General features: G+C 41.1%; 5 protein-coding genes and 1 long non-coding RNA gene across 6 annotated transcripts; 1 reads left to right on the forward strand and 5 right to left on the reverse strand.

Annotated features, from left to right (window-relative positions):
• Nucleotides 1-6,250: 6,250 nt before the first annotated feature.
• On the reverse strand, nucleotides 6,251-7,219 carry LOC139444294 (ELKS/Rab6-interacting/CAST family member 1-like). The gene has a single exon (XM_071225228.1). The coding sequence runs from the start codon at nucleotides 7,217-7,219 to the stop codon at nucleotides 6,251-6,253; it is 969 nt and encodes a 322-aa protein (XP_071081329.1).
• A 5,062-nt stretch (nucleotides 7,220-12,281) lies between these two features.
• On the reverse strand, nucleotides 12,282-14,288 carry LOC139442019 (glutamate receptor ionotropic, kainate glr-3-like). The gene is made up of 3 exons (XM_071222771.1): nucleotides 14,049-14,288; nucleotides 13,603-13,868; nucleotides 12,282-12,495 (listed from the first exon to the last, which is right to left on the reverse strand). Exons 1-3 carry the CDS (start codon nucleotides 14,286-14,288, stop codon nucleotides 12,282-12,284), a joined length of 720 nt encoding a protein of 239 aa, XP_071078872.1.
• A 2,925-nt stretch (nucleotides 14,289-17,213) lies between these two features.
• LOC139444001 (uncharacterized) lies at nucleotides 17,214-25,983 on the reverse strand. Its single transcript, XR_011651742.1, has 3 exons — nucleotides 25,945-25,983; nucleotides 25,228-25,315; nucleotides 17,214-17,273 (listed from the first exon to the last, which is right to left on the reverse strand). It is a non-coding gene; the product is annotated as an uncharacterized lncRNA (long non-coding RNA).
• Nucleotides 25,984-35,527: 9,544 nt separating this feature from the next.
• Nucleotides 35,528-36,496, reverse strand: LOC139442592 (golgin subfamily A member 6-like protein 25). The gene has a single exon (XM_071223444.1). The coding sequence runs from the start codon at nucleotides 36,494-36,496 to the stop codon at nucleotides 35,528-35,530; it is 969 nt and encodes a 322-aa protein (XP_071079545.1).
• A 15,051-nt stretch (nucleotides 36,497-51,547) lies between these two features.
• Nucleotides 51,548-53,094, reverse strand: LOC139442278 (myosin heavy chain, clone 203-like). The gene is made up of 2 exons (XM_071223070.1): nucleotides 53,039-53,094; nucleotides 51,548-52,483 (listed from the first exon to the last, which is right to left on the reverse strand). The coding sequence occupies exon 2, from the start codon at nucleotides 52,460-52,462 to the stop codon at nucleotides 51,548-51,550; it is 915 nt and encodes a 304-aa protein (XP_071079171.1). The 5' UTR covers nucleotides 52,463-52,483; nucleotides 53,039-53,094.
• Nucleotides 53,095-61,307: 8,213 nt separating this feature from the next.
• On the forward strand, nucleotides 61,308-70,727 carry LOC139444045 (golgin subfamily A member 6-like protein 22). The gene is made up of 3 exons (XM_071224951.1): nucleotides 61,308-61,358; nucleotides 63,056-63,369; nucleotides 69,181-70,727. The coding sequence occupies exons 2-3, from the start codon at nucleotides 63,058-63,060 to the stop codon at nucleotides 70,270-70,272; spliced, it is 1,404 nt and encodes a 467-aa protein (XP_071081052.1). The 5' UTR covers nucleotides 61,308-61,358; nucleotides 63,056-63,057; the 3' UTR covers nucleotides 70,273-70,727.
• Nucleotides 70,728-72,089: the final 1,362 nt, after the last annotated feature.

Below are 72,089 nucleotides of genomic sequence, written 5' to 3' on the forward strand. Positions count from 1 at the left end.
GGATACGATTTGTTTGTTTGTTGTTTAACGCCGCACTCAGCAACATTCCAGTTATATGATGGCGGTCTGTAAATAATCGAGTCTGGACCAGACAATCCCGTGATTGACATCCTGAGCATCAATCTTTACAATTGGGATACGATGACATGGATCAACCAAGTCAGCAAACTTGACAACCCAATCCCATTAGTTGGCTGTTCCGACAAGTATAGTCGCCTTTTACGGCAAGTATGGGTTGCCGAAGTCCTATTCTACCCCGGATCTTCACAGGGATCACAATCATATGATCTACCTCTATCCTTAGCGTAAACTCCAGGCGCCATCTACGCCCCGAATAATCGCAATGAAATTACCATAGCTGCATAGAACTGCAAAGGTGACATACCTGAAATCGTGCGTTAATTCCGTTTATATGATGAGAAATATGATTCCAAAAACACTTGTGTCGACGCCAGGCTGTAGATTGCACTTGTTGCGTGTTGCTTCCTTTATGTATAACTGTCAAATAAATGTTCCGAGCTTGAATCGCGTTGTTCATGTCACATGGGTCAGGTGCTTTGACTGCACGTATATACCTCTCCCACGTATATCATACACACGGATCTGTTTAATACACACATATGACATGCAGGTTACTATGAAGGAAAATGAATAATTAATGAATATATTATCCTAGGCTTATGAAGCATATACTTAAGCAAGAAGGAGACTTGTTTTAAACTGGTGTTTTTCACGTGTTATGAGTTTTAGATTTTACCCCTGTCATGCAAATTTAAAGTCAACAAATAAAACATCCCCGTATTGTCAATTCAAAAGCCTACCACAACCCTCAGAACATATCCTTCCCCACCACAACCACAACCACAATCACAACCGCCCGATCCGCCCCTGCCTTTCCTAACTCTAACTTACATTAAAAAGGCACGTCCTTTAAACCATTAAACCATTGCTGATCTTATTCATTCTTTAGCTCAACGCCCCTCGTTTGTCTGCTTAATTCGTTTAACGTGAAGCATTTTGAAAGCACACTATGTGTCATTGTGTATGTCTATTACTATTCGTATCATCAATATCATTTACAGTATTCATGTCTCAAGTGTCGATATCCGACAAATCGAATAGTCATCAAAAGCCAAAGATCTGTTTCGCAATCGCGGGTCACATTCCAAGTGTACAACCATTATGCTGAATGTATGCCGTGTTATTGATCTCTCTGGAAAGCATAACCCGGGCATGACCATCGTGGTATTTAAGTGTCTTGGTTCTATCAGGCCTTAGCACTTTATTCTGTCATTTAGTTTTCTTTTATCAGATTCAGTCGACTTTAAGCCAAAGGACACAATGAAATGAACCAATATCTCATGTTGTGTAATATTGATAAGTCAGAACAAATAATAGAGCAGCTTAGCTTATTGATGCGTTTGGGAAAAGACACTTATATGTTTTGAAGCAGTGACCGAAAACATATTCCGTCTCAAACAAAAGGACCGCCCCTGTGGTGTAGTGGTAGAGCGTCTGCCCGGAAAGCAGAATGTCGGTGGTTAGATCCCGGACGCGCCAATATCCTCAAAAGATAGTGCTTCTCGCTCTAGTTGGTTGGTTGGTTTTTTTGTTTAACGCCGCACTCAGCAATATTCAAGCTATATGACAGCAGTCTGTAAATAATCGAGTATGTACCAGACAATCCATTGATTGATATCATGAGCATCGATCCATGCAATTGGGATCGATGACATGCATCAACCAAGTCAGCGAGCCTGACCACCCGATCCCGTTAGTCACCTCTTACGACAAGCATAGTCGCCTTTTACAGGTTGCTGAAGACTTATTCTACCCCGGATCTTCACGGGTCAGGATAGAGGCACAAATGTGCCACCGGTGGCAATATATGCTGATGATAAAGTCGTAATTGTACACTCAGCTGTTAGCAGATATTGCTGGGATATTGCTGAGTGTGGCGTAAATAACAAACCAACCAACCAACCTTCAGCAAACACCAACGTGTTGCCATTCCGTGTCGCCAATCCAAACCTGATACTCTCTTTTGCAACCCGCGTGACCGTGAGAGATTCTCTAAGTACAGAACCGATGAGGCCGAGGAACGTAGCTCCTACTAACCTACATAGATATTCATACACTGTCTAACACACATAAAACATTCAACATAACACAACATACAGTCTGAAAAGACAACTAACTGGACAGGACAGGCTCATTACAGAATGGGCAGCTGGAAGCGACATTGCTTTGACCAGATCTCTACTAAGATCTTGTTAATGTACAGTAAACTACGGTTATAACGAACTCAAAGGGACTACTAATTTTAGTTCGTTATAACCGTAATTCGTTATAACCACATATACAGCATAACTACAGCAAACAGTCGGGACTAAAAAGTTAGTTCGTTATATCCGTCAGTTTGTTATAAGCGTGTTCTTTATAACCGTAGTTTACTGTATGTGAGCCTGATTGCTTGTCACGTGCCGCGAGATACTATTTTGACTTGTAAAAAACATACCAGACCACGATGACGTTTTTGTGGAGACCGGATGATTCATGCACGGCCAGCTTCTGAATCGATTTTTTCGTGATTTCACAACTTTCTGTCCACAATGTATCCAAAGTCACACTTTACAAGAAGGTAGGTTTTGGGGATACGTTTTTACCTTATACTATCCTCCACATGCGTTATAGGATACAACGATAAAATACACGATAGAAGCTAAACAGATTCGATTATCCAAAATAGGATATGATAAATATGTTGAGGATTCGAGCTATACCTTCAGACAAAGGGAATTATGCAAATATGCAAATAGTAATTCCGTGCCAAAGAATATGTTAATGGGATAACCACGAAGCATATGCATGACGATATATTTATTCCTATATAGTATACATTTAAATGACACTCATTCTTAAAATCTCATTGCACATGGTATCACCATTCACGAAAGTTGAAATGTCACTGGTCCACATCACACTTGTTAGCGATATCCTAGGTCTCGAAAAGTCTTGGAACTGCCGGTATTACGCCCGTTCGCAATGCCGTTGCATGTGTGTGAGAAGCAGGAACGTACAATGTTAATGTCTGGATATCCCGCCTCACACAGAATTAGACCGATGACACATCTAAGTGGGAGTTTGGCACTCCCTAAGGGCTCAGTCACACATTCAGGATTTTTACTGTCGTCCTTGATAGGACCATTCACGATTAAAATTTGTCAATAGTCTGATCAAGATCCTGTGATTCGTGGCGGAAAATTCACAAACAATCAGATATTGTTCAGGAAGCGTCCCTATTCAGCCGTTTCCAGCCGAATTCGTCCCGATTCTTCCCTTCTCAATCCGAATCTGATCCGATTTGTATTTTCCGCTTGGTAAAAAACGACCAAATCTGTCCCAACAGCGTCCCGACTCTCCCGAACGCGATCCGACAGAGATCAGACAGTGACCGGACAGTGAACCGACAAAGACTGTTCGCATTCGGCAATCTGGACTCAATCGACAAGAAATGGCAATGAACAATTCATGTCCGTTCATCGCGACAGCGTCCCGACCCACAGGACACCGTCCATTCGTCACCACTCGCCCTTTTCCGTAACCTACAAGAAGACTCGTCCCCCTATCGATGAATTTTATGTGCGAAAATGCGACAAACCAATCAGAATGCGCGTATGATTTCAAGTACTTCGTCAAAGAATCCCTCAGAAATAATTTTTGATATTACACATGTCTTGCATCTAAAATTATATCCAAGACACAGTTAAATGTGTTCAATCATTCTGTATAATTACGTACGTCCCGATGCGCTTTTAATTGCATCTGAAATATATATAGTATATGGGGAAATATATGTGAACCATTTCGCAACGAATTGACAATTTTTTTAGGTATGCCTGTTTGCGCTAAGACGGAACCCGGTCGCAAAAATGGCCACGAGAGGGGCACGAGTCGCTATTCGGCTTGTCCCGGAATAACACGAGTTGGTCACGAATGGGCACCGTCCAGACAACACAGGATATAGTTACGATTGTGATCCGATACAGCAGAATCTGTCACGACATAGTCACAATTGTAATCCGACTAGACAAAATCGGCTGAGTTTCCGGAATGTTACGGGACGCACCATACCGTCGGGTGTGCTTGGCCGACCTCTCTGGACCTTCCCGATCCGTAGGACTCTGTTACTAACGTATACGACTGCGTTCAGACAATGATAGGACATTCCAGATCGTTGAGAATAGTAATCCGACTTTTTCACTTTTCGTGTCGTAGCCTGTCTGATCTCAAACGGGAGCCATAGTCATCACTGTGTGAACCTGGCCTTACATGAACACAATCAGTCTCCATTGTAACAGAAGGATGTCGTAGCGCTGTCTGATCTCAAACGGGAGCCATAATCGGCACTGTGTGAACCTGGCCTTACATGGACAAAAGCAGTCTCCATTGTAACAGAAGGATGTCGTTGCGCTGTCTGATCTCAAACGGGAGCCATAATCGGCACTGTGTGAACCTGGCCTTACATGGACACAATCAGTCTCCATTGTAACAGAAGGATGTCGTAGCGCTGTCTGATCTCAACCGGGAGCCATAATCGGCACTGTGTGAACCTGGCCTTACATGGACACAAGCAGTCTCCATTGTAACAGAAGGATGTCGTAGCGCTGTCTGATCTCAAACGGGAGCCATAATCGGCACTGTGTGAACCTGGCCTTACATGGACACAAGCAGTCTCCATTGTAACAGAAGGATGTCGTAGCGCTGTCTGATCTCAACAGGGAGCCATAATCGGCACTGTGTGAAACCTGGCTTTACATGGACACAAGCAGTCTCCATTGTAACAGAAGGATGTCATAGCGCTGTCTGATCTCAACCGGGAGCCATAATCGGCACTGGGTGAACCTGGCAAAAGCGTGTTTAGCGTGGGGATTGTCTGCAGATAGTCTTATGCCGATGCCATGACAGCCTAGAGGTGAGGTGACACTACCTGTATTTTGAGAGGTCTTTCGTGTGTTGATTGCTTGATTATACACGTGGCCTGTTCGGCCTGTTCCCAGGTTGTGTTTCAGTGCACACCACCAGCAGTAGGTTATCAGCCAGACGATCGATTTTGTTTGTTTATTTGTTTGTTCTTTAACGCCGCACTCAAGGAGTTAGATAATCCATTGATTGATATCATGAGCATGGATCCACGCAATTGGGATCGATGACCTGCATCAACCATGTCAGCGAGCCTGACCACCCGATCCCGTTAGTCGCCTTTTACGACAAGCATAGTCGACATTTACGGTAAGCATGGGTTGCTGAAGACCTGTTCCACACCCGGATCTGCACGGGTAGATATGACAGGTGGAATCTGATTGGTCAATAGGAGGGACATAGAAAGGATATAACTCGCAATAGACGCTTGAGGCGCTACAATCGAGCCTGGAAATTCCAGCCTCGTTCGTTATAGTCAGTTAACGCCCTTGTCTCGGGAAGATGCATACGCAGAGGTGGATAAAAAGTCACAAAGTGGTCAAGATGGTAGGGCTGTCACAGGTCGACGCGTATGTGTCTGAAAACCCCTGTATCCCAGACGCCATCCACACCCCCTAGACCCCTGGGTATGCCAGTGATAGTTATATACTCCAACCACAGATACAAAAGACCTCTTTCCTACATATATTATATGGAAGAAGGCCACAATGTATAAATAGGGGTAGGAAGTTTCCATTAAACCACATAATGCTTTGACCCAGATACGATAACCAAAATAGCTTCATTTCAACAAAATGATTGAAGGATATGAATTAGAAAATATTCTACAAGATATAAAAAAAAAACTCTGCTGATTACGTTCTGTGCAAACACATGCTGCTCACTGTCTATTTAAAGTTTAGTCTGAGTCTATTTACATAAGGCCCGTCATGACCATGTTTGTTATTCAACTCACACCATGTGCACTCCGCGCGGATTATCTATCCATACAAGAAATCAGAAGGAACTTCTAACTTGGTAATCTGTTTTGTTAAATCTCATTCCATTGTTCTAAATACCCTTGAGGCATTCAATTTTCCGAAACTATGTCTTAGTTTTATGTACAAAAGGTATACCACAAAGACAGTTCTCAGATTACTTTTTCCCGAATGTGTTCGTCCAAATACGACGTGATACAAAAGCCGATACATCTGAATGACACTAATGATTTTGATTAGAGTATCGACAATCATCGAGGTTGGAACCATGTATTCCCACAATGAATCTTCTATTTTCTATCACCTTGAAACCTATTCTTCGGCACAACTGGCTGTACGTACACCACGCTCTTCAGTCTCCTGGTCTTCTTCGTGGATTTCTTTATCTCAGGCTGTGTATGAGTTAATGTTTGAAAGGCTGCCATTATTTCATCAGTTTTAGCTTGCTGCTCCTGCTGCATCTTGTAAATTTGGGCTTGGGTTTCTCGCTTATCGCGTTTTCTGTCAGCTTCTACATCACTGATGCGGTTTTCCATTTCTTCTTTATCTCTCTTCATCACTTTTTTCAGGATAACTATTTGCTTCTGTTGATCCTCGATGCTACTTTTCAGCACAACATTTTCCGCCTCTAAGTTACCAACCTTTGCTTGTAATTCTTCAATCTGCTTCCTAGCCTCTGCAAGAAGTTGCTCCTTCTTGTCAAGCTGTTGCCGAAGACTGTTGATAGTTACCGCCGTTGCTCTACTTACGCGAGTAAGCTCCTCAATTTTTTTCAGCGTAATCCTCATACACTGCAATTTGTGAGAGACATCGCTTCTTAATACTCTTAAATCATGTTTGTTTGCACCAGACCTCTCAACTTCCTGAACCCTTTCCTTGAGCATTTCCATCTCATCTTTTAAATCAGTTGCCCTTTCACTGTCAGTTAATGATGACATCAATTCTTTTTCAGATGCACATGATGACTTTAGCAGCTTACCAAGTTCATCGTAACCCATCTCTTCCAGAGATTCAATAAGTCCTTGAAATGAAGTTGGTCCTCTCAAGACAAGTATACTTATGAGTCTCCTTGCTCTCTCTGGCCGGGAGGGTCCAGCTTCAATTGACTCTATGTCATCCATATCTATCAGTTTCCTTGAAAACAATTGTCCTGTTAGGTCCTTAGCTTCAATTTCCCTCTCGATGTCCAGGATGTGCTTCTGTACACAAAGTTCATCCTCGTATTTCATTCTACCTCTCATTGTTGCCATCTTTGCCATAATGATCCTTTATTTGTGTACGGACCGATTATCTGAAAGATAGTGTGCACATAAAACAAACACATCTTGGAATCTATTTTTCATGTGTGTAAAATGCTTTGTTCTTATAAAAAGTGTTAATTTGACAGTTTTGAATGGTTAACGTGTACATGTATTTTTACAATTGTTATTGAATTGCAGTTATTGAATTGAGTTCTATTGGACGAAATATAGGACGAGCAAAAGAAACTATAGCAAACTTTAACGACAAAATTAAGGGAACTGATGAAAATATACTGACAGTGTAATGAAGATAAATGTCTGTAAAAATCATTTCGGGCGTGTAGATCAATATCTGGTGTGTCCACCATCTTAGAGTACAGTATGCCATCAGGGTGTCATGCATGTGTCGCCCTGATGGCATACTCTATTTCATGATGTACTAATTTCATATAAAGTAATACACAAGAGACCTCGAAGTGTTTGTGATCCATGTAGATGTGATCTGTCGGGGGGCACGGGTGGCCCAGTCGTCTAAGGCGCCGCAATTCGCTGTGCAGAGTTGCGTCCCTTGGGCACACCAAAAACCTATGATTATGTTTCTAGGTTTGCCAGCACCATACCCATGCTTTTGGGTTTCACCGAAGTGGTAAACGTCTGAGACCTGCATCACTTCGGGCTTTCCTCTCACATTAATCACACACGCCGTGATATAACTGGAATACTGTTAAAAGTATTAAACCCAATTCACTCACTCACTCATGTACTTGCCTGTTAAACAAGAAACCAACCATCTTCCTGAGGCAAGAGAGTTAACTGACTTCAAAAAGTCCAGTTTCCACCTTTGCCGAACTAGGCTGGAATTAATGGGCTCGATCGTAGTGCCACCAGTGGCTATTACCAGTTATGTCCCTTCTATGCCTCTCCTATGGACCAATCACCTCTCGTATCACTTGCGTTTGCTTCACACCAAATGGTGGCGCCCAGTCAGGACAATCTGATCAATAATCAAGATCTGTATAGTGATAAAAGGGGTCTTACATTGCGAAATGCATCAAATCACGTGTGCACCTTGATTAAAAACATGAAAAGATTTGGAAAATATCTGCTGACAACGAGTTGGCGGTGCACATGCTTTGCAAATTCTGTAATCGACCGAAATCTGCACGACAGTTTATGAACCGGATTTCGATTTCGGTGCGCGATTTTGATTGGACTATGCATAGACTCGTTAGGCCAGCCAAAACGTAACTCCATTATACCAACCTAGTTCGGCAAGGGTGGAAACTGGACTTGTATAGCCAGTTAACTCTCTTGCCTCGGGAAGATGCAAACCAACAAACCAACCAACCAACCTGATCTTTTGATGTTAATTACCCTTTCATAAAGGTGAACTAAATAAAGGGCGCAAAAATTACAACTTGGTGATTCCCAGTATATGAAGTACGAGGGGTGGCTGAAACGTTCTGAACTACAGAGGATAGTATAGTACAACCTTAACCCTTAACAGGTCATATGTATTATTGACAATAATTTCCATGCTTACATTTAAACCAATTACACAACCACATATTTCTGAAAACATGAAACTGGCTACCTCGCTGTCATGACTGTAGCCAACTGAAAGTGCAACTCCAATAGACATCAATGCGAACTATCTGGCAAGCATTTTGAAAAAGACGTAATTTCTGTTGTGGCGGACTCTTTACACCACTAGGAGGAGGAAGCCCTTTACACTAGTTAGACCCAGGCACATCCGCATCGGTGATCGAAGTGTGTGGCTCTTGGAAGAGATTACGGGCAAATTATTGAGCAACCGACTCCATCTACGTTGATTATCATTGTTAGTTTTTTTCGCCACTTTCATAAAATAGAATATAATATTATTTAGAAATTATGTGGATTGTTCTTTTATACTCAATTACGACAGTAGAAAAAACATTCTTCATAAACAACAAAAGATAACATATAACAATTACTTGTATTCAGTTGATCAGAAATCCATTCTTGTGCATGGAGACATATCAATTAACCATATAAAGCTCTGCAAGTGAAATACAAAGCATGTAAACAAATCATATTGATATAGAAATTATGAAACTTACAGATACTTACATGAGAAAGAATTTGCTATGAACTAAACACCACTGAGCAAGTAATTAAATATGCTCCTTCCCAAAAAGACGTTTAAACATAACTGACCTACATGTCTTTGTCGGTAAGCAAACCCTCTTATCAGCTTCATTGTCCCTGGAAACTAATCCTGTAAGTAGATACAATAGATATTATCATATATGAACCAGTGGGTTTTGACAAAGCATGAAGATTGCTCACATGCAATTACCCTTCTGCTGCACGCTTATTGAATGTATAATCTACACCGAGGACTACAAACAAATATGATCCTACTATCCGAAGTTATTACCAAATGCAACAGATTCGAGTTCAAAGTACATTCTCATGTTTAACTATCTTTGACTATTCCACATTTTACCGTAACAACTAAGTGATATAACTTCCACTTGAGTTTGACAAAAAAAGACGTGTTTGCTAAAATGTCAGTATACCTCGCCGATATAGGTTTAGACATTATATCTCACAGATCAGTTGGATTAGCATTGTCTTTAGTAATATGTTACTGTCAAATTACAATATTCAATTTCATAGTTATCAATACCTGTTTGATATCATGATCTAGGAAGTCCTAAGGTTAACAGCGTGTTTTCTATATGATCTCTGGAGACCTTGACATTGACTGGATGTCACTCAAAGTTTATTCTACTCATATTACAAGCGCATGGTTGAGGAAAACAGTTTTGGCAACAACCTCTCTCAGATACAACCAAAGCAGCTCCGCTTCCTCTTCGACAAGAGGCTTCTGAAAGCCAACATAAGCATCCATGTTACAGTCAGATGGCCGTGTGTTTACTGTAATGCAGTTATTCCGATAGCTTGTACAATTTACCAAAATTTGGTTAGGCACTGATTTATACTTAAATTCAAATAAATACATTTCCATTATCAAATTAACCTCAGCTCCAAAACACATTTCCACAACCATAAGAAATATCAGCTAAAAAGTATCAATTGTACTATTCCGATCGTAAGTTTGTGTTTATGAATCATTCTCAAAAGGTGATGATACCAGGTATTCGTATGTGGTGAGCATTTCCCGTCCCACTGGTGGCACCCGTCACTAAAACATGCAAATGTAAGTCAGCAGTTCACCTGAAAAAACACGGGAACATGTCGTAAAGTCAAAATAGGGAATTTCATCAGACATCAGATTTCTCACTGATACGTCAAATTTGGAAACAAAGCTCTTCGAAATCTTCTTGGAAATAGCATATTCGATTGGACCCCTGAAGTCATGACACCTGGACACCAAAGACTTGAGCTGTTGGGATATCGCTTGACATATGCGGAGAGGTTGACTGTTGAAATCGGATTTCCTCGTTTTGATTTTGCCAATCCGAACAGAAATGCCGATGCATCTGCATAAATAAACAGATCAGCAAGAAGGTGAACACACTTGATGCCCATGGGGATGCCTACTTCTTGCCTAAATGTCCAAATTTCACATAGATCTTATGATGAGGAAGCCCAGCACCCGAACCTTTGAAGATAGATATGTAACTATCCCTATGGTCACCACGTTTGGTGACAAATGCCCTGTGGATCAAGGAATCAAGTGGAATAATGTTGTTCAGAGTTGAAAATCAAATGCTTTGATGTAACTGACGTTATTTTTTGAGATTACAAACATCCAGGCAAATCCTTTGAAGTTTTGGGGTATCCACAGAGTTTTAACTCCACTTAGGCCAAATGCTTACTGTGAATATTAGGAAAGTCCTTACTTGATTGTATTAATGATTATGATTAATCTCTGTGACACGGAGTTGGTGGTACAGTTGCTGGACCCCGTCATACCTCTCTCTTTTCTACGGATTGTTTATGAAGCTTGGGAATACAGTACAAAAAAGGAATACTCATATCGTCAGGTTTTAGAGTCAAAAGTTGATAGTACTGATTCGTTTGGTTTGGTCAGATTTCGCCCTCAGTTAACATACTGGCCTTATGTAAGGCATTATTGGATGTAACTTATACCATGTTATTTTCTCATAATAATGTAGTTATGATTCTAGTATAATGGTAATGCTAATTGAGGCCTTGTCAACTACAAACGCCATATTTGTGGAGCTTGTTTCTGGTTTGGCTAAACATTCCAAAGCAATGTCAAGAATATAGTTACCCTTTTGAACAATTCAAGAATTGTAGGGTAACACTGAAGTACCTTCGATCCCAATGGACTATGCATGGGTGCTGGTTCAGATCAAAGGTCAAAGCGTTTTACTGATGATCCACATTGCTGGGGAAAGAATACACTAACAATAATATTTTCCGTTTCCGTTCGCGTTTCCGAACACCCTGAGTGAGTGAGTGTGGTTTTTACGCCGCTTTTAGCAGTACTCCAGCAATATCACGGCGGGGGACACCTGAAATGGGCTTCACACATTGTACCCATGTCGGGAATCGAACCGGGGTCTTCGGCGTGACGAGCGAATGCATTAACCACTAGGCTACCCGACCTCCCCCCCCCCCCCCCCCCCCCCACCCCCCGAACACCCTGAAGTATAGGTCCTTTTACAAAAAAAAGGCATTCGCTAGACATTCTGTATGTGCTGATAAATGTGGTTCCCAACACAGTTGAGTGCCCTTTCAAAGACAAAAGTATACTGTCAAATATATAAGTCCAAGTCAAGATGGAATAGTAAATGGACCGTCCCTTATTTCTCTATTGAGTACATGGTGACGAATTGAAGGCACGCACACTAAAATATTCATGGATTTTTCTGAGTGGTTGTCAGATCATTCCATATTCTGTATTCGTTGATGATAAGGTTGTGAAAATAGATCTTGTGTCAATGAAACATGAGGACTTACATGACTGTATTTACAAAGGTTTATTCAAAGTTGAAGGACACCATTCTCCCTGATGTGAATAGAATGTATCCGAAGAACTGACAAACGTGTCATGTTTTGGAAAAGATACTCCTTTTTTAGAATGTCGAGCAATTGATGATCAATTACATGATGATAGTTTGTGCTTTGTCCATTCCACTAGGAGTGCAATAGCAGCAAGTGCAATCCCTCCACAAACGATAAGGAGTCTTCCTTCGACTTCCCTCAGTGTGATGGGCTTCTGTTGTCTCTCGGTAACACAAGTCAGGTTCTCCTCTGGGTTCCACATCTTCCACAGCACATCGAGAACTCCACTCTCCCATAGACTGGACATCCTAAAGACATTATGGCTAAATTTACATTTAGTTTGTGCAAGTCAAATATCAGTGAAATAGCGCATTCCACAGAAGGTACACGCAACAGATTCTTTTTATAATATTTCCAGTTGAGGACATATTATTTCTGAATTCTGATTGGCGGTCTTGTTTTCTGTTAGCTTATGATTTGGATGAGAGTACGTTCACCTAAATAACTCTTGTGATGCGTGTATATTTTCAAGTGTCTGAATCTTCACTGAAATGTCAAAAAACATGTTGTGGTTTGAATCCTTCAGTATGTGGTTATTCTTGAAATTTGGATTATGTTTGTTTGTTTGTTTGTTTGTTGTTTAACGCCGCACTCAGCAATATTCCACGCAATTGGGATCGATGACGTGTATCAACCAAGTCAGCGAGCCTGACCACCTGATCCCGTTAGTCGCCTTTTACGACAAGCATAGTCGCCTTTTACGGCAAGCATGGGTTGCTGAAGACCCTGTATGATCCGTATTGAAGTTATAGTATATAATATGGTCAAACAAAATTATATCTTAACTGGAGGATTGCTTTGTATAGATTTAAAATGATACTGGATGATAAATAGAATATATCAAAATTAAACACATCAGTGATCTAAAACATCAACGCCAGAGAATAAATGCTGCAGTCTCGCATTGACAACCAAAACAGATATAGTACAATTTACATGTATATGACAGCCTCTGTGTTTTTGTGTTAGAGCGTCCGCCCGGACAGCTGAAGGTCCTGGGTTCGATCCCTTGCAGCATCATACCAAAAGACGTTAAAAGATGGTACTTGTTGTTACTCTGTCTGGCGCTCGGCATTTAGGGGCTTAAACAAGGACTGGTCGGCTCGGAGTCAGTATACTGCGTCTGAATGGGGTATTCATGTTAAACTTCGGATGTGGGCTAGCATTATAAAATCGGCATTGACACACAAACACATTCGTGCATGCACGTCGCTATATAAGTGCAGTAATCGCTGACGCGACATTAAACCCCATTTAACCTCAACTCCCCGCTTGTATACATTGATATGTCGTATGTCAGCAGAACTTTTCAGGAACCTCACGCGTCAAAGGTTGATAGTGTAATATATACATACACTCCATCGATGTCTTGTTTCAGAGGAAAATCCTTCGGGACAGCAAATGCTAAATGTTCCCAAGATAAACGCTCATTCAGGTATGCAAGGCTGCAGTCCTCTCTGATATATCGTCTTGCAGAAAGTTCATAACAAATATATGCATATTTTCCCCTTTTAACTCTCTCTATATGCATGTCTTCGTCATTTGTGACCAACAGTGGGTCTTCCTCCTGAAATTTCTTCATCTTTCCCAAAAGTCGCTGGACGTCGGGTCTTTCTGAAGTCTAGGGCAAAAAGATTGATAGATCAATGCTTATTACCAATCAATATATACTGTGTCATAAAATATTATGAACATTTCTGCATCACGATGTAAGCAAGGCGTAATTTCAAATGTTAAACAGAGAGTTTGAACAATGATGAATGATAGTGGAATGTGTTCAAGATTATGAAAAAAGACCAACCTGCAGAATGCTGAATGATATGCCGCTTGTTATCATCCCGACATCATAATCACTATCCACTAGTTCATTCAAGTTAAGGAATGGTGGTTGACGGGTCTGTGCTGAGAGGGCAGCTATGAGGTTGGCGCAGTATGTGGACGTCATTATCACCACCAACAGCCACCACGACGCCATCAGTGCCTTTCCAGCGCTACTTCTGAGACGGACGCCTCTATCTGTAGCGGCTATAAATTCATGCATCAATGTCTCGTTCCTTTAATTCATACATCGATTTTTTGATAACTGACATTGTTCTTTCCAGGCCTGAAGATGTTGGAAACATGTAAGTGAAAACACAGAACTATATATATATACTCAACAACAATATTCCTGTGCCACCTATATTTTAGTCCGCCCGGAGAGCGGAAGGTCCGGGGTTCGATTCCCGAACGCGTCATACCAAAAGACGTTAAAAGATGGTACTTGTTGTTACCCTGTCTGGCGCTCGGCATTAAGGGGCTAAAACAAGGACTGGTCGGCTCGGAGTCAGTATACTGTGTCTGAGTGGGGTATTCATGCTAAACTGCGGCATGGTATCTCAGTGGGCTAGCACTATAAATCGGCATCAGTCCGGAATAGTACAAGCAGCGACACACACACACACGTGCAAGCACGTCGCTATATAAGTGCAATAATCTTGGACGCGACGTTAAACCCTATTTCACCTTACCTCACCACCAATAGTTTAGTGTATTTTTCAAACAAGTAAAGTTTGGTTTTCAATATTGTAGTACATTTATTGGATCAAGTAACATTCCATGCAAAAGTTGACTTTTATGTAAGCCCCATGCATTTCACTACCCAAGAATGGATATAAAAACATGTACGTGAACGGGATTCCATATGCATTGTTTAGCATCGTGCTGACAAAAATCACTCAGAAAAACAACAAAATTACGCAATTATTCAACATTACGAAATGCCACGCCTGGCTAGTGGTATGCTTGAAGCAGGATCGCGTCAACGTGACGTTGCAAGACAATTTAACGTCCACAGAAACACCATTTGGTGTTATGGAAACGTTGGCAACAAACGAATGCAGTCAGCGACCATCCTTGGAGAGGCAGGCCACGCGTAACCAATAGTAGACAAGACAACTGGATTCGAATAACACACCTTCGAAATCGAGTCCAGCCAGCAACAGTGACTTCGACGAATATCTTCATAAACCGTACGTCGTCGCCTCAGATGTGCAGGCCCGCCAGACGTCCCATTTTGACAGGAAAGCACGTCTACAGTGGTGCAGACAACGTCCACGCTGGACAGCCATTCAGTGGGGACAAGTTCTATTCACTGACGAGCCCCGTTTTCACCTCAGCCACAGCGATGGACGGATTCGAGTGTACCGACGTCGAGGTGAACGTTACGTCAATCATTGTGTCATGGAAGAAGATAGGTTCGGGGGCGGCAGCGTTATGGTATGGGGTGGGATTACAGCAAGACAGAGGATCCGTTTGATAGTGGTAGAGGGAAATCTCAATGATCAGCGCTACGCTATGAGATGGATGGGCGCCTTCGACGTCGACAAAGTGTTCCACAGACACTCCAGGAACTTCGAAACATGTTCCAGCAGATATGAATTGATATCCCACAGGACTTTGTGCGACGCCTGGTCCATTCCATGAGACGAAGATGTGTTGCTTGCATCGCAACCAGAGGTGTACACACACGCTATTGATTTATAAATTGACATTTTGGCATTTTCATGCTTTTTTTTATGAAATCACGCATTTTCTGAAGTCAGTATGGCAAATTAAACCATTTGAACACTTACATGAGTCTTTTATCTGTTGCAAACCGAAATTGTTTCAGATTTGGTAAAAAACATAACTTTGCATTAAACTTATTCAATGTCACAGGAACTTTTGTTGTTCAGTATATATATAGTTACCTTACGACATGACCTTATGTTTCTCACCTTAAAGAAAATCCTAATCGTATTATTTGCAATATCATTTTTCTATTGTATTAATGCACCTGCTTCTAAGCTTTTGTAAAACTTCAGTGACGCCAGCATGGCCGAGTCATCTAAGCCGACGCGATTCGCTGTTCAGAGTTGCGTCCCTTGGACACGCCAGAAACCAATGATTGTGGGTTCGAATCCCGGTTCGCCCCAATTATGTTTCTAGGTTTGTCAGCATCATACCCGTGCTCGTGGGTTTCACCGAAGTGGTAAACGTCTGAGACTTGCATCACTTCGGGCTTTCCTCCCACAATAAGCTGACCATCTTCCCGAGGCAAGAGAGTTAACTGACTTTAAAAGTCCAGTTTCCACCTTGCCGTACTGGGCTGGAATTACTGGGCTCGATCGTAGTGCCACCAGTGGCTATTACCAGTTATGTCCCTTCTAAACCTCTCCTATGGACTAATCAGATTCCACCTCTCGTATCACTTGCGTATGCTTCACACAAAATGGTGGCGCCCAGTCAGGACGATCTGATCGATAATGAAGATCTATATTGTGATAAAACGGGTCTTTCATCGCGAAATGCATCAAATCACATGAGCACCTTGATTAAAAACATGAAAAGATCTGCTGACAACGAGTTGGCGGGGTACATGCTTTGCAAATCCTGCAATCGACCGAAATCTGCACGACAGTTTACGAACCGGATTTCGATTTCGGTGCGCGATTTTGATTGGACTATGCATAGACTCGTTAGTCCAGCCAAAATGTAACTCCATAATACCAGCCTAGTTCGGCAAGGGTGGAAACTGGACTTGTATAGTCAGTTTACTCTCTTGCCTCGGGAAGATGTAAGCTGACACGCTGTGATATAACTGGAATGCTGTTAAAAGCAGCGTTAAACCCAACAAACTACTTGAATTAATACACTGAGTGAAAAACGACAAACCTTGTTTGAATAAAGAACCAACGATGTCCCATCCTATCCCCAGACATCGACGCACACAGCTGGCCTTCCTTGTCTTCTGTCTGTTCCCACTGTTTGGCTGGACACTCTCGAGAAGGAGCATTATGACAGGGAGAACCAGGACTACACTGAGATAAACAACGGTAACAATGGGACTTAGTGGACGTGTCAGGAGAAAGAATGACTTCTCCGTGCCGGAGGGCTCCTTGTACAGTATCACCAGGGCATCAGTTTTAATCATAGGGAATATGTAGTCCAGTACCTTTGCACGCCCTTCATGAACTGTCAAATCACTTGCCACCATGTCGACCTCCTTTAACAAATGTAGAATCAACATATTTTATATGGTAACCTTCATACAGACAAGGCACTCGTGAAGAGCAACCTCCTCGTGGTGAGTGCTGGGTAGCGCTAAAAGCTCTTCCCACGTGTGGAACCGGGGCAGAATATTTCCACAGCCTCCCATTGCTGGTCGTATGAGGCGACTAAAATGGGCAACCTGTTTGCCGTGGGTTGCGCCCCTGTGTCGGTGGAGGAAGGTAGTCTGGTGGTTGAGGGCACTGGTTCCAGGATTAGCGTTCCTTTGCCCAATACACCACTTTGACCCTGACTTCACCTAGACGGGTGGTAGAATGGGCCCGGTTCTATCAATCGGCTGGTCACGCCAAGCCCTGTGCATTAACATTGTCTTGCACAAAATTGAACAAACTACAATATGTCAACAGTTGCAGTTAATCTGTTTTCAACTTGGACAAGTTCATTGAATTGTGAAGTTTCTTTGTTTTGCACATTACTGTCATATTTAATTGTATATTTTTTGGTCTTGGTCACTCAGTTCATTTAATTTCAATACGTGTTAAAAAATGAATACTAATCATTGCCTAGAGTCAAATATGCCCAGAAGGCGGTGGCTCATGGGCCAATCCGGTGGATCTATTAATCTTGCATTAATACTTCTGCTTGAGTATATCGCCCCAGTATCCTTGGTGCTGTCAGTTGGAGGCCCACTGGCATATAGCATTGTCTTATTGATACTCCGTGGTGGGTGGGGAGCTGGGCCGATGAATCTCTATACACTTACCATGATACCCCCAAAACAACTTAAACGTACGTTGGATGATAGTACATCTGATGATGATACTGTTTCAAGGAAAAAGTCTGACTTTTGGTCTCGATTTTTGGTAATCTCAGCATCTGATGATGGTCCTCTGAAGATAAATCCCTTTGCTCTTTCCAAAGCAATTTATGGTATTGCTGGAGACGTCGTGACCATGAAAAAGATACGATCTGGCTGTATCCTGGTTGAATGTAAATCTGCTTCACAATCAGCTACGCTGTTGGCTGTTAAACATCTCGTTTCTGTGCCCGTTACTGTTTTAGCACACAAATCACTCAACAGTTCTAAAGGCATTGTCAGGGATCGGGAACGTTGTCTCTCAGACATGTCTGAAGATGATATAGCCTTTGAACTGAAAGACCAGGGTGTTTCAGGAGTCAAACGATTTACCAAGAGACAGAACGGTCAAATTGAAAAGCTAAACACGTATCTCTTTACCTTTTCTCTTCCGGTTCCACCAAAATCCATCAGAGCAGGTTGTTGTAATATTGGTGTGGACAAGTACATACCGAATCCACTCCGGTGTTACTCATGTCAAAAGTTTGGGCATGGTGCCCAATCATGTACCAACAGAAAAAAGTGTCACCGATGTGGACAAACTGACCATGATACATTAGATTGCTCAAACGATCCGAAATGTGCTAATTGCTCTGGAGATCATGTTGCATCTTCAAAATCTTGTCCTGTCTGGCAACAACAACACCGGATAGTAAAATTGAAACATGAGAGGAATATTTCTTTTTCAGATGCCAAACATTTGGTAATGTCATCTACCACTCCAACTGCAGTTGTTTCCTATTCAGCAGCCGTTGCACGTCCACCTAAACAAAACTCCAGATCTGTTCACTCTGTTGAATGCCAGACGGTCGTCACCTGGGTTAGGACCAAGGAGTATTCACTTCTCGATACTCAGTCTGTTGCATCTACCCAAACAAACTCTCCATCTAAATCACTGTCTCGTTCAACATCTCGTTCACCATCTCCCTCTGTGGTAAATGCCAGCAAGACATTCAACTATTCACAGAAATCTGATCGAATACCAAAAGGTCAACGTGATCCTGTCCAACTTTTCAACAAATTTCAGATTCTAGAGGACATGGATGTCACACCTCATCCCCGAACGCGAAAGAAAAGTCATTCGCCTCGGGCTAGAAACAGATCTCCTGTAATGCCACCTCCTGTAACATGAACACTAAATACCCACTAATTCAGTGGAACTGCAGAGGTCTTAGGACCAATTTTAATGAGGTACAGTTATTAGTACAAGATGTTAAACCTTCTGTTTTCTGTCTTCAAGAAACATATTTAAAGCAGACAGATAAGTTTGATTTGCGTCAGTATAATGCTTACCATTCCTTTTCTCCACCAGGCGACAAAGCCACTGGCGGTTCCTCTCTCTTGGTGAGGCAGGGTATTATACATAGCCCTGTTCATCTTAACACTCCTCTTCAGGCTGTTGCCGTCCGTCTAACTTTGCATCTTGCATTTATTCTGTGCTCTTTGTACATACCTCCATCTTCTACGCTTCAGCGATCTGAGCTGCAGTCCTTATATGACCAGCTGCCTCAGCCCTGCATAATCATGGGTGATTTGAACGGACATAACCCTTTATGGGGAAGTAGCAGCACTAACACCAAGGGACACACGCTAGAGGATTTCATATCTGACAATAGTCTATGTGTTTTTAATGATGGTTCCAACACATATTTACACCCTGCAACAGGTAGTTATTCCGCCTTGGACCTTTCACTCACAGATGCAACACTTTTGGATGAATTTTCGTGGTCAGTTCATGATGATCTATGTGGTAGTGACCACTTTCCTACAATTCTGACAGTCAATAATCCATCTGACGTTCCACCGTCAACAAGATGGAATTTTTCAAAGGCCAATTGGGCTCAATTAACAACTCTATGTACCAATAACCTAAAACCTGAAATGTTCAGGAATATTGCTGACCCCATTCAGTTTTTTTCAGATGAACTGAATGCAATAGCCAATGATACCATTCCTAAGTCCTCTGCAAATCCACACATTCGCAAGCCATGGTTCGATAATGATTGCAAACAGGCAAGAAAATGTAGGAAGAAAGCGGAGAAGTATTTCCGAAAACATCCTACTGTACATAATTTGAATACTGTTAAGATTACTAGTGCCAAGGCACGACGAACTTTCAAACAAAATAAACGTCATTCGTGGAGAAACTACGTTTCCAAGATTAATTCACGTACACCTATATCAAAGGTGTGGAATATGGTCCAAAGAATTAAGGGCAAAGGCTCAAAATCAAGTGTTCATCATCTTAAGGAAGGTGATCACTTCTTGGAAGATCATTCAGATATTGCAAATAAACTTGGCGAAACGTTAGCTAAACACTCTTCTTCATCAAACTATCACCCAGAATTTCAAAAATATCAGATACTTCACGAAAAGAAGAGGATTAATTTCAACTCTGAAAATGGCGAAGACTATAATGAAGTCTTTTCACTACATAAGCTACAAACAGCCCTTGGGCAAGCTCATGACACGGCAACAGGGGCTGATAATATTCACTATCAGCTTTTGAAGCATTTGCCCGAATCCGGTCTTGCCATACTTTTAGAAATATTTGATGAAATTTGGACGTCAGGAAATTTCCCTCCTTCTTGGCATAATGCAATAGTTATCCCTATACCTAAGCCGGGCAAGGATCATTCAGATCCTACTAATTACCGACCTATATCATTAACAAGCTGTGTTTGCAAAACTATGGAACGAATGGTTAATAATCGGTTAGTGTGGTTTTTGGAATCTAATAATCTGATTACAAATATTCAATGCGGTTTCAGTAAAAAACGCAGTACTATCGATCATCTAGAATCTTTCATAAAAAATGCGTTTGTTTCTAAACAACATGCTGTATCTATCTTTTTTTGATTTAGAAAAAGCGTACGATACCACATGGAAGCATGGCATTCTGAAAGATCTACATGACTTTGGTTTGAGAGGCCGCTTGCCTTGTTTTATATCCCAGTTTTTAACAGACAGACAATTTCAAGTTCGTGTGGGATCTACCCTGTCTGATCATTACAATCAGGATCAGGGTGTCCCACAAGGCAGTATTTTGTCAGTCACCTTATTTAGTATTAAAATAAATAGTCTTTCGAAGGTTTTAAATAATTCAGTTGATGGATCACTTTTTGTGGATGATTTCAATTTATCATGTCGTGGTAAAAATATGCATACCATTGAGAGACAACTGCAACTGTGTCTCAATAAAATTCAGAAATGGTGTCTTGAAAATGGTTTTAGGTTTTCCAAATCCAAGACAAACTGCATACATTTCTGTCGTCAATATAAACCTCATAAGGATCCGGAGCTGTCTTTAGATGGTACTGCAATTAAAATGGTAGAGGAAGCCAAATTTTTGGGGTTAATCTTTGACAGACATTTAACCTTTCTACCACACATTAAATATCTTAAAGCTAAATGCCTGAAGGCCCTTGATCTGCTAAAAGTTGTCTCAAATACAAATTGGGGTGGGGATCAAACAACTCTCCTTCATTTGTATCATTCACTTATCCGGTCAAAACTTGATTATGGCTCCATTGTATATGGTGGAGCCTGTAAAAGTAATTTAGAAAAGTTAAATTCAATACACCATCAAGGACTACGGCTCTGCCTTGGAGCATTTAGAACATCTCCTGTTGACAGCTTATACACAGAGGCTGATGAACCTTCTCTTCAACAACGCCGTATAAAATTATCACTACAATATATCACAAAATTGGCTTCAAATCCTTCAAACCCAGCATATGACTGTGTATTCAATCCCCCTTTTGAGGACCTGTTCAATCGTAAGCCGCATCTCGTTCCACCACTCGGGATTCGTATTCAACCGCATGTCATTGCTGCTAATATAGATTTAGATTTAATCACTTCTTATCGACTACTCTCTACTCCTCCTTGGCAGTTGGTCAGACCAGAAGTGGACCTTTCACTCACTCAATTCAAAAAATCTGACACAAATGATTTAGAATATCAACAGGAATATTTACAATTACGCCGCAAATATGATTCCCATCGTTCAATCTTCACGGATGGATCCAAGGATAGTGGTAAAGTTTCCAGTGCCACTGTTATTGGATCAAAAACCATATCTACTAGAATCCCAGACAATAGCTCCATTTTCACTGCTGAGGCAAACGCTATAAAAACATCCTTGGACTTTATTCAACATCAATCTAACAGTAAACAATTTATCATTTTTTCTGATTCTCTTTCATGCCTTCAAGCGCTAAAAAATGTCTCTCTAAATCATCCATATATTCTTGACATTTTAGAATTATACAATGATCTGTCTACTAGCCAATGCGACATCATATTTTGTTGGTTACCAAGCCATGTTGGCATCGTGGGCAATACAAAAGCTGACGCTGCAGCTAAGGCTGCCCTTGTAAAGCCTGTCTCTAATATTCTGATTCCACACTCTGATTTTAAATCTTGTATAAAAGATTATATCAGACATTTAAGGCAAACAAAGTGGAATACCCAGTTAGGTATGAACAAACTGCATGCAATAAAACCTACTCTTGGATATACCTACTTGGGTTGCCAGTCACGACACGATGAAGTTGTTTTACGACGATGTCGCATTGGCCATAGCCGTTATACGCATGAATATTTGCTTAAAGGTGAAGATCCTCCGTTTTGCATCCCTTGTGATGAGAGAATTACAATCAAGCATATTTTGCTTGATTGTATAGACTTTTCTCTCACAAGGGATTCTTATTATCATTCAACGTCTTTAAAGGATCTTTTAAATAATATCAACGTTCATTTAATTCTCGGTTTTTTAAAAGAAATAGAGTTATTTGATAAATTTTGAATTTTGAATTGTTTTAAATTAGTGTGATATTATTAACAACTAATATTTTTGAAGGCGGTGCTACTCAGGGGGTTAAAGTAGCATAAAATTATTGTCCTCTTGACTCTGGTACGCAAGTCCATCTAAATAAAAGTGTGTAATATCAACTAGTGTTTTAACTACTTGACTATGGTTTGATCTTTTAATATTGGTTAGCATTGAAGATGACCACTTGTGACCAAAGTGATGACATAAATCCTGCTGGGAATCATGCAGGTAGCAAAGGCACTGTAAGTCCCCATGATCCCCAGTTAGGTGGTCTAGCTTTGGTTACCAGAGGTATATAGCCCAGTTTTATCTTGTACAAAGTCTACTGAAGAATTCTTTGTTTTTTATTGTGAACTGGTTTGTTTTATACATTAGCTGTGATACATGACTTACTGTTTTACTGTCCTTTGTCGACGGGTATTTACTATAATTAACTTGTTTTCATCGCAATATGGCTGCAATATTGCCGATGCGATGTAAAATTTTAACTCACTCACTCACTCACTCATACAGACAGACCGCCTCCGTGGTCTAGTGGTAGAGCGTCGGCCCGGAGAGCGGAAGGTCCGGGGTTCGATCCCCGGCCGCGTCATACCAAAAGTCGTTAAAAGTTTGTACTTGTTGTTACCCTGTCTGGCGCTCGGCATTAAGGGGATAAAATAAGGACTGGTCGGCTTGGAGTCAGTATACTGTGTCTGAGTAGGGTATTCATGTGAAACTGCGGCATGGTATCTCAGCGTGCTAGCACTAAATCGGCATCAGTCCGGACTAGTACAAGCAGCCACACACACACTCACACACACATGCATGCACGTCGCTATATAAGTGTCACGTGTCGTTTCACGCGACTGGAGGATTCGAACCTCAGATTCGTCATGAGTAAGATGATTGGCCAATCCGGTTACGTGAGTGAGAAAACAATAGTAGGCCAAAGAAATAGGTCTTTATAGAACACTAGAAAGGCGTATTCAGTTTTTATTCATGCTGCCAAGTCAGGAGGTCATTTGCAGCCAGAGATGTACAGAGTTGTATCCCTTAACTGCCAGGATCCGCTGGACGTGTACTCGAATGTAGGTACCATGTCAGAACCATACTGCTTGTATGCTAAAGGATTATGACATCGGTAACTTCAGTATTTTCGCCCACTGTAAGCTCATACGTTACATGTGAAATACTGGTAAAGGCAGAGTTAAATATTAACATACTCGCTCATTTACATATTTCAATACTCAGTGTATGTCAGTGCAGTTTCTAGTTTGTAAATTTTAAAAAATGAACATGTGGCAATGCGTTCTTTAACAAAACTCAAGCACTGTGCACGCTTGAGTACTTGATTGGTCAGGGTGCGCTGTTTTTCAGCTCGAAGGCTTGCGCGTGTCACCATATTTTAAGCCATAGATGCATAAAAGGGTGTTTCATGTGTCTTTGTATTCACAAAGAGTGGGTGAGTGAATTAAAATTTAACGTCGCATCGGAATTATTTCAGCCATATAGCGACGAGACCAAGTTAATATATTCACAATCGAGTAATTTATGCAAAGTAATATTACAAGCAATTTATGAAACATATTTGAGCATACTATATTTAAAAACGATTCATGAAACATAGATGAGCATAACACTATCATGTATATAGTTTTAAAACATATATAGGCCACCAGTAACCAAAGCTAGGTCACCTCGCTGGGGATCATGGGGACTTACAGTACCTCTGCTTCCTGCATGATACCCCATCAGGATTTACGTCATCACTTTAGCTACTGGTGGTTGCGCGCAATACTAGCCAATATTAAAAAATGCTCAGCATTGGGTCAGCTTAAAAACATTGGTTGATGATAGTTACATCGATTATAATTCACATACATATTTAATATATATCATACATACATTCTTTTAAATAGCTGATGATAAGATGCCCGCTGACACGGAAAAAGAGATCTTTCAGATTTGCGCGCTTTGATAAATATAAATGTGAATCCCTTGCGATTGCAAAGTCCACACATTCAGTATTCACAAAGAAGCTTATAAAACGTATCTTGGGGAATAGGCGATGAAGAAATTAATTAATGTCATATCCTTATTAATTGGAAATTTCCCTTGCAGGAATATCTGCAAATAACGTGTTCAATATCATTATCATTAACACGAATCACATATTATCGCTATTGATTAGCAACTGGCATCACCTCAGAGTTTTGATTATTGTATCTATATTACAGACTTGGTTTAGGTGTCAATTTGATGGATACTCCTCACCCTTCTGTGGAGCTGTCCAACGAGCCCATTCCACTTCCTGTTTTCTATGAAACCCCAGGTCATGTCTGCTGGTTCTGTCATGTGGAAGCTAGACACAGAAAGTAAGGAACTGCAGGATGAAATAGTTTGTTTGTTTGTTAACGCCGCACTCAGCAATATTCCAGCTATATGACGGCGGTCTGTAAATAATCGAATCTGGACCAGACAATCCAGTGATTGCCATCATGAACATAGATCCACGCAATTTGGATCGATGACATGCATCAACCAAGTCAGCGAGCCTGACCACCCAATCCCGTTAGTCGCTCTTACGACAAGCATAGTCACCTTTTACGGTAAGCATGGGTTGCTGAAGACTTATTCTACCCCGGATCTTCACGGGTCAGGTGAGAATGTTTGAAGCACAAATATGCCACTGATGGTAATATATGCTGATGATAAAGTCGTAATTGTACACTCAGCTTTAAACAGAAATTCGTTTAATTATGGAAGTGTTGTGTGTATTTTACTTATATCAGAATGAGCTACACTAAAGAGAGCATTATGAACTTCCCAGCGCTGTATCTTGACATATAATAAGTTTATCCCGCAGTGACATTAGCACATTTACAAACCAAACGTCTTTTCCACAGTCACAACAGTAATTGATATCGTAGGCTTGTTCCTTTCCTCATAACATATATCAATAACAGTCCATTTTAAAGGCGAGTTCCTTACCTGAAATTAAGCTTCCTTCCAATCGCCTCCAGAATATCCATGCAGTAACCAGTGAAAGTGGCAGTCCCGTTAACAATGTCTTTATAGACATAAAACGGAGTCTGTAAGATATTTATAACATTTAAAGGATAAATACCATTATCAGAGAAATAAATGTAATGCGATTAAGAAATATTATTTAACCCATTTTACCAAAATACGGACACATTAAACGTTTAAAAAACACACATTTGAGAAAACGATTATTGATACAGCTTATATATACTTTAGAGAGTATACTATGCCTTCAATTCAACAAGAATATCGCCTTTAAACAGATCAATGCCATTATGTATTACTTGCAAAGATACCAGCATGTGCAACTGGATAGGATACTGTCAATTACCCCCAGTATAGACACGACGACCTGTCTTCCGTTGTAGCCATACGCCGTGTTAGGGAAGATACATGCCTCCTTGTAGGACGCCCCGCAGTCCGATACCGCCGTGAACAACGACGTTTGTTGATGGTGTCGTAGGGTCAACAGCCATGATGCGATCAACTTTGCTTCACATTTGTGGTACTAGCATGGAGAACAGAAGGTGATAAAAAAACCATCATTTTGTGAAAGCCATGGATACCATCAATAAAATAAACATCCACTCGAAAGCGAAGATTTCAAGACGATGTTTTTTCTAAACAGCATTGGAATACAGATATTTAAATAAGTAAATGAATTAATGCAAATGGTATTCGCATACCCAGTGATTTGGGTTTTTCGACAATTTCAGCAATATTCCAGCAAAATTACGACAGAGAAAGACCAAGTTGTACTTATGTGGAAAATCGAACCTGGATCTTTGTTGCAACGAGACAACACTTAAACGACTGGACCAGCCAATCTCCCATTAATGAAAATCAAAACGGCATCCATCTTATAACGTATCTGAAACTTTGTGATCTCCAAGGTCACCTTCATGACAAGCGATTTCGAGACAAGACTATCCAGTCATACACTTTGCACATTTGAAAGAAACATCTCTCCTATGTAGGTACCGTTAATTTGTCCGTTAAAATAGCTGCAACGTTCTCCAACTGTGTGATATTGAGCTGCTTCAGATCCGCCCCCGTAGTCAGAAGGAGCCATTGGGAGTGATGACGGAAGTCTGTGGTCCGGTTAGACCTCTCATCGAACATATCCACCTACATGTAATGTAAAAATTGAACTGTGTCCGCAAGTGCCCACAAAATACACACCCCCGCACGCACGCACGCACGCACGCACGCACGCACGCACACCACCCATCCCCCCATCCCCCCCCCCCCCCCCCCCCCCCCCCCACACACACACACACGCACTAAGACGTGGCAGATTATATGTCATCGTCCCCGGCGTCGTGAGACATTGATCGTGAAATAATGCATTAAATTGCTTGGATCAGTTTCGATTATTTACAGGACGCCGGAATATTTACAGGACAAGGGAATATTGCTAATTGGAACATAAAACAAGCAGCCATCAAACAAATAAGCATTCATCAAATGTCGTTAAGATCAACCAGTAATGCATAATGACGTTGACTTGAGTAGAAATGTAAATATACGAAAACAACACGTCAGCATGAAAGGAATACCAGTAATGATTTGGTTTGTTATGTTTGTTTGTTGTTTAACGCCGCATTCAGCAATATTCCAGCTATATGACGGCGGTCTGTAAAAAATCGAGTCTGAGACCAGACAATCCAGTGACTTGTGTAATGAGCATCGATCCACGCAATTGGTATACGATTACATGCATCAACCAAGTCAGCGAGTCTGACCACCCGATCCCGTTAGTCGCCTCTTACGACAAGCACAGTCGCCTTTTACTGCAAGTATAGGTTGCTGAAGACCTGTTCTACCTTATGTTACTCACAACAAATGACAACAATTTATTTCAGCTATCTCTTTATCTTGAAAAAATGTTTAAACTTAGAAATTACAAAGCCAATATAAACTGAAGCGCTCTGTCAAAATATGTCAAATATTATCCAATCATTTATACTATTGGCCTCTTCGCCAGACTTTACGAAATAAATTCTGTTCTGTTGTGTTCTGTTTTCTACCCCGGATCTTCACGGGTCACCAGTAACGAACATTTTAACAGAGTTGCGTCCCTTAGGCACGCCAGAATCATATGATCGGTCCGAATCACAGATTCGCCTGACTGTGATTGTTTTAGCTCCATACAGTGATCGTTGGTAAAGTAAAGTTGAAAGTGGTAAACGGAAGACCTGCATAACTTCTGGTGTCACCACTGATTCATTCATATTATTTTTTCTGGCGTTGACGTTTTGTTTCAGCACGGTGTATAGAACCCTAAGTATAACAAGCCATGGGACAATAGGCGATAAAGAGAGGGTATTACACGAGCGAGAGTGAGGGTTATACATGAATTCTTACACGGGTTTCGTGAGATCAGTATGACACAAATGCGAATGATAATTTGTTTATTACCAATTTCTTTTATTTCTTCATCTTTTTAAGCTGCCCTTGAAAGAAATGCACTGATCACGACCACCGTCTTATTAGAAAACCACAGTTGTCTTCAGCTTTGACGTCTTTTCTGGTGTAACGTCATTCCGACCTTACGTCTCAATAACATTCCAATGTCATCAACAATGCCGTCTTGTGCGCGGAAGTGATATTTGCACTTGCACTTTTTGCAGGATATTTTTATGTACTCGGTTATTTCTAACCCTACGGGTAATGCAAATATATACGAAACCTACCCGCAAAGAACTATGTAGAACGAAGCGTGGTTTATTTCACGATAAACCATTGTTCTATCATGACGTCATTTCTGGTGATTCGAATATGCGCTCGCAACTTGATGACATCATATATTGGACGACGTTACTTTTTTAGATAGAAGTGTCTAGTAAGTTGTTCCCCATAGATGTAGCTGGGTCAGACCGAAAAACGCAGTGGCCGAACGATCGCATGCCAGAGTGGGAGAGATATGACAATCGGTATTAGGTGAAAAGGAACAGATAATCGACGCGAGGATTGTGAGAATATGCGGGAAATACCAAATTTAACCCACCTGTACGTAAAATGGACTTGTCCGACATTTCCGTGGTCGGATTCTATTTAGGGAGTCATCATTATTAAGTTTGGGTAAATAATTGTATAGCTTATACATTTTATCAACATCCTTAAAGAGGCTGTACATAATGTTAGGGGCACGGGTGGCCTAGTCGTCAAAGGCGCCGCGATTCGCTGTGCAGAGTTGCGTCCCTTGGACTCGCCAGAAACCTATGATTGTGGGTTCAAATCACGGTTCGCCCCAATTATGTTTCTAGGTTTGTCTACACCATTCCCGTGCTCGTGGGTTTCACCAAAGTGGTAAACGTCTGAGACCTGCATCACGTCGGGCTTTCCTCCCACATTAAGCTGACACGCCGTGATATAACTGGAATACTGTTAAAAGCGGCGTTAAACCCAACTCACTCACTCACTCACTCACATAATGTTAATCTGTCATATAAGAAATACACGACTGTTTAACGTACAATAAAACACTGTGTGGAGAATAAACCACTCTAGGCTGCGTCCCTCATGGTTTATTATCACTGTAGTGTTTTACTTTACGATAAACAACTCCCACTCGTGGTTTATTTCTAAAGTATGAGGCACATACCTGTCGTGGTTTATTTCTAAAGTGTAAGGCACATACCTGTCGTGGTTTATTTCTAAAGTACAAGGCACACACCTGTGACATGAGCCTGGCAAGACGTCTCCTGCTGACTGTGACGACGACTTTCATGTTTGGAAATAAAGCCCTGTTCACCTCTTGAAGCGTTGCGTGTATGTTGAGCTTACTGATGTCATACATTAAACCCTTAATGCCGTGGACCATGTCAATACCTGAAATGGAAAACAGATAACTATTGTGTTTTGTGTCCTCTTTGTCAGCTTTTCACCTGTCGGTATAACTGTTATATGACGACGGTTTGTGAATAAGCCTGGACAAGATACAACAGTGCTTGATCATCAATAAAACTCGCAGTCGGATACGACAAATCAGCTACATAAATTCATACATTCGGGACTTTCCCGTGAACAATCAGACTGTGAAAAATAGTGACTATTAAATTGTACTGATGTATTGAAGAAGGATTTGTTACTGTGTGAGGTAACATCTGGCTGCTCACATTCCTGCCTTTCAACTCATAGACAAAGATTCTTTAGCTTCTGCCTATGGGGGGGGCGTTCAATAAGTTTTCCAACTTCAATATAAGAAGAAGTCGCAGAATATCTGTTGCACTTTTATTTATCAATATAATCTCCATTCACCTCAATACACTTATTCCACATGTCCTTCAAGCTTTTAATACCACTTTTATAGAAATCCGCAGATTGACCCTCCAACCATGCATCTGTGGCAGCCTTTATCCTGGAAGCGTCTTCCAATAGGGCAGATTTCATTTGCCGGAACAGGAAATAGTCACTGGGGGCTAAATCTGGGCTGTACAGTTAAATCATCCAACCTACAGAGGCGTGCTTAGAGGGCCAATCTGCGGATTTCTATAAAAGTGGTATTAAAAGCTTGAAGGACAAGTGCAACAAGTGTATTGAGGTGAATGGAGATTATATTGAAAAATAAAAGTGCAAATGATATTTTGCGACTTGGTCTTATATTGAAGGTGCAAAACTTATTGAACGCCCCTCGTAGTTTGCACCTAATCTCATTATACTAGATCTTGTACTCTTATACAATTTCTCTATCCGTCACCATCTGACAAACCACCATGGGTTACACCAGGTGAACCCTGAGCGAATATTGAACGCCCAATCAAAACGAAGGGCGTGTGGGTTCTTGAGCCAATCAGATGTCACTTTCCCAGAACGCCTTGGTTTCAAATCTTTACCACATCTTTTCTGTACAAAACACAAATATTCTCTTCGACAGTACATTTTTACGGGTGTAGGTGTTGTGGGGGCGACAGAAACGACAGGGGCTGAAATAGCACACAATAGTGTGGCTGTTATTATTCTACATTAGGAACTGTCCGTTCACGTGAGATTTGGGGCGGTCGGGTAGCCTAGTGGTTAAAGCGTTCGCTCGTCACGCCGAAGACCCGGGTTCGATTCCCGACATGGGTACAATGTGTGAAGCCCATTTCTGGTGTCCCCACGCCTTGATATTGCTGGGATATTGCTAAAAGCGGTGTAAAACACACACTCACTCACGTGAGATTTGCTGCTCCGAATCTTTCGCAGGTTCGTCCTGAGAATTCTTTAATTTTTAAGCTGATTTGCTGATTACAAAATTCACCTAATGTCCCTCTCCTAATTTTAATGAAATATTTAATTACAATATTTTGAAAAATCACACACACGTTCGCCAAATTGATATTACAATTGATAAGTTCAATCGAATTGGCTTCAACAAAACTTGTATATTGCTTTCTGAATTTCCAGGATATTTAATGCTATTTCATGACTACAGCTGCCCATAAGATAAACATGTTTATTATTTACCGGCTTCTCCGTCATGAAGGTAAACAACTGTTGACCATTGTAAGTCATGCAGTATTCCTGCAATGGTGGACGTCAAATATGGCCGATCTGGTACGGTCTGGTTCGTGATATTCCAGCATGATGACTGACCTGGTTAGTAGATAATTTCAAACAGTCGCATTTATATCACAATTATAATGGTGTCAAACCTGAAATAAACGTTAATGGCTTTCTGATTCGTGTATCACTTGACAATTCAAATGTCCGTCTTAGAATTTGAAAGATGGAATGTTCGAAAGCTAGCTCTTACGTTTTACCCTCTGTATTAATTAAGAAAAAGATGGAAATTTCGAAAGCTCAACTTCCCAACCCTTGTTTCGAAACATAAAAACCCAAAACCTTGATCGTGCATACATGTTTAGCATACGTACGGCTTAACAAAGCCTATTACTTCATAACCAAAGACGTTTTCTCTCTCATATCGCTCTCATCATTTTTGTTCTCATCTGCGTCACAACCACTACAAGTTGACCCAGCTATCCATGATGTTTAGTCACTGTCTACCAATGTTCCAACTTACCTGTTAGCAGCTGTACTGACTTCTGTGGAAACACAATGACAGCCAGTAGATGAAAGACAACTGGAAATGTTTCCATTGGGATGATATCAGACAAGTTGAATTCGAGACTGTATTTCTACGTAGTGATTCCTGATGTGAAGGCCGTTATTATAGAAACCTGTCTATTAAATCCGTGCCTTTTCTTTTTACTGTTTGGACAAACGTCGTCAAAATAAAAATAGTTTGTATTGATTAGTTCAGAATACCACGTGAGGGCTGTACACATTTCCCGAGGGCACGATAAGATTGTCTGAAGACACTTTTTCAAGCACCGAATACAAATGTTCTAGTGTTGTTACTATTGATGTTGCCAAGCATACAGAGCTGAAAAGATGCCTTATGGTATTAATGTCAACACCATCTATGAAGGATGCGGACTGGCGATGAACTTGTGACAATCAGATGGCAATTAAGCTGCATCGACCTTATCTACAAGTCATCATGGTATGTTCAAGTACAAATCAGCAACAGTATCGGTTAGTATTGAAATATGTGTTTAGAGTGTAAACGCTTCATAGACGATCAACGTATCAGAACACAACGTAACACGTTACTCCATCAATACAAAGGCAGAGCTTATCTCTGTTCCTCGGAGGGGCGGTCGGGTAGCCTAGTGGTTAAAGCGTTCGCTTGTCACGCCGAAGACCCGGGTTCGATTCCCGACATGGGTACAATGTGTGAAGCCCATTTCTGGTGTCCCCCGCCGTGATATTGCTGGAATATTGCTAAAAGCGGCGTAAAACCTCACTCACTCACTCACTCTGTTCCTCGGGTAGATCTGCTCATTATCCAGCGAGTAAAACCTGTTATACTGGACAAACCCTGGTCTTGAATCACGCACATTTCTTAATAACTTATCGATTTTTGAATGTATAGTGGGCCAAAAGAGCAATACTGGTAAACGTTATCAGTCGTTATTACCATAGTATTAGTTTGTCTGGTTGTTTCCCGTTGAGCGCCGCAGTCAGCACTACACCAGCTCTGCAACCGTGACATGAAGATAATCCAGGCAAGCTCGTGGTAAAGTGATTGAGTATGATTTTACGCCGCTTTTAGCAATAATCCAGCAATCACGGCAGGGGACACAACAAATGGGCTTCACACATTGTACCCATGTTGGGAACGCTTTAACCGGCCACCCAAAACCCCCCACCCCAAACCCCCGTGGTAGATATGAGCCGTAGGATCGTGGTAGGCATGCAATGAACAAAGCCACACCACCGATCCATTGACTGGCCACTTTCGACAACCGTGAGTCGAGTTTAACGCTGTTTTGGGCAGTATCTTAGTTTTATGAAGACAAGCATAGGTTCAATTCTTTGAAAGGCATTTTGAGGTGATACAAATAAGGAAAGAATGCATGGATGTCAACTTCTTTATTGTGAGGAACACAATGTTTCGGTGTATATGCTTACTCCTTCATCAGGTGAATGAATACAATGAGCCAGACAGCATATATATGTACATGTAAGGACAACAAAAGCAATAAGATGACAAAATGTAGAAACTTAACAAGGGAAGCCAACAGATAGGTGATAGGTGTTTAGCAATAGATAATGGAATGGAAGATAATGTCTTCCATTGTCAGTTCAGAATTGGTATGCTTATACCGAATGTACAAATCGTAAAATCGCCGTGAAAAAAAACTTTTTCACACTAAGTATCATACAAAAATCTATGCGAGGAAAATAATTCATAGGTGTTTTGAAAGTGTCTAAAGTATATTAGAACTACATATATCGTCTTCAAAAGTAGGGGATCATGAACTATAAATGTTAATACCAAGCATTAGAACAAAGATAAGTGTTGAAAACAAACATCCTTTGCATTAACGTTTTATGTCAGTAAAACGTAACATCAAAACACATTCTACAGTTTGAACGTGCCTCACCCAGTAGCGCCACAAACGTGCGTAAAGTGTTACTCTGATTTTGACGCTTTCAAGGAACATCGACAATTATGTCTGTCAATCATATTGATTCTGCGCATCATAAGTTTAGATTTACATGATTTCATTCATTGTTTGGCCAATACGTTCAAACAAGTAGCAACAAACCCAAAATGTTGACGATCGACCCAGGTCAAAGACAAGTGTACAAGATCAATTGATCTGAAACCACGCTCGAGGAAATCGCGCTCAAACGGGGGATCAAATTGTTGCAAACTTTCATCAGGTTACTGAAGTACGAGTGATGGGTCGGACGATTAGAAATCGTTTACAAATGATATTAATATATTTATTTCCATAAAGTAGGGGATTGGCAAACAAGCAAATTTTGCTTATCGGAATGCCTCTCCCAAACATGATACATATACAAATAGCAATGTATTGATAGTGACATGAGAAATAGCATACTAGTAAATTGTATAATTGGCATTAAAGGTAAGTATTGTTCTGTAAGTGTTTAATTACTGGATCATTTTCCATAACTACAGTTACATTATTATTTACATTCTGCACAACAACATCGCAGTATCATATAGCAAAGCCATTATCTCAGATAAAATCTCTAAATCGGCAAGAAGATAGAATAAAACTGTCCACCGATTTCAAAATTGCAAGATTTTTTACTGTTGTTACATTTGAATTACCATTTAGAATTGAATTTAAATCGTAGCCTTTAACGAAATAATACATGTTTTGCCTTGCTGTACTGTTTAAGGGACACTAAGAATGAAATGAAGTGCATCTTCCGTATGATAGCAACAACAACATCTCGGGCTGTCGGGCAGTGATCGTTTACAAATCGACAACATACTGACACCCCTACGTTTGGAAGGCGTGTGGGTCAACGTTTGTCAGGACAACACCCGTGCTAACGGTACACGAGTCGCCAATGATCATCTTCAGCAGGACAACATCCATAGAATGTCATGGGCCATGATAGGGGAGATGTGTCCGTCATCGTCCTAGGCTGTGGACCACGTTGGATGAGTTTGGCCAGGCGCTGCAAGAGATGTGTGACAGACTCAAATCGTCATTGTAGACTATTACGCAGGATGCCTCGTCGAGTGAATGAATGTTTGACAATCGTGGCGGTATTATGCATTGCACGTAACGTCATCTTTAAAATTGAAATTTCCCATCTTGCTCCAATCATCCTTCAAATTCATTGCAGTCATTAAATCTACTTCACTACTTCACGGTTGTAATGTGTTCCCAATTTGTTTATTGTTATGGTACAACTTTTAGTAAAAACAATATTTTTTACAGTTTTAGAAATTTAAGTTATTTCAGAGTATCCCCTACATTCTTTTCAAGAGTACATGTCAGAATTCAAGACTTAAGAAACCTCATTATGATTTCAAACAATTGAACAGTGCAAAGTTCATCCAAAGAGAGATTATGCCTTATTTCGCAACAAACAAATATTTTGACATCACATGGGACAACTAATAATAATAGCACACAAAATGCATCCTATTCTGCGGTGTGCTATAGTGTTTAAACCTTATAAGACAAGTGCCGGCAAAAACTCTCTATTTCCTGCCATCCTCCATCCGGTTCCTGGGAACAAAGTTTCGTTTCCCAACATTCCTCTTTTGCCTCCTCTGTTGGTCCAGCTTGTGTTCCAGTGCCTGCATGTGCGCCTTGTCCTCCTCCCGCTGTTTGGTGATGAGATCCTGCTGCTTCGCCATCTCTTCAAACAACTTCTCATGCCTGTGAAACGTCGTCTCATTCTTCTTTCTGTCCTCTTCTGCCTGTCTCTGCATTTTCTCATTGCGGAGCTTTTCGTCCTCAATCGCTCGTCGAAGAGTACGGATTTGTCTGTCCTGTCGCTTCACATCAGATCGTAACAGGGCGTTCTCAGCTTCGAGAGTTTCCAGTTTACTCTCCAACTCTACAAGCTGCCCCCTTGCAAGTTCTAACAGTATATCCTTGGCCTTTAGCTTGTCTTTCAGGTCAGATATTGTTTCTTCTGTTATTTTGCTTGATCTGGACAGTTCTTCGATCTGAAGAAGCGTACATGAGATTGTTTGCATTTTTAGCGAAAGGGATTTGATTTCGATAGAAAGACTCACAGTTTCGTTCCTGGTAACCATTCTCATCTTTACTTCACTTTCAATAGTATCGATTCTCTGTATTAGTAATTCCATTTGTTTGGACAAACTCTCCTTCAGGTCTTCTGTATCGTCATTGTGATAAATGCATCTTGTATCATGCAACTTCATTGCCAGATCCCTATACCCTCTTGACTGTAATGCTTGAACGAAGACAGAAAAGGACCTTTCGCCCCTCATGACAATAGTGTCAAGGAGTCTTCTGGTCCTCTCCTTCCTTGTTTCCCCGGAGTCTATTTTTTCTCTGTCTTCTCTATCTAAAATATTTTCAGAAAACAGTTTGGCTGTCAGCTCTCTCGCTTCCACCACATCCTCTATCTCCATAACGTAGACTTTCATACACTTCTCGTCAGCAGGTTTCATCTTTCCTTTGTCAGGAAGTGCCATGATGTACGTCCACGATGGCTGGTGCCAAAAATAAAGTGGTTACATACAACATGCAGGTTTTTGTTAAATTGTAGACTCAAACATTACGATGTACGTTTTAAACTGTGATGTGACCGTAAATAAATATTTTAATTTCACAGGGTAAGTACACAGTAAGTAAAATCGGCATACAAGTAGTTGGTAGTGAAACAAAGTATCAATAACCACAGACTTTGGATGACAGCTAGGATGTAACTAGATGTAACAGCTAGGCTACAACCGGAGGTGACAGCTAGACTACAGATAGCGGTGATAGCTAGGCTACAACTGGGAGCGACGACTAGGTTACAACTGGGAGTGACAGCTGCATGTAGGTTACTGCTGCGCGTGACAACTATGCTACAACTGGAAGTGACAGCTAGGCTACAACCGTAACTGACAACTAGGCTACATCTGTGAGTGACGACTAGGCTACAACTGGGAGTGACGGCTAGACTACAACTGTGAGTGACACCTAGGCTTTAGACAGTGGTGACAGCTAGACTACATCTGGAAGTGGCAACTAGGCTACAACTAGGAGTAACGGCCGGGCTACAACTGGGAGTGATATGCTAGGCTACATGTAGGCGTGACAGCTAGGCTACATCTAGGCGTGGCAGCTAGGCTACATCTAGGAGTGACAGCTAGGCTACATCTAGGCGTGACAGCTAGGCTACATCTGGAAGTGACAGCTAGACTACATCTGGAAGTGACAGCTAGGCTACATCTTGACGTGACAGCTAGGCTACATCTGGACGTGACAGCTAGACTACATCTGGAAGTGACAGCTAGACTACAGCTTGGCGTGACAGCTAGGCTACAACTAGGAGTGACAGCTAGACTACATCTTGAAGTGACAGCTAGACTACATCTGGAAGTGACAGCTAGGCTACACCTGGAAGTGACAGCTAGACTACATCTGGAAGTGACAGCTAGACTACATCTGGAAGTGACAGCTAGACTACACCTGGAAGTGACAGCTAGGCTACATCTGGTCGTGACAGCTAGGCTACATCTGGAAGTGACAGCTAGGCTACATCTGGAAGTGACAGCTAGGCTACAACTGGAAGTGACAGCTAGGCTACAACTGGAAGTGACAGCTAGGCTACACCTGGAAGTGACAGCTAGGCTACAACTGTAAATGACAGCTAGACTACAACTGGAAGTGACAGGTAGACTACATCTGGAAGTGACAGCTAGGCTACACCTGGAAGTGACAGCTAGGCTACAACTGGAAGTGACAGCTAGACTACATCTGGAAGTGACAGCTAGACTACACCTGGAAGTGACAGCTAGGCTACATCTGGAAGTGACAGCTAGGCTACATCTGGAAGTGACAGCTAGGCTACATCTGGAAGTGACAGCTAGGCTACATCTGGAAGTGACAGCTAGACTACATCTGGAAGTGACAGCTAGGCTACATCTGGAAGTGACAGCTAGGCTACATCTGGAAGTGACAGCTAGGCTACACCTGGAAGTGACAGCTAGACTACACCTGGAAGTGACAGCTAGGCTACACCTGGAAGTGACAGCTAGGCTACATCTGGAAGTGACAGCTAGACTACACCTGGAAGTGACAGCTAGGCTACATCTGGAAGTGACAGCTAGACTACACCTGGAAGTGACAGCTAGACTACACCTGGAAGTGACAGCTAGGCTACAACTGGAAGTGACAGCTAGGCTACACCTGGAAGTGACAGCTAGGCTACAACTGTAAATGACAGCTAGACTACAACTGGAAGTGACAGCTAGGCTACACCTGGAAGTGACAGCTAGACTACACCTGGAAGTGACAGCTAGACTACATCTGGAAGTGACAGCTAGGCTACATCTGGAAGTGACAGCTAGACAACATCTGGAAGTGACAGCTAGGCTACAACTGGAAGTGACAGCTAGGCTACATCTGGGAGTGACAGCTAGGCTACATCTTGACGTGACAGCTAGACTACACCTGGAAGTGACAGATAGGCTACACCTGGAAGTGACAGCTAGGCTACAACTGGAAGTGACAGCTAGGCTACACCTGGAAGTGACAGCTAGACTACACCTGGAAGTGACAGCTAGACTACACCTGGAAGTGACAGCTAGGCTACACCTGGAAGTGACAGCTAGGCTACACCTGGAAGTGACAGCTAGGCTACAACTGGAAGTGACAGCTAGGCTACACCTGGAAGTGACAGCTAGACTACATCTGGAAGTGACAGCTAGGCTACACCTGGAAGTGACAGCTAGACTACATCTGGAAGTGACAGCTACGCTACACCTGGAAGTGACAGCTCGACTACACCTGGAAGTGACAGCTAGGCTACATCTGGAAGTGACAGCTAGGCTACAACTGGAAGTGACAGCTAGACTACACCTGGAAGTGACAGCTAGGCTACACCTGGAAGTGACAGCTAGGCTACATCTGGAAGTGACAGCTAGACTACATCTGGGAGTGACAGGTACGTTACAGCTTGGCCTGACAGCTAGGCTACAACTAAGAGTGACAGCTAGACTACACCTGGAAGTGACAGCTAGACTACAACTTGACGTGACAGCTAGACTACATCTTGACGTGACAGCTAGACTGCATCTGGAAGTGACAGCTAGGCTACATCTTGACGTGACAGCTAGACTACATCTGGAAGTGACAGCTAGACTACATCTGGAAGTGACAGCTAGACTACATCTGGGAGTGACAGGTACGTTACAGCTTGGCCTGACAGCTAGGCTACAACTTGACGTGACAGCTATGCTACATCTGGAAGTGACAGCTAGACTACATCTGGGAGTGACAGCTAGGCTACATCTTGACGTGACAGCTAGACTACACCTGGAAGTGACAGATAGGCTACACCTGGAAGTGACAGCTAGGCTACAACTGGAAGTGACAGCTAGGCTACATCTGGAAGTGACAGCTAGGCTACATCTGGAAGTGACAGCTAGACTACATCTGGAAGTGACAGCTAGGCTACACCTGGAAGTGACAGCTAGACTACATCTGGAAGTGACAGCTAGACTACATCTGGAAGTGACAGCTAGACTACACCTGGAAGTGACAGCTAGACTACACCTGGAAGTGACAGCTAGGCTACAACTGGAAGTGACAGCTAGGCTACACCTGGAAGTGACAGCTAGACTACACCTGGAAGTGACAGCTAGACTACATCTGGAAGTGACAGCTAGGCTACATCTGGAAGTGACAGCTAGACAACATCTGGAAGTGACAGCTAGGCTACAACTGGAAGTGACAGCTAGGCTACATCTGGGAGTGACAGCTAGGCTACATCTTGACGTGACAGCTAGACTACACCTGGAAGTGACAGATAGGCTACACCTGGAAGTGACAGCTAGGCTACAACTGGAAGTGACAGCTAGGCTACACCTGGAAGTGACAGCTAGACTACACCTGGAAGTGACAGCTAGACTACACCTGGAAGTGACAGCTAGACTACATCTGGAAGTGACAGCTAGGCTACACCTGGAAGTGACAGCTAGACTACATCTGGAAGTGACAGCTACGCTACACCTGGAAGTGACAGCTCGACTACACCTGGAAGTGACAGCTAGGCTACATCTGGAAGTGACAGCTAGGCTACAACTGGAAGTGACAGCTAGACTACACCTGGAAGTGACAGCTAGGCTACACCTGGAAGTGACAGCTAGGCTACATCTGGAAGTGACAGCTAGACTACATCTGGGAGTGACAGGTACGTTACAGCTTGGCCTGACAGCTAGGCTACAACTAAGAGTGACAGCTAGACTACACCTGGAAGTGACAGCTAGACTACAACTTGACGTGACAGCTAGACTACATCTTGACGTGACAGCTAGACTGCATCTGGAAGTGACAGCTAGGCTACATCTTGACGTGACAGCTAGACTACATCTGGAAGTGACAGCTAGACTACATCTGGAAGTGACAGCTAGACTACATCTGGGAGTGACAGCTAGGCTACATCTGGAAGTGACAGCTAGACAACATCTGGAAGTGACAGCTAGGCTACAACTGGAAGTGACAGCTAGGCTACATCTGGGAGTGACAGCTAGGCTACATCTTGACGTGACAGCTAGACTACACCTGGAAGTGACAGATAGGCTACACCTGGAAGTGACAGCTAGGCTACAACTGGAAGTGACAGCTAGGCTACACCTGGAAGTGACAGCTAGACTACACCTGGAAGTGACAGCTAGACTACACCTGGAAGTGACAGCTAGACTACATCTGGAAGTGACAGCTAGGCTACACCTGGAAGTGACAGCTAGACTACATCTGGAAGTGACAGCTACGCTACACCTGGAAGTGACAGCTCGACTACACCTGGAAGTGACAGCTAGGCTACATCTGGAAGTGACAGCTAGGCTACAACTGGAAGTGACAGCTAGACTACACCTGGAAGTGACAGCTAGGCTACACCTGGAAGTGACAGCTAGGCTACATCTGGAAGTGACAGCTAGACTACATCTGGGAGTGACAGGTACGTTACAGCTTGGCCTGACAGCTAGGCTACAACTAAGAGTGACAGCTAGACTACACCTGGAAGTGACAGCTAGACTACAACTTGACGTGACAGCTAGACTACATCTTGACGTGACAGCTAGACTGCATCTGGAAGTGACAGCTAGGCTACATCTTGACGTGACAGCTAGACTACATCTGGAAGTGACAGCTAGACTACATCTGGAAGTGACAGCTAGACTACATCTGGGAGTGACAGGTACGTTACAGCTTGGCCTGACAGCTAGGCTACAACTTGACGTGACAGCTATGCTACATCTGGAAGTGACAGCTAGACTACATCTGGAAGTGACAGCTAGGCTACATCTTGACGTGACAGCTAGACTACACCTGGAAGTGACAGATAGGCTACACCTGGAAGTGACAGCTAGGCTACAACTGGAAGTGACAGCTAGGCTACATCTGGAAGTGACAGCTAGGCTACATCTGGAAGTGACAGCTAGACTACATCTGGAAGTGACAGCTAGGCTACAACTGGAAGTGACAGCTAGGCTACAACTGAAAAGTGACAGCTAGACTACACCTGGAAGTGACAGCTAGACTACACCTGGAAGTGACAGCTAGACTACAACTGGAAGTGACAGCTAGACTACACCTGGAAGTGACAGCTAGACTACACCTGGAAGTGACAGCTAGACTACACCTGGAAGTGACAGCTAGACTACAACTGGAAGTGACAGCTAGACTACATCTGGAAGTGACAGCTAGGCTACACCTGGAAGTGACAGCTAGACTACAACTGGGAGTGACAGGTACGTTACAGCTTGGCCTGACAGCTAGGCTACAACTTGACGTGACAGCTAGGCTACATCTGGGAGTGACAGCTAGACTACATCTTGACGTGACAGCTAGACTACACCTGGAAGTGACAGATAGGCTACACCTGGAAGTGACAGCTAGGCTACAACTGGAAGTGACAGCTAGGCTACAACTGGAAGTGACAGCTAGACTACACCTGGAAGTGACAGCTAGGCTACACCTGGAAGTGACAGCTAGGCTACATCTGGAAGTGACAGCTAGGCTACAACTGGAAGTGACAGCTAGACTACATCTGGAAGTGAAAGCTAGGTTACACCTGGAAGTGACAGTTAGACTACATCTGGAAGTGACAGCTAGGCTACAACTGGAAGTGACAGCTTGACTACACCTGGAAGTGACAGCTAGACTACATCTGGAAGTGACAGCTAGACTACATCTGGAAGTGACAGCTAGACTACATCTGGAAGTGACAGCTAGGCTACACCTGGAAGTGACAGCTAGACTACATCTGGAAGTGACAGCTAGGCTACATCTGGAAGTGACAGCTAGGCTACACCTGGAAGTGACAGCTAGGCTACATCTGGAAGTGACAGCTAGGCTATATCTAGGCGTGACAGCTAGACTACATCTGGAAGTGACAGCTAGACTACACCTGGAAGTGACAGCTAGACTACACCTGGAAGTGACAGCTAGACTACACCTGGAAGTGACAGCTAGACTACATCTGGAAGTGACAGCTAGGCTACAGCTTGACGTGACAGCTAGACTACACCTGGAAGTGACAGCTAGACTACATCTGGACGTGACAGCTAGGCTACAACTTGACGTGACAGCTAGGCTACATCTTGACGTGACAGCTAGGCTACACCTGGAAGTGACAGCTAGGCTACATCTGGAAGTGACAGCTAGGCTATATCTAGGCGTGACAGCTAGACTACATCTGGAAGTGACAGCTAGACTACACCTGGAAGTGACAGCTAGACTACACCTGGAAGTGACAGCTAGGCTACAGCTTGACGTGACAGCTAGACTACACCTGGAAGTGACAGCTAGACTACATCTGGACGTGACAGCTAGGCTACAACTTGACGTGACAGCTAGGCTACATCTTGACGTGACAGCTAGGCTACAACTGGGTATTACTTATCCGAGGATATGTATTCGTTCACCACTAGGCTGCAACTGGGAGTGACAGCTAGACTACACATGTGAGTGACACCTAGGTTTTAGATAGTGGTGACAGCTAGACGACAACTGGACGCGACAGCTAGACTGCAACTGGACGTGACAGCTAGACTACATCTTGACTACAACTGGAAGTGACAGCTAGACTACATCTGGAAGTGACAGCTAGACTACATCTGGAAGTGACAGCTAGACTACATCTGGAAGTGACAGCTAGGCTACAACTTGACGTGACAGCTAGATTACAGCTGGGTATTACTTATCCGAGGATATGTATTCGTTCACCGCTCCCGAGTTAAAATGAGTTAAGAGTAAATTCACAACCTCAGTCGACTCTTAATAAAAGCACAGTCACTAAATTGTCTTGACATAATCATATTATTCGTCTTGACATTTATATATTCTATCAGTATATTTAGACACAATATCATGTACAAAAAGTATTCATTACAAAAAGATAGACACTTCTTAAGGCCACTTGATGTCGAACCTCAAGCTGTGTACAATGATATTTTGAACAAATCAATAGGTATCTTGAACCAGCTCACATTATCATTGTCACCAAATGCTTCAAAACTATAATATATTTCAAAATGACATATTTTGGAATAGTCTTACCTCTAGGTTCAATAGAAACAAGTTAACATCAGCAAAATGCTTCAATTTGCATATGTCTTATTCAATTCCATCCATGTTTAATTATAACTTACCTAATAACGCGCAATCCCTCTCTACAGAATGGGCGCAGAATGAGTCAACTAAAACCTGCAACTTATTCGGTTTGTTTAACAAACTGGTCTTCAGTAAAGCTTATTTTATTACAACCTAATTTACAATGTTCAAGTTAAGCCTGTCACCTAGATACCTATGACAGTGAGAGCCAGACTAATCCACAGAGCGTCATGGGTATTTCCGTCCTCAACACAAGCCTGGGCCTTCTACTTCAGGGTAGCTGCGCGACCAGTCAGTCTCAGCTGTGGTCAGGGCGGTTCGCTCTGTCATTTCGAGGATATTTTTAACACAAAACCTTAGTTTCCTCATTTACGTATCTCTGCTTACGTTAACAATGATCATCCCATGGTTTCATTAATGAAAGAACATACGAGATGTTAGTTCCGAATGAATCGCGTTTCTCGATTTATGAACTACTATCTTGTAACAAATGTTATATTTGGGATAACACTTTCTTAGTAAAATACAGATGCTCGTACGTTTTTGGGTTGTGTCCCGTCCGGGATTCGAACCCACTCTTGTCAGGGTGAGGCACCTAATCGCCAGCACACAAAGTCAGCGATCTAACCCACTCAGCCACCGAGGCTTCCACAAAAATGAAAGACCGACAACTGGTAGTCTAGATCAAAAATCTGTACTTTACTAAGAAAGTGTTATCCCAAATATAACATTTGTTACATTTGACCACTTTCTAAATGGCATTGTGTATTCATAACTACTATCTTGCCAGCCCACACGTAACGGGATCTATAGATTGTTTTTTATTCAGTATAAATGTAGGCTATAGAGCCATGATACGTATAACTTTCACAACCGCCACCAACCAACAGCAACAGAGTTAAAAACATAATAATTATATTTCTTCAACCATCTGTGTATTTAAATATTGTTGGGACATAAACATAGTGTATCTCGGAGGAGGTGGTGAGGTGAAACGGTGTTTAACGTCGCGTCCAAGATTATTGCACTTATATAGCGACATGCATGTACGTGTGTGTGTTTGTGTGGCTGCTTGTGCTAGTCCAGACTGATGCCGATTTATAGTGCTAGCACACTGAGATACCATGCCCCCGTTTTAACATGAATACCCCACTCAGACACGGTATACTGACTACGAGCCGACCAGTCCTTGTTTTAGCCCCTTAATGCCGAGCGCCAGACAGGGTAACAACAAGTACCATCTTTTAACGTCTTTTAGTATGCCGCGGCCGGGGATCTAAACCCGGACCTTCCGCTCTCCAGGCGGACGCTCTACCACTAGGCCACGGAGGCGGTCTATCTCGGAGGATAGACACAGTATAGCATAATAGATGTACATAGCAATGCTTTTAACAATCAACATTAGAAGCAGACATAAACATGTTAAATGTATGTAGAGAACGATATGTATATTGTTTCTTGGGTATATACTTTCTTCTCAAATCATCACATGCATGTAGTACACATGAGAGTAAAAAATGATATTCAGTTTCTATATAGCCACACTTCACAAAATCTTTTTCGTCTCTTTGTCTGTTAACAAATCAACCAGTTTCTATATTTAAGTGATACGAACTGCATCTAAATCGGGTCAAAGCAGTCCGAGATTTATTGACATAAACAGAAATGATACATGTTTCATGTCTTTAATAAAAACTTTGCTATGTTTTTTTAGCCAAGTGCATTATGCCAGTCATGTTCATTCATAGATTTTAATTTGAACATAATATAAACTTTAATTTTGATACCCTATTTCCCCTGACATTACTGGCATCCAATAGAAAAAGATTTTCGTGAAACACGGGCAACGGACCAACATAAAGGTTTATGCCAAATATGTTATACGACGCTTATAGCCAACTATATTCTGAGGATATGTACCAGACTCTCCACGAAGAACTTGGTTAGGAGAAGTAATGTTTAAACCTGAATAATGTTACATGCTAAGAAATTATTTTCTCAATTTCAGAAGCTATATATATCACTAGCCATATATTCTGAACCAAATAACAAGACCGCATTGGTTAAGGCATCGTTGGGAAATAAACTCCAACAAATATGTTTTTTGTTTGTTTGCCGCACTCAGTAATATTCCAGCTTTATGACGTCGGTCTGTAAATAATCGAGTCTTGACTAGACAATCCAGTGATTGACATCATGAGCATCGATTCATGCAATTGGGACAACAAATATGTGAGTAAATGTTAAGAACACATCTAAGAATATCTTGGACGCAGCAAGTGAAGTCCACACTTCCTGAGTGTGCGAAAGTAACAGGGTGGCCAGAAATACCACGAGTAAATGGCAAATTGAAGAAGCATTGGGACAAGGCCATGCCAATGTATGCATGGTGGAACGTGGTCCTGTGCACAGCACACAGATCACAAATCACGTGAAGTTAAGCAACGTCGGTCTCGGAGAGTCCTTGGATGGGTGACCACATTCAGCAGCTTGACTCCTGAGAGTTTCTAGGGCTTCGGTCCTGCTCCACACTGAAGCACATGTAACACATGTGGTGTCTCCTTAGGCAAGTGACTTTGTTCGAAATGTGCCTCTGTTCACCCAGCAGTGAGTGGGTACCCGGTAGGATGAGATTGTAATGTGGCTGTTAACCTTCTACCGCCTCACAGGCAGCTTGGGTAGTATACTCACCAGGGAGCTGAGAATGAAAATCGAGTGCTCACTGATCCATTGACCGGGGTAATAATAGTGTAGCACTTGGTGAATGGAATCTGGCGCAATATAAATGTACTTATTATTTATTTATTATTATTACCTGACAGAACAGCTGGCGTCTAAATTTCTATATTCGCCGTCAACCTGGCGAGCTAACTTCCAACGCCTGCCTTTGCATAAACCCTTATTTCCAACAGCAGCAGACCCGAAATTGCAAATGAACGTTCGCATAAATCTTCCTAAATTACCTGATGCAGTTGACACTGATGACCCACACATGGGCTCATAAAGTGAAATTCCTGATGGTGCCCTTGAAGATTTGAAGTTTTCTCCCAATTCCAACCCCTCTTCTGTCAATAATCTGACTGCTTGTATATTTTGTCATTCTTTGATCAAATCTGTGATTTACCGATTGAGGAATGGAGGCCAGCTGAACAAATTAACAAATCATTTCCACATAATCATCTTGATAAATTAAATGACATTATTACAGTCACTCTTTCTGAGGACTGGGCTTTGCATGACATTAACTGTTACGTGCATGCTGCTGCTCGAACACTACAGTTTTCAAAGACAATAACCACAAAAAGGTAATAAACAAAATCATCAAAAAGAAAAGCCAGTTCCAAATATAACTAAATGAAACAAGGAAAGATATATCCTTGATAGAACTTTGCTTGAAATTACGTGTCTCAGGACATTCAATACCAAAACGTCAAATATCAATTTGAAAAAAATGCAACAAAAGAGAACATTCTAAATCAAATTCTGAATTCTCTGAAAAGGATTTGAATACAAGGAAAAAGAAAGTGGGACAAGAAAAATAATTTCATAAAACAAAATAAACAGTTCAAAGCTTATGAAAAACAGTTTTACAGGCAACTAAATGCAACCAATGGCGGTGATGAGAAAAGACCCACCTTGGATTCCAGTGAAAGGATTTGGAAGCAGTTGTGGTCTATGCCCGGCAACTGCAAACTCGAGAAACCATGGGTAGAGGAGTACAATAAAGATGTACATAACAAAATAAGTCACCAATGTTGTGTTTTATTACACCCGATTTCAGGGCGATTCTTGTAATCCTTTGCTTTTCTGTTTGTCACTAAATCCTTTAAGCTTTTTGCTCAGCAAAGAGGAAGGTTATCATCCTGGATTTCCTCAGCACAGATCCCCAACATCCATCAACAACCTCCTATCCATGGATGACCCTGAACTAAACTAAAATCATTAAAAACAGATTCCCATTGTCGAGTCTTTTTCTAGTGATATCGACAAATGCAAAAGTTTCCATCTGAAATGTGGCAAGGTAGAACAGGGAGGATCAGTCAGTGTACTTGAGGTAGGAGTTATTGACCATCCTATGGAGTGTCAGGTCTACACATACTTAGGAACGGAGGTTAGGGACAAACTCCAGAATGTCCTCATCAAGGGAAAGCAAGGCAGAATACAAATGTATACTTAAGAAAATCTGGAGTTAAGATCCGAAAGCTCGCAATAACGCTAAAGCCACAAATACTTATTCTGTACCCGTCCTTTCATATTCTTTTTGGAACAAGAAATTCAGGGTATTGACACCCTCACACGAAGAATCGTGTCAGTCTATAGATCCCACCATCCTCGCTCTTCCCTCAATCGTTTATATTTACCAATCATTGTGATTGGCGTGGTTTGATTAACGTTGGGGTTCTTCATTATATAATTATTCTGTGCACTCTTGCACACAATAAATGTCTGATGATCCTCTTGTGAAACATGTCAAGATGAAAACAAGGGATTCCACAGTTTTCTTAAACGAGCCAAGGATGTGGGACATAATGTTAGTGTAAATGATGATTGTTGAATGTCAACCAAGCGAAGTGTCATATCAAATCGGCCCAGGCCGGAGAAGGAGAAGCTATCTGAACGACCACTGCATAGAGTCTATGGGCAGTGTGTTGAGAAGTCAGCAACCCTGCAGAGTCCTTCGCTTTGGATGAAATCGGTTGGCCTCAAAACAAGTCAATCCCCACGCGAAAGGGTCAATGTGTGACATTGAATCACAATGTAAATAAGAAAATCGATTATGCAATGAATTAAAAGAGACTGCCCAACATATTGTTAGTGGATGCCCAGCTTTGGCAGAAGCACAGTATCTTAAGCGACATGAAGGAGTGGCTCGATTATCTTATTAACGTCTTCGCCATGCTTTTGGTTTTAACACAGACTTCCATCCATAGTACGATCCAAAATATGTAGAGGGTGTCATAGACAATGATAAAAACAAAATTCTTTTTATTTGGCCCGCCTCAGACGTATCCAGGCCAACAAACCTGATCATGTCTTTTTTGGATAAATCCAATGAAATCATTCATATCATTGAATTTTTCCGTCCCTTTTGACACTAATGTGATTGACAAGATTGAGGAAAAAATGGCTTTCGAAATGTCACGCTTGCATCCGAAGTACCACTTTGTCCGACGTCCAATTGTTGTCGGTGCCTTAGGTTTGATACCTTCCAATCTGTCCACCGACATTGGGTGCGTACCCGGGTATGCTGCCAGGAATACAGCTCTTCTGACAATCTGGGTAATGCCGAAGGCTGCAGTGTTGGGGAGTCTTCACATTCTCCGTAAAGTTCTGGGATGGTTCGACAAGGCAGCGCTTCCTGGGAGACGGTTGGTCGGTTGGTTTGTGATTGATATCATGAGCATCGATCCACGCAATTGGGATCGATGACATGCACCAACCAAGCCAGCGAGCCTGACCACCCGATCCCATTAGTCACGTCTTACGACAAGCATAGTCGCCTTTTACGGCAAGTATGGGTTGCTGAAGACCTATTCTACACCGGATCTTCATGGGTGGCTGGGAGAAAGGGACGGCGGGGTAGTCTTGTGGTTAAAGCTTTGGCATGTCACGCCGAAGACCCGGGTTCGATTCCCCACATGAGTACAATGAGTGAAGTTGGAATATTGCTGGAATATTGCTAAAAGCGGCGGAAAACCAAACTCACTCACTCACTCACTCACTCACTCATGGGAGAAATCCAAAGGGGGGCAAGGACCCTGAGTTGATGATGAGCCTAACAAGCCTGACTGTGCTAGGATCACCAAAACCCTCTTTGTTGCACTTTTTTATTTTAATTTGTAAATAATAATAATAATAATAATAATTATAAAAATAAGAAGAAGAAGAATGAGTCACTGTATGAAAGTGTATAATATGTATGCGTGTAAACGTTCTATAAATAAAAGATAACACATTTTGATCATTAATCAATTGATTTAACGTAAGACATATGTCAATGGTTGACAACAGGGTTATCTCAATGGTGTTATTAATGGCTCTGTTGGTGTATATAGTTGCTGTATAATGGTAATTCGACCGTGCCTATACACTCACGTCATGTGTATGTATAGGTATAAACAACAACAAACACTGCTGTCGTTGCTGTTGACAACAGTAACGCGGACTCTTTAACACTAAGGTGATCGTGTATTTCGTAACTACAGGTTTGTCTTTAATTAGCACACTGGTAGTGTATGGGTACAATGAAGAAGGTCTGTGTTCGGTCTTCCACTTGGGTACAACGTACTTTCAGATTGAGATTCATCCAAACCTTTGCACAATTACAAGGTGAGGTGAGGTGAATTGGAGTTAAACGTCGCTTCCAATATTATTGCACTTATATAGCGACGTGCATGTACGTGTGTGTGTTTGTGTGGCCGCTTGGACTAGTCCGGACTGATGCCGATTTATAGTGCTAGCACACTGAGATACCATGCCGCAGTTTAACATGAATATCCCACTCAGACACAGTATACTGACTCCGAGCCGACAAGTCCTTGTTTTAGCCCCTTAATGCCGAACGCCAGACAGGGTAACAACAAGTACCATCTTTAAACGTATTTTGGTATGACGCGGCCGAGGATCGAATCCCGGACCCTCCGCACTCCGGGCGGACGCTCTACCGCAAGACCACGGAGGCGGTCTGCACAATGACAAAGCACTCAAAGCACCAATGAATATATTTATAGGTTTGAAACAAAAGCTTATATAATATTAGAACACAAATTAGTCGTTACAGATCCTCAAAATGATCCTTCCTAACAAGAACATTCACCCCTTGACATCACAACGACCCACTGTGTCTGAGATGTACAGTATTTGATGTCGAGCTAGTATAAGGTATCACACAAACAAGTATGAAGCCCATACGACTATTCTTCCAATTCATACTCTTTGGAGCGTGTAGGACAATACGGCTATAACTATACCCCCCATGGGAACACAATGCATTATATACATCAGAATTGTCCAAAAGAGTTCAGTTAGTTGTTAAGCAACAAATAGCAAGGTCATGGGACTTTTTTATGCCCACACTGGATTTATCAAGCGGACGCACCACAATTCTAAGATGTAAACAATGGAATCCTTTCAACGATACATTGACAATAGATTTGTTTGTTTGTTTGTTGTTTAACGCCGACCTCAGCAATATTTCAGCTATTTGACTGCAGTCTGTATAAATAATCGAGTCTGGACCAGACAATCCAGTGATTGATATCATGAGGATCGATCCACGCAAGTGGGATCGATGACCGTGCATCAACCAAGTCAGCGAGCCTGACCACCCGATCCCGTTGCCTCTTACAAAAAGCATAGTCGCCTTTTACGGCAAGCATGGATTGCCGAAGACCTATTCTATCCCGGATCCTCACGGGTCCGCCTCTTACCGACAACAGGTATTCAGTCAAAGGGATCAAAACCGTATTAAATTATAGTTAACGGTTTGTCACCTCCACCAGGGATTTACATTCCTGTCGACCGAAGCCTCACCATGACAACAACATGCGAGCTTCTTATCACAGTTGAAATGTCTTGCACCGACTGTAGTAATCCTTACATGGTTATTTCATGTTTATTAAAAGACGCTTGAAATGTCAGCTCTTCGCCAGTTCCAATATTGTCAGTTGTTATTAAATTGCCAGTCTGTTCTTTTGTCACTGAGGAGCACGGGTGGCCCAGTCGTCTATGGTGCCGAAATTCGCTGTACAGAGTTGCGTTTCTTGGGCACGCCAGAAACCTATGATTGTGGGGTTCGAATCCCTGTTCGCCCCGATTATGTTTCTAGATTTGTCAGCACCATACCCGTGCTCGTGGGTTTCTCTTCGGGCTTTCCTCCAACTTTACGCCGACATACAGTGATATCACTGCCGCTGTTATTTCTTCTGAAACCTATTCCGTGGCCTGATAGCCCTGGGGGCTAGTTTGACAGGCTTCACAGCCAGTGGTTTACTCTGAGCTGATATGTCCTGAATAGTTCTTTTCATTTCGCTCATTTCTTTCTTCTGATCTTGCAGAAACTCTGTGAAGGTGGCTTGACTATCTTCAACTTTCTTCTCCAAAGCTGTGTTCTTCTCCTTCATCTTCTCCATCTCATCATTCAAGTTCTCGACAACATCCTTTTGTCTCTTCAGTTCCCCTCTCAATACTGAATTATCTTTCTCTAGCTTCAACACATCCTCCTTCAGCTTCTGTATCTCTGCTCGCGCAGCTTCAAGCTCCTTGTCCTTCTGCTTCAGTTGCCGATGCATTGAGTTGATGGTAGACACAGTTTCTTCGCTCGTCTTTGTCAAACTTTCTATCTTCTCTAGAGTCAGGGACATATTTTCTATGCCATCTTTTAATGAATCTATATCTTGTTTAGTTGCACCTGTTCTGTGGAACGTGATCTCCATGCTTTTCATCCGTGTTTTAAGCTCACCGAGCTCTTTGTTGAGTTCGTTCACCTTCCTCCCATCTCTGATCAGCATGGCGATTTCATCTGCAGTGTTTTTCGGGCTAAGTTTGTCGGCAAGGTCCATGTAACCTTTTTCTTTCAAAGCCGACACAAACTCAGTAAAGGCGTTTGGTCCTCTAAATACAATGGTGTTGAGGAAACGTTTGGCTCTTTCAATTTTTGAATGGCATGCTTCAATTTCTTGACGATCAGGAAAGTCTAGAATTCCTTTTGAAAAGAGTAGCCCAGTTATATCCTTTGCTTCCAGTATCTCTTCTATTTCGGAGGTGTATGCCCGGATACTCATTTCTTCGTCTTCTCTCATTTTCCCCTTTTCAGTGACCAGCCGAGCCATTGTTAATGTAGTTGTGTCCGCCTGAGGATATACAAAATATATCAGACCTCCTAAATTCAAATTTCCAACTATGTCCTTTCGATGTAGATTCTTACACAATTATCAAGTTAGAGTGGCGAAACGTCGCAAATTGCAATAAACCAGAGATTGTTATCCATGAAGTCGACCGTGTTCTTACCTACTCTCCAACTTCTAGAATGCCAATCAAACAGTAAGTAAACCTTTACTTACCGTGATAAAAAACATGAAGTAGCTTATATCAACAAACAATAACTTGTAACTTGTCTCGTGATACAGTAAACTACGGTTATAACGAACTCAAATGGACTACTAATTTTAGTTCGCTATAACCGTAATTCGTTATATGCATATATATACAGTATAACTACAGCTAATAGTAGGGACTAAAAAGTTAGTTCGTTATATCCGTTAGTTCGTTATAAGCGTGTTCGTTATATAAGATTTTATGCAAGTAAGACCCTCTCCTCGGTTACTGTATAACAGCAACACGGACTAAATGTCAAAGCAAAAATGTTAAGTCAATGAATATCAAAATCAGAGACTGTGTGCGCTTACCTGAATTATTTGACGACGAAAACAGTACGCTCTTATCACCACAAATATGCATGAAATGAAACTTGATTCAGAACACAAGACATCACACAACAAACTAATTCAAGCGTAGCTCAAGTTAAAGGTAGAGGTATCGCTTGTTGACTAGAAGGTTCGATTTGCAAACCCTATATCATGTGTACAATGTTAGATAACCTAATAACCCTGTGCTTAGGTAAGCTGAGTGTCATAGTTATTTTACTGTCACGTTAACACGGAGAGTTGGCCATGCCTACTGTATACCGTAGTGCGATAAGAAATGACGGTCCTGGCAGCGCTTGCCGATGCTTTTGTGAAAAGTGATCAGATATAAAGTTAAGTTAACACAACTATGAATGTATTCTACATGCATTAATGCACAATATTCAGCGAGACAAGAGGACAATAGATGGAAAAGCGCATCTTATATTTTACGAAAGTAAAGCAACAATCACAAACGATTAGCTCCGTGGATATTCCGAATTACAGTACACTCCGGTTATAACGAACTCAAAGGGACCACTAAATTTAGTTCGCTATAATCGTAGTTCGTTATAAGCATATATACAGCATATATACAACAAATGGACGGGACTAAAAAAATAAGTTCGTTATATCGGTCAGTTCGTTATAAGCGTGTTCGTTATAACCGTAGTTTGCTGTAGCTGAATTAACGAACAGGAGGCCCAGTGACTTGGCTGATTGCGTGTCTTCATACAAATATACATAAGATTATGCTGCATATTTACATAAGGTTGTGTTCAATGGATAGTTTGTTTATTTCTTACCCCTGTGTTCGAACGTTCAGCCTAAATTTATGTTGACTTTACAAATCCCCTAATTATACACTTTTTTCGAAACGTCTTTTTTATGTTAATAATTTCTGTAATTTGTTTTCTTCTTTTCATGTGTACACTGCATCCTGGATATACGTCCGTATACTATTGACAGAAGGTGAGGTGAGATGAAATGGGGTTTAATTGCGTCCAAGATTATTGCACTTATATAGCGACGTGCATGCACGTGTGTGTGTGTGTGTGTGTGGCTGCTTGTACTAGTCCGGACTGATGCCGATTTATAGTGCTACCCCACTGAGATACGATGCCGCATTTTAACACGAATACCCCACTCAGACACAGTATACTGACTCCGACCCGACCAGTTCTTGTTTTAGCCCCTTAATGCCGAGCGCCAGACAGGGTAACAACAAGTACCATCTTTTAACGTCTTTTGGTATGACGCGGCCGGGGATCGAACCCCTGACCTTCCGCTCTCCAGGCGGACGCTCTACCACTAGAGGCGGTCGACTTTTGACAGAAATGGCTGGCCTGATATCTATGAACGTGTCACATAAAGAGACAAAAACCTTTCCATATCCAAAAGAAATTTCTGCATAAATCAGAGTCGATTGTACAATTCCGACTACATTATGATCACGTGTTCATGAATCACTATCAAATAGTAATGATACTAGGTGTTCGCGAAAAGGTGAGCATATTCTGTCCCACCGGTGACACCCGTCACAAACACATGCAAAGGCAAGTAAATTGTTCACCTGAAAAACATGGGAACATGTGGTACAAAATATGGAATTGCATCTGACATCATTTTTGTCACTGATGCGTCAAATTTGGAAATGTCCTCCACATGTTTCCCATAAAACATTTTTTAAATACTTGCTGAGGCCTTGACTGTTGTAACCTTGATTTAACAACTTCTGAGCAAGACTCAAATCGATATGTTCATTTGCCAATTTGTGTAGTACCCGTGGAGATCAGAGTGAGTATTGGTCTTTAGCTGCAGCTTGTACCAACATGCAGCAATTCTCCTAACATGGAGCGGACATATGTTCCGTAACTTGTACCGTACAATTGTCTCCTGAAGGCACAGTACTAGAGTACACTTGTTGAGAGACAACGTAATTTATAAATGTATAGACAGTTTTATTGATTTATGTACCTGGTTTTCGAAATTAAAATATTTAACGGGAGTAACGCGACCACCTGTGTGCTCCCCGTTGACAAGGAAGTCACCCGCAGTGGAAGGACGCCAGGCCCCGTACACCCCTTATTCTCACCGGGTCGTTGTAGCGCCAGGTGGAGTGGGGGCTTTGCAGGCATGTGTGTTACCGAGTGCATCCTGTCCCGTGTTTAACAGATATACTGACATAGTGCATAGATATACAGACATAGTACATAGATATACTGACATAGTGCATAGATATACAGTCATAGTGCATAGATATACAGACATAGTACATAGATATACAGACATAGTACATAGATATACTGACATAGTACATAGATATACTGACATAGTACATAGATATACTGACATAGTGCATAGATATACAGTCATAGTGCATAGATATACAGACATAGTGCATAGATATACTGACATAGTGCATAGATATACAGACATAGTGCATAGATATACTGACATAGTGCATAGATATACAGACATGGTACGTAGATATACAGACATAGTACATAGATATACAGACATAGTGCATAAATATACAGACATAGTACATAGATATACAGTCATAGAACATAGATATACAGACATAGAACACACACACACACACACACACACACACACACACACATATATATATATATATATATATATACATAGTACATAGATATGCAGATATAGTACATAGATATACAGACATAAACATAGATATACAGACATAGAACATAGATATACAGACATAGAACATAGATATACAGACATAGAACACACACACACACACACACACACACACATATATATATATATATATATATATATATATATATATATACATAGTACATAGATATACAGACATTGTACATAGATATACAGACATGGTAGATAGATATACTGACATAGTACATAGATATACAGACATAGTACATAGATATACAGACATAGTACATATATATACTGACATGGTACATAGATATACAGACATAGTACATAGATATACAGACATAGTACATATATATACTGACATGGTAGATAGATATACAGACATAGTACATAGATATACAGACATAGTACATATATATACTGACATGGTAAATAGATATACAGACATGGTAGATAGATATACAGACATGGTACATAGATATACAGACATAGTACATATATATACTGACATGGTAGATAGATATACAGACATGGTAGATAGATATACAGACATGGTACATAGATATACAGACATAGTACATATATATACTGACATGGTAAATAGATATACAGACATGGTAGATAGATATACAGACATGGTACATAGATATACAGACATAGTACATATATACACTGACATGGTAGATAGATATACAGACATGGTACATAGATATACAGACATAGTACATATATATACTGACATGGTAAATAGATATACATACATGGTAGATAGATATACAGACATGGTACATAGATATACAGACATAGTACATATATATACTGACATGGTAGATAGATATACAGACATAGTACATAGATATACAGACATAGTACATATATACACTGACATGGTAGATAGATATACAGACATAGTACATAGATATACAGACATAGTACATATATATACTGACATGGTAGATAGATATACAGACATAGTTCATAGATATACAGACATAGTACATAGATATACTGATATGGTAGATAGATATACGTGGTACATAAACATACAGACATCTTACATAGATAACGACTCGTATACCCAATACAAACACGTGAAATGTGACTACTTTCGGCTGGGAGACAATGGAATAAAGAAAAATATGTTGAAATAAACCGAGCACGTGAAGTAGATATTGCTGAATTCTGCAGGAATGTAAAGGAACAAAGACAACATAAGACTGTTAATACACACCGTAAGTACAAAGAACGCTGTTGCAATACACCATCAGAGGTATGCAACTTGTGGGCAGACTACTGTGCAGATTTATTATCACCTTTTGACCGGCCGGAGTTTGACAACGACTTTCGTTTTGAGACGGACTCAACATCTCAAAGTTACTCACTTCTAGACGATGATCCAATACTTATGATGCACATAGAAATGTAAGTAATAAAACAACTGAAACAAAGCTTAAAAATGAGAAAATCACAAGGACCGGACCAAATCACAAATGAACATATCTATTTCGCTGGAGATATATTCCTAAAACACTTAACCCAGCTGTTTCACATGATGATACGTACTTGCTATACCTCTGTACTGTTAAGATCCTGTACAATTATTCCAATATATAGAGGAAACAATAAGGACAGATCGGATCCTGCAAATTTTGTATCACCCTGACGTCCGTGGTGGGACAACTGTTCGAAAAGTTCCCGTAAGAGAGAACTGAGAGGTATATCAAATATATTGAGCCCAAAAAGACCAAATACTTTGTAACCTCTGTAACATTGGTCTTATTGAAAACGAATACCACTTTCTGTTAATTTGTAAAACATATAACAATCTTAGAAACAAATATATTCCGGGAAAATATTATATCCATCCTACATTACATAAATTTAACATATTGTTGTCACCATGCCATGCTGAAACCATGAAAAACCTCTATTTTTTTACATTCCATGCCATGAATATCAGAAGCTCGTTAATGTCCATTGTGGACTGGACTATCTAAATGTACAATTGGCCGATGGCCTACAGTGCGAAATGAATAAAGAAATATCACACTACCTTAAAGAAATGACTTCCCACATAGATTACAATGTGGCTTCAGGCGAGAACAAGGTGCAAACATAGCCACCTATATACTCAAAGAAGTCAAATCTTTCTAGACGGACAGATCTTCCAATGCACACTCTTTAAAAAAAGAGACGCACAGGTAGTATGTAGTTCATTGAACCTGACAACACAAAAATTCATGTATATTAATTGGATATATGTTATTGGAAAATGATGGTGGCCTGATATTCGACAAACGGTGCGTCAAAACGCAGCCATTGTCGATTTGCAATGTCTTAAACGGCATTGTTTTCACACTTGTTCAAAACTGTCATGGAGGAAAACAGTAACGCAAAACGCACGTGCAAGTTATGGCATTCGTAACTCGTGGTAGTGCCTATAAAAAGGCAAGCATAAGCCGATAATTTGTCATTCAATTTTCAAAATTTTTCAAGTTCGAAAATGCCGAGACTCAGCGCTGCCGATCGGAACATCGCCATAGGACGTATCCAAAGAGGGGAATCGCAGTCTTCTGTTGCACGCCACTTCAACGTCCACCACAGCACCATTTGCCGCCTTTGGGACCGATACACACAGTTTAATTCTACTGCAGACCGTCCGAGAACCGGCCGACCATTGCACAGGATCGCTACATTCGACTGTTCCACCTACGTCATCACAATGCCACAGCTACGGAGACTCAGGACGCTTCCTGGTTTGAGGAGGATCTAACAAGATTGCCAGGAACCATCTTCGCGAGGCTGGAATCCGACCCAGAAGACAAGTTATCGTCCCTGTTTTGCAACAGGTCCATCGACAGCGACGCTTGCGTTGGGGTAATACCTAACAGCCCAGGAATTTGAGAAACTGGAGACGAGTGTGGTTTAGCGATGAATCACGATTTCGTCTTCAACGGCGAGATGGAAGACAACGTGTTTTTCGCCGTCGAAATAAGCGTTTTGCCCCACATTGTGTACGTGAACTCGACATTTTCGGTGGCAGTAGTGTCATGGTGTGTGTGTGTGGTGGGGTGGGGTGGGGGGGGGGGGGGGGGGGGGGGGGGGAGGGATCTGACTTGGTTGTGGTTCAGGGAAAAAAATTGACAGCAAATCGCTACAGGAATCAAATTCTTCAATCTCGCCTTCTTCTAACAATTGACCGCCAGAGGGAGCTATTACAGCACGGTAGACTACCTGCATAATGCCAACATCAATCCTTGCCCTGGCTGTCGAGATCTCCAGATCTCAACCCAATCGAACACCTCTGGGATGAATACAATCGACGAGTTCTTCAAGGTCAGAACATGCCGCAAACACTCTCACAACTGGCCAACGCGTTACAAGCAGAATGGCGCAGAATTCCGCAGAACAGAATTCGTACACTTATCCAGTCAGTGCCGAGGAAATGCAGAGTCGTGATTGCTGCCCGGGGCGGTCACACGAGATACTGAGTTCAGCGCTTCCTGGTGACCTCAAGTGACATGACAATGAACAGTTTCCAATGCCTTTGTACAACGACAATATGTGACTATCGAGCTCCAAAATACATATTTGTTTCTATGATATTAAATTAAATACCCTACTTTATTAGGTACAGTATATTTACTAAAAATCTACCTTTATTAGGTACAGTATATTTACTAAAAATCTACATGTGCGTTTCTTTTTTTGAAGAGTGTATGTTGTGTTAACATGATTACAAATATCTTTCACATTTAATGGGGAAATAAAGATTCATTCATTCATTCATTCATTCATTCATAGAATACAGGTCCCTATTTTGTCTTCTTTTGGTTCCTGGCCACTCTCAACAGTAAGGAAGTATCGTTATAGCTGTGACTGTGTATATCATTAACATTTTTATCATTTTAGCCATTTACACATATATAGTTATCATCATCCATGTAGTTCAAAGGCAATGTATATCACAACATTCGATGCACATGTACAAAGAGAATCTCACCCGAGTGTCTTTTGATATCAAATATATCAACACGATTTGATAAAAGTGGAAAAATTCCGAGGCTTGCCGAGGATTTTTGCCACTTTTATCAACAAGTGTTGATATATTTGATATCAAAAGACACGAGGGTGAGATTTTATTTATCATCCAACATCATTCTTTCAACTTTTTCAGTTTGTAGACAGTAATTAGCAGTGTCTTCAGTGTAAAATGTACTGCTAACAGCTTCAGTGGCAGAGCCATTAGTGATGTCATTTGATTGTGACGTCATGGTTACCAATGATATCACAATGGTCTGCAAAGCATTGTGATGCAATTTCATAGCAGCGATATCTACATTATATATATCGCTTGATCTCACCCAAGCGATATCTACAGTGTAGATATCACTTGAACTCACCCAAGCGATATCTCCTGTGGGAGCCAGTTTTGGATGATAAAATGATTTTACATACTCTAAATGTTTGTTTTTCATAAATATTACCTGTAAAGGACAATAGCTAATCTTATATGCATCGCTTCCTTTCGAACGAATACAAATAGTGAAAGATTGAAGTAAAATATAGATAAAATTATAAATATTGATTAAGCAATGAAATTTAAAAGTATCATAAGAAATAAAAAAATAAAAAATAGTAGAGTGGTTATATTTGTTTCCATCACGTAGGCTTTAAGATATGCTTTTAAGTTGTTCTTTTATACAACAGATCTTCCCAATCACAAATATATGATAACAATTCAATGTATTTTATGCATTGAATCAATTGTTTTTTGTACATTATCTTTGATAAGAAAGGGTATATTGTGTGCAAAAGAATGTCAGTCCTCTGCTCTGTTATACATATTTTTTAACTTTGAAAGACAAAGGGGAGGCAAGTCTTATCTGGCCAATAAACTTTAGTTATAATCCTCCTATATCTCCCTAAGAAGGGGCGGTCGGGTAGCCTAGTGGTTAAAGCGTTCGCTCGTCACGCCGAAGACCCGGGTTCGATTCCCGACATGGGTACAATGTGTGAAGCCCATTTGTGGTGTCCCCCGAGGTGATATTGTCGGAATATTGCTAAAAGCGGCGTAAAACCATACTCACTCACTCCCTAAGAAACCGATCCTTGCAAGACAATTGAGTATATAATCTGTTAATGAAACACTCTTCGTTATTACTGTTCATTGGTTCTCTCTCGTCTGTTCGGATATGTATCTTAAAACGCCCACAGATTGCTGTAAATGTTGTATTTCATTTCCCATACATGGCATGTGCTCTCCATATAAGTCACGTATTGCAGAGTAGTGCCGTGTCGTGCCCGTATACATACCCAGGCATGCGTGATGTATGTTCCAACATATCCGTTATAGGGCTCTCCTGCAAAGCACAATATCAATGTCCTTAATCACGGGTCTCGACAGTTGTTGACAGATAGCTACTAAACTATTTTCATTGTGCCACACTAAAGGATTTCGTATTGAAGCGAGCCTTACGTGCGTCAACAGGGTGGATTTAGAATGTAATATTCATTGAACTGTTAAAACGTCACCAAAATTCCCAGGATATATTCTGTCATGTTTTTATTTAGACTACCAGAGTAAAACAACACTCCAACTCTGTCAAGATAATATAAGCAACTGATTTCTCCAGCGAGAAGGAGCTATAGCGGTATTTGCCTGCAGGTAAGTAAGTAATTGAAAGTCCGCCTTTAAGTAAATTATGTACACCAGTATACCATCGAATATATTTCGAATCTCATTAACTACCTTAAACGTTTACATCCACATAGATTGTGTATACGATCATCCAAGTAATGTTGTACTCGTTGTATTAAAGACGCTTACAATATCTGTTCACTTACTTAATTTGTAATATTCGTTTCAATGTTTTTTGTTTTAATAGCAATATTATAGTACCCCCAGATTTTGGTAGAAATCATAGTTATTAAGGCTATTATACTTTCAAATATTGTAGACGTAAATTCCAACCTACAATCAGTGAGTGAGTGAGTTTAATTAAAGTCATGTCGGCAATATTTTAGCCATAATGTGACTTGAACAAGTTATACAATAGTTATAAAGACTGTCGACGAGGGACGGTATAACAACTAACAATATATCCCAGATTGATTTAAAACTAGTTGTAGAACATTAAAAATATCTGATTATTGAGGTACGGCACAATATAAAAATGGGGCTATAGATCGCTAGCAACAAGGTTAAAATCACCATACTGGGGACCAAGGGGACTTACTGTACCTCTGCTACCTGCATGGTTCCCCAGCAGGATTTACACTTCCACAAGTTACTGGCGATTGCTGCTAGGTTAGCCAGAGATTAAAAGTGAACAAATATTCTGCAGTTCAAACAGACGTAGATATAAATATACTTTGAAACAGGTGGTCTTACATACACCTACTATCAGAAAATTACATGTGAAGTGAAGTGGGAGTGAACGTCGCGTCATAAACTATTTCTATCTAGAGCGAAGTGAATACACATCTCTGTGTGTAGCTGCTTGTATTAGTACGGACTTATAGCGCTTCGCCACCGAGATACCATGCGACAGTTTAGCATCGAGACTACAGTCCCTGAAATAAATTATGTGTAAGGTTAAATAGTGAGTGAGTGAGTGGATATCAAGGATATAATTGTTTATATGATAACCAGGACCAATTGCACATAAATATCGTGTCGCTGACATTAACGCAGTTTCATTTGACGAAGACGTGGTGCTCGAATAGAATATGTCGCTATCGCTTGTCGTAAGAGGTGAAATGAGGTTTAACATCGCGTCCAAGATTATTGCACTTATATAGCGACGTCCATGCACGTGTGTGTGTGGCTGCTTGTGAATTTTTACTAGTACGGACTGATGCCGATTTAAAGCGCTAGCACACTGAGATACCATGCCGCAGTTTAACATGAATACCCCACTCAGACACAGTATACTGACTCCGAGCCGACCAGTCCTTGTTTTAGCCCCTTAATGCCGAGTGCCAGACAGGGTAACAACAAGTACTTTTAACGTATTTTGGTATGACGCGGCCGGGGATCGAACCCCGGACCTTCCGCTCTCCGGGCGGACGCTCTACCACTAGACCACGGAGGCGGTCCTTGTCGTAAAAGGAGATAAAACTGGTTCGGGTGTTCAAGCTCGGTCACTCAGCTGATTACATTTCCTCGGATCCCGACAATGCTGACATTATTCACTCTTTTAATCACTCGTTTGTCTATCCAGATTAGATTGTTTTCGGGATGTCGTGCTGCAATATTTCTGGTTGCGTTAAGCAACAATCAACTCTACAAGAATTACAATGGTACTATGGTTACGGTTGCTTTATGTGAGGACTCAAATGATTACCTATGGGTTTTTTCAGAGATGGCTCGATATGTGAGGACTAAGGGGAAGATGCTCCCTCATCATGACCTCTGCATCAGGAACAACTGGGTCTTCATCAAGGATGAAATAGATGCGATGGACTTGGCGGACTCGCTCATAGGGACTGCGACCCTGAGTGTGGATGATGTGCAACTCATCCGTAGTTTTAAAACAAAGAGTGACAGGAATCAGTGCTTGTTAGAAACTCTACTGCAGAGAGGAACGGGAGCTTTTGTCAGTTTTATTGCCGCTTTAGAGACCAACGGATACCTCCACGTTTCACAGAAATTGAAAGAGGATTGCAAAGAGATGGTATGTATTTAAGATAATCGAATCTTATTATGTATTAGCTTTTCTTTGTGTGGTGAATTTTGTATGAAATGCATTTCTGTTAGATATTTGAATTGTATTGGGTGAATTAAATAGTAATTAATTTCCCATAGTGGTTGATTATTCTTCCGAACATTTGCTAACGTTTACTCAAGTTCTTGATAATTAGCATCACAAATGAAATGGCTGCTTACCTATGACCATACAGCACACAGAGTGGGTTTAATGGTTATTGTGTCATAATGATTTTCATCTTTTGTTTGAAATTTGTATGCCACATCTATTTAGTGAGCAACAATATTTTTCAAATATGATGGATGAATGATTTTAAATAATAAATTCGTGTACTTGTAACAGCATATCTACTTGTTGTTTGAAGAACTTAATTCTCAGTTTTAGTTATATATGAATAGTCCCCTTGCATGAGAAAAATATTTATTTGTACTTGGGTTATCTATTAGTAACCGCTTGTAAAACTGAGACATTTGCTCAGTGTTGGTAAAATAATCAACTTTTTGTTGTGGTGATAACAAGCTAGTTTCCTAAAACACAATTTAGTTAGATTGCAATATATTTGGATTCTGGATGTTCAGCAGAACATAAAGTCGGATGAGGTAACCTTCCATCACGAAGGCTGTTGTAATCATTCAGTGTCGTCGAGCAGCTTCAAATAAACTCGTTATAACCAATTATTTATGTGGTTACAGTGACTTGAAGCACAACTTTAGATAACCAAAGTTGCATGCGGTAACAGTGACATTAAGTACAACATGTACAGTTAATAACCAAATTATTATGTGATTACAGTGACATCAAAACCAAATCATTATGTGATTACAATGACATCAAGTACAACAGTCAATAACCAAATTATTATGTAATTACAGTGACATCAAAACCAAATCATTATGTGATTACAATGACATTAAGTACAACAGTTGATAACCAAATTATTATGTGATTACAGAAACTTCAAGTACAACACTTAATGACCAAATGATTAATATGTTGTTTCAGTGACTTTACGTACGACAGATAATGACCGAATAATAATGTTGTTTCAGTGACTTAACGTACAACAGTTAATGACCAAATTATTATGTTGTTTCAGTGATTTTACGTACAACAGTTAATGACCAAATTATTATGTTGTTTCAGTGACTTTACGTACAACAGTTTATGACCAAATTATTATGTTGTTTCAGTGATTTTACGTACACAAGTTAATGACCAAATTATTATGTTGTTTCAGTGATTTTACGTACAACAGTTTATGACCAAATTATTATGTTGTTTCAGTGATTTTACGTACAACAATTTATGACCAAATTATTATGCTGTTTCAGTGATTTTACGTACAACAGTTAATGACCAAATTATTATGCTGTTTCAGTGACTTTACGTACAACAGTTTATGACCAAATTATTATGTTGTTTCAGTGATTTTACGTACAACAGTTAATGACCAAATTATTATGTTGTTTCAGTGATTTTACGTACAACAGTTAATGACCAAATTATTATGTTGTTTCAGTGATTTTACGTACAACAGTAAATGACCAAATTATTATGTTGTTTCAGTGATTTTACGTACAACAGTTAATGACCAAATTATTATGTTGTTTCAGTGATTTAACGTACAACAGTTTATGACCAAATTATCATGTTGTTTCAGTGATTTTACGTACAACAGTTAATGACCAAATTATTATGCTGTTTCAGTGACTTTACGTACAACAGTTAATGACCAAATTATTATGTTGTTTCAGTGATTTTACGTACAACAGTTAATGACCAAATTATTATGTTGTTTCAGTGATTTTACGTACAACAGTTAATGACCAAATTATTATGTTGCTTCAGTGATTTTACGTACAACAGTTAATGACCAAATTATTATGTTGTTTCAGTGGCTTTACGTACAACAGGGGGCACGGGTGGCTCAGTCGTCTAAGGCGATGTGATTCGCTGTGTAGAGTTGCGTACCCTGGGCACGCCAGAAACCTATGATTGTGGGTTCCAATCCCGGTTCGCCCCGATTATGTTTCTAGGTTTGTCAGCACCATACCCGTGCTCATTGGTTTCACCGAAGTGGTAAACGTCTGAGACCTGCATCACTTGGGGATTTCCTCCCACATTAAGCTGACACACCGTGATATGACTGGAATACTGGTTAAAAGCGGCGTTAAACACAACTCACACAATCACACAATTACGTACAACAGTTAATAAACTTTTTTTATGTGGTAGCATTGACCGAGAGTGCAAAAGTTAATAACCACATATTTATTGATGAAACAATTATCGATGCATTGGCATCAGTGTTGTATTAATGTATTCTTTTAAATGGGATACAAGGGTATATCAATACCCAAATACATTTATTGTCCAGAATTACACGAACTCATTTTGCTATATGCAAACAATATAACAATATATTGAAATAAAGACATTCTTACCATTTTTGCGAACACCTGAATTTCCGTGATGCATTCATATCGTTCATCGATCTTTTACGTCCAAATGAATCTGTTTCGGCTGGTATTCGAGACTGATTATTCTTGGAGCTTTATATTTGCTACCCTGTATACTGGTGCTTCATGGTGGTATTTGCGGTAAAAAGTTATAACATGTAGGCCATCTGCAGCAGAAACCATACAACAAATGGATTAAATATGTTTTCACTTCTTATTATATTTTAGAACTACAGAATCTTTGGAACACACAAATAAATTTATAAGCTTCAATTCACATTTATTACAGAGATACATGACATCAAATATTTGGATTCATTTTCTTCAAAGTCCCACTTTCCGACTTGTAACTCGTTATGTCATGTTATTAAACAATAGGGGGGTCGGGTAGCCTAGTGGTTAAAGCGTTCGCTCGTCACGCCGAAGACCCGGGTTCGATTCCCGACATGGGTACAATGTGTGAAGCCCATTTCTGGTGTCCCCCGCCGAGATATTGCTGGAATATTGCTAAAAGCGGCGTAAAACCATACTCACTCACTCACTCACTATTACATAATAATTTAATTATGGGTGTATCTAAGTGAACAAAAATTCTACCATGAATTTGGAATTTACTCGATTCTGATTGGTCAATCAGAGGCTATTAAATCACAATAAACCCCCTCTGATTGAAACAGCTGGTTTGACGGCCGCATCACCGCGGAAGCTAATATTCATAGAATTGTACTATTTTCAGTCATTGTCGGTAGGCATATTTAAATAATTATATCTAAAATTACAGGTTACAAAATGCACAGATGCGGTTACTACAATATTCAAAGGATGTGTGGCAATACATTTCGTGCAGAAAAACACGACAGAAATCAACAAAGGGAATGTATTTACATTTTGGAGACAACAAAGAGCTTGGAATTTTGGCGCTTTTCTAAATACGACAGTGATGTCATATCTTTTGCGTCACAATGAGCGATATAACGTCAAAGCTTGCTTTGTTATCTTTAGGGATGCCCACCTCATGCTGTGGTTATATATGCTTTCAATGCCTGTCATATGTTCGAGTGAAGTATTACGGTGTAAACAAACTGCTTGAGTATATACAGCACCATATTTTGTTCGGTGATTCCGTCATTCAGATCGTTAACCCACTCAAAACACTGAACTCAACTCATGCCGCTTCACTCAGTATATTTGCTAACACCAAAGAGTTCGCGTTTTATTTAGTCATGGTAGAATGGAGATAAACATACTGTGTTTTCAATGTAGAGCTAGGTTACCTGTAGATTTAACCGCGCTAAATTTAACATTTGAAACCTCACGCTGCGCGTTCGGTTCCAAATTCAATTTAGCGGGGTTAAATCTACAGGTAACCTAGCTCTACATTGAAAACACAGTATGTTTATCTCCTAACTGAAAGCAATAACGTGCATTCTACCATGATTTGGAATTTACTCGATTCTGATTGGTCAATCAGAGGCTATTAAATCACAATACACCCCCTCTGATTGAAACAGCGGGTTTGACGGCCGCATCACCGCGGAAGCTAATATTCACAGAATAGTACTATTTTCGGTCATTGTCGGTAGGCATATTTAAATAATTATATCTAAAATTACAGGTTACGAAATGCACAGATGCGGTTACTTCTATATTCAAAGGATGTGTGGCAATACATTTCGTGCAGAAAAAAACACGACAGAAATCAACAAAGGGAATGTATTTACGTTTTGGAGACAACAGAGAGCTTGGAATTTTGGCACTTTTCTATATACAACTGTGACGTCATATTTTTTGCGTCACAATGAGCGATATGACATCATAATGGTGATGCGCGATGTAGAGCGAAAGCCTGGCAAAGCTTGCTTTTTTTTTCTTTAGGGATGCCCACCTCATGTTAGCTTACCAAGTTGCCTTGCTTATATGCTTTCAATGCCTGTCATATGTTCGAGTGAAGTATAACGGTGTAAACAAACTGCTTGAGTATATACAGCACCATATTTTGTTCGGTGATTCCGTAATTCAGATCGATAACCCACTCAAAACACTGAACTCAACTCATGCCGCTTCACTCAGTATATTTGCTAACACCAAAGAGTTCGCGTTTTATTTAGTAATGGTAGAATGGAGATAAACATACTGTGTTTTCAATGTAGAGCTAGGTTACCTGTAGATTTAACCGCGCTAAATTTAACATTTGAAACCTCACGCTGCGCGTGGACAAGGACTGGTCGGCTCGGAGTCAGTATACTGTGTCTGAGTGGGGTATTCATGTTAAACTGCGGCATGGTATCTCAGTGTGCTAGCGCTATAAATCGGCATCAGTCCGGATTAGCACAAGCATCCACACACACACGTGCATGCACGTCGCTGTATAAGTGCAATAATCTTGGACGCGACGTTAAACCCAATTTCACCTCACCTCACCTAAATCAAGGTTCTAAATGTTTTCATGCATAAGCCACAACCCCCATGCGCAGAATAGGTATGATATTTCAGTAGCATTGCGATGAGTTTTATTTTTATCTTCAACACAAAACTACGTACTTAGTTAGCTATATGACACACTGATATCTTTTTATAGGAAGATTCAGCAGAATTATTTCAAGGTTCCGAGAACTTGGGTATAAGGACTTTGTATGGAACTTACATATTTTTCAGCTGAAACTGCAAACGGTAAATGTTTTTGTATCATAACTATCGACCTGCAAAACCTTGTAGCAATGTAATTTTGTGGCAGACAATTTCTTTTATTTTTAAGTGAGTGAGTTGGGTTTAACGCCGCTTTTAACAATATTCCAGTCATATCGCGGCGTGTCAGCTTAATGTGGGGGGAAAGCCCCAAATGATGCAGGTCTCAGTCGTTTACCACTTCGGTGAAACCCGGCCCACGAGCACGGGTATGGTGCTGACAAACCTAGAAACATAATCGGGGCGAACCGGGATTCGATCCCACAATTATAGGTTTCTGGCGTGCCCAAGGGACGCAACTCTGCACAGCGAATCACGGCGCCTTAGACGACTGGGCCACCAGTGACCCCTTATCAATGTGAAGCATTATTACATTATCAAGAATTGTCTGACACAATGAACTTTTCGATTAAAATCCCAGGCCACCATTTAGAGGAATAAAACAGAAATAGACGAATGGATTCATTTTTACTGGGAAAAATGTTCCCGGAAATTTTGAAAAATATGTTCGCTGGACACACGGGCATTTTTTAAACAATATGCAAAAAATAACGTGTTTCCCCTCAAGCAGTGACCGAAACAATAGCCTGCCTCTAACAAGTCCTATGACTTATGATGTTCTCTAACGTTTCAGGGCAGCGGAAATGGCGATGACACTGCGGATATGTTTTCAAACACGCTGCAAGAGATCAAACAAATACAAGATTCCGTGAACAATCTGGAAAGACATCTTGGTACCGCGAAGCAAAGGCTTGTTGATGTCAAAACACGCAAACCAGAAACCAATGATGTCATACACAATCTCAACCAAGACGTTGCAGATGCAGAGAATGTGATGAAACGAAAAGAAGGTGAGATTAGGATTTTGAAGGATCAGCTTGTGGAAAAGGATGAGATAATTCGTGAACTGAAGCGAGAAAGTGAAGCATCTGAGCGCCATCTATTGGAATCAGCAAACACAGTGAACACTTTAAAGAACAAACTTACCCACTTAGAGACATTGTGCAGTGAACAAAAACTCTTCATCGCAGAATTACGGGAAAGTGTTATATACCATGAGAATGAGATTACGCAGCAGAAAACAATCATTGAAAAATCGGAATCGACCATAAGCGAACAGGCGAAAACTATAGAACGATTAAGCTCATCAGTAGAACGCCAAGTCGATGTAATTTATAAACAAGGGCTTAATATAGAACAGCTGGGAAAAAATGTCTCTAAGCAAACACAACAAATTGGAGCGTTGGTGTTAGAGAATGAAGAACAAAAGCTGACTCTCAAGCAACAAGATAATGTGATTCGAGAGCAGGATGAGAAGCTTGAGCAGCAGCAGAAGACGTTACACTCACAACATGGTAGGATAGCATCACTACAAAGGGATGCTGATGAGCGGAAGCTGGCAATGCAAGATCAGAGCAAGCGCCTGAATGATCAAGCCAGTGTCATTGGACACCAAGCAGAACGTATTCAAACACAGGACAACCAGCTACAGAGGCAGCAGAAGGACCTGGAGTCCCAGAAGCGTGCGACAAGTCGACTTGAGAAGGTGGTGAAGGACAAGGGGCAGCAGCTCGACTCCGCCTTGAAATGTTTCAGAGCTGAGATGGACCAGATGAAGCAGGAGGGAAACATACGAGAAGGGCTGACATCCAGGAGACTTGATCAAACCACACAAAATAATAGAAAAACAAAGAGATTGGACAAAAATGTTTGGCACTATTATTAACAAAGTCATGTTAATAGTATTACGTGGCAAGGCTTAGTCATGGCAGTAGTGGTGTAACAAGGTCACAAACTGACCACATGGGCTCAAACATAGGAACAATACATCTGAAGACAGTGCCTTAATTTGGGGAAACTGGAAAGCATCGACCACAGAGTGTGACCAGGGGTCGTGACCGTGATTCGACTGCCACTCTGTTACTCTGGCCGTGTCCACCTCAGACAAGTACAAGCATACAGTATTTGTTTTATACATACAGTTAATGTAAGTGAACAGAAATACGATAACTTCCGTGTGTAAATGTAAAATGTTGCAATCTGGTTTGACAGAGATACACAGTTAAGATTTACACTTTCAAATACTTGAACATGAATTCATTGTTTGACATTAACTTGATAGACATTAATAAATCGATACTGTCGCTATGTCTGGACACGCATGTCAGGTGGCATGTCGCGCGGGGCGTCCGTCAGAAATCTTTACATACAAATGACCAATCTCATTAAAATCGGATCTAAGTTCTCGCTGCCGCTAAACAAAAATCTGAGGACGTCCCATTACGTGTCACGTCAGAACTACCTTTCGCGAACTTTGACCGACCACTGAAATGACTCGAATAAAATTTTGAAAACTGAACAAACGAACATTCAGGAATGTCTAATATATGGTTGAGATGTATGGCAGTGCTTCCCACGTACTGTGCAACGCCTCCTCCGTTCAAATGTTTATCACTGGAAGCGAGAGATAGACGATAATTTTGACGAAATCAGTCTTACGGGCCGTAACTGTCGTTCGGAATACCTCGTGTAAACGTTTTGGAGGTTGCATGAGTGGAAAAACATTTCCACTGTCACTTCATGACCTGGTAAGCGACGCTTTGATTGGTCGGATGAAAGGTCGTTCTGACGTGACACGTAATGGGATGTCCTCAGATCTTTGTTAAGCGATAGCGACAACTAAGATCTGATTTTAATGAGATTGACAAATCACGGACACCGAAACAAATGACGGACAGGTCAACGTGTGATCATGAATGCTTTAATAGCACTTATTGTATGCTGTTAGTTCGTCAATTTACCGCTGCAAGACGATAGGGTTACCCTTGGATGATTTTACTGTTTACTTAGTTTAATTTTCTTTATGCATATTGGGGGCACGGGTGACCAAGTCGTCTTTGGAGCCACTTTTAGATGTGCAGAGTTTTGTCCCTTGGGCACGCCAGAATCCTATAGTATGATCATGGGGTCTAAACCCTGTTCGCCCTGACTGGCAGCTTTGATTCCCTGATTCTAGGTTTGCCAAACAATAACTACAGAAACATTTAGAATTCCAACAACACGCATCTGCCTTGACATGGCAGCAAGCATACTATGAGTGTCAGATGATATATTGCGGTGCTAATGTTGATTATCCTTGAAATCAGTGGTATTTGTAATTGTGACCAAGGTAATTTTAACGCCTTAATGACCGGCGGTAATTGTAATTACCAGGGTATAGCCAGTCGCGTACCTCTTCTTCTGAACTACGGGTAATCCCCTCGTTCTTGGTGCTGACTGTCTGGGATGAGCGAGAGGTACAATGTCAGTACCCGAGTGCCTTGGACCTATTACCGTAGTTCCTCCAACAAGCAAAAAGGGTGATCTTCGTTTAACAGCTTTTATTCCAACTTTGTGTTGCCGGTCAACCCACTCTATTTGTCACTTACTTATGAGACTTCGGCCGCAAAGCTTCAGTCTCAGTCGAAATGCTGCTGCTTAAGTTTGGTTTCTGGTTCGAAAGATCGTGACAACAACCCGAGAGCGGAGCACCAGTCCAGATGT

This window comes from Haliotis cracherodii, unplaced genomic scaffold, assembly GCF_022045235.1.
Source record: "Haliotis cracherodii isolate W230 unplaced genomic scaffold, xgHalCrac1.p SCAF_5, whole genome shotgun sequence".
NCBI lineage: Eukaryota > Metazoa > Mollusca > Gastropoda > Lepetellida > Haliotidae > Haliotis > Haliotis cracherodii.

Coding starts and splice junctions, on each gene's coding strand:
- LOC139444294 (XM_071225228.1), bottom strand. CDS start 7,219: ATGGCAAAGATGGCAACAATGAGAGGTAGAATGAAATACGAGGATGAA.
- LOC139442019 (XM_071222771.1), bottom strand. CDS start 14,288: ATGCATGAATTTATAGCCGCTACAGATAGAGGCGTCCGTCTCAGAAGT. Junction 13,869..14,048: donor TATCATTCAGCATTCTGCAG/GTTGGTCTTTTT, acceptor TTTTTGCCCTAG/ACTTCAGAAAGACCCGACGT. Junction 12,496..13,602: donor AAACAAGACATCGATGGAGT/GTATGTATATAT, acceptor TAATGTCTTTAG/GATGTCCAGTCTATGGGAGA.
- LOC139442592 (XM_071223444.1), bottom strand. CDS start 36,496: ATGGCACTTCCTGACAAAGGAAAGATGAAACCTGCTGACGAGAAGTGT.
- LOC139442278 (XM_071223070.1), bottom strand. CDS start 52,462: ATGGCTCGGCTGGTCACTGAAAAGGGGAAAATGAGAGAAGACGAAGAA.
- LOC139444045 (XM_071224951.1), top strand. CDS start 63,058: ATGGCTCGATATGTGAGGACTAAGGGGAAGATGCTCCCTCATCATGAC. Junction 63,370..69,180: donor AAGAGGATTGCAAAGAGATG/GTATGTATTTAA, acceptor CTAACGTTTCAG/GGCAGCGGAAATGGCGATGA.